The following is a 68,054-nucleotide window of genomic DNA, read 5'->3' on the forward strand; positions in this document are numbered from 1 at the left end:
CGCACTTGTGCCCCTGCCTTAAGCCTAGCCCGCACTTGTGCCCAGGCCTTAAGCCTAGCCCGCACTTGTGTCCAGGCCTTAAGCCTAGCCTGCACTTGTGCCCAGGCCTTAAGCCTAGCCTGCACTTGTGCCCAGGCCTTAAGCCTAGCCCGCACTTGTGCCCAGGCCTAAAGCCTAGCCCGCACTTGTGCCCAGGCCTTAAGCCTAGCCCGCACTTGTGCCCTGGCCTTAAGCCTAGCCCGCACTTGTGCCCTGGCCTTAAGCCTAGCCCGCACTTGTGCCCAGGCCTTAAGCCTAGCCCGCACTTGTGCCCCGGCCTTAAGCCTAGCCCGCACTTGTGCCCCGGCCTTAAGCCTAGCCCGCACTTGTGCCCAGGCCTTAAGCCTAGCCCGCACTTGTGCCCAGGCCTTAAGCCTAGCCCGCACTTGTGCCCAGGCCTTAAGCCTAGCCCGCACTTGTGCCCAGGCCTTAAGCCTAGCCCGCACTTGTGCCCCCTGCCTCGATCCTTGCCAGCACTTGTGCCCAGGCCTTAAGCCTAGCCCGCACTTGTGCCCAGGCCTTAAGCCTAGCCTGCACTTTTGAGCCCCTTGAATGCTTGTTTGTTTTTGTCTTCAGCTTCATGTTGGTTATGCACATAGGGCCAGCTTTACGCTCTTCGCTCTTGTCCCGTCTGAATGCGCATGCACGACTGTAATTGGGGAAGAAGGCATTACCCATTTACGGAGGACAGACAAGAAGTGCCTGGTCGCTTGGAGCATGGGGTTATGGAGAGGCTCCGCACTGTACAACAAAGGATCTAGTCCTAAATGTCCAAGTACAGAGTATAGGGGTGAAAGCTAGCTCTTCACCCCTATGGGTGCCTAACCCTTTATGCAAAGAGTGCAAAGAGTTAGCTGAATGCCTTAAGCCTAGCCAGCACTTGTGTCCCCTGCCTTGATCCTGGCCAGCACTGCACTTGTGCCCATGCCGTAAGCCTAGCCCGCACTTGTGCCCAGGCCTTAAGCCTGGCTGGCACTTGTGCCCATGCCTTAAGCCTAGCCGGCACTTGTGGCCCCTGCCTTGATCCTAGCCAGCACTGCACTTGTGCCCAGGCCTTAAGCCTAGCCTGCACTTGTGCCCCGGCCTTAAGCCTAGCCGCACTTGTGCCCCGGCCTTAAGCCTAGCCCGCACTTGTGCCCCGGCCTTAAGCCTAGCCCGCACTTGTGCCACGGCCTTAAGCCTACCTGCACTTGTGCCCAGGCCTTAAGCGTAGCCCGCACTTGTGCCCAGGCCTTAAGCCTAGCCCGCACTTGTGCCCCGGCCTTAAGCCGAGCCCGCACTTGTGCCCCGGCCTTAAGCCGAGCCCGCACTTGTGCCCCGGCCTTAAGCCGAGCCCGCACTTGTGCCCCGGCCTTAAGCCGAGCCCGCACTTGTGCCCCGGCCTTAAGCCGAGCCGGCACTTGTGCCCCTGCCTTAAGCCGATCCGGCACTTGTGCCCCTGCCTTAAGCCGAGCCGGCACTTGTGCCCCTGCCTTAAGCCGAGCCGGCACTTGTGCCCCTGCCTTAAGCCTAGCCCGCACTTGTGCCCAGGCCTTAAGCCTAGCCCGCACTTGTGCCCCTGCCTTAAGCCTAGCCCGCACTTGTGCCCCTGCCTTAAGCCTAGCCCGCACTTGTGCCCCTGCCTTAAGCCTAGCCCGCACTTGTGCCCAGGCCTTAAGCCTAGGCCGCACTTGTGCCCAGGCCTTAAGCCTAGCCCGCACTTGTGCCCAGGCCTTAAGCCTAGCCCGCACTTGTGCCCAGGCCTTAAGCCTAGCCCGCACTTGTGCCCAGGCCTTAAGCCTAGCCCGCACTTGTGCCCAGGCCTTAAGCCTAGCCCGCACTTGTGCCCCCTGCCTTGATCCTAGCCCGCACTTGTGCCCAGGCCTTAAGCCAAGCCCGCACTTGTGCCCCTGCCTTAAGCCTAGCCCGCACTTGTGCCCCTGCCTTAAGCCTAGCCCGCACTTGTGCCCCGGCCTTAAGCCTAGCCCGCACTTGTGTCCAGGCCTTAAGCCTAGCCCGCACTTGTGGCCAGGCCTTAAGCCTAGCCCGCACTTGTGGCCAGGCCTTAAGCCTAGCCCGCACTTGTGGCCAGGCCTTAAGCCTAGCCCGCACTTGTGGCCAGGCCTTAAGCCTAGCCCGCACTTGTGCCCAGGCCTTAAGCCTAGCCCGCACTTGTGCCCAGGCCTTAAGCCTAGCCCGCACTTGTGCCCAGGCCTTAAGCCTAGCCTGCACTTGTGCCCAGGCCTTAAGCCTAGCCCGCACTTGTGCCCCCTGCCTTGATCCTAGCCAGCACTTGTGCCCAGGCCTTAAGCCTAGCCCGCACTTGTGCCCCGGCCTTAAGCCGAGCCCGCACTTTTGAGCCCCTTGAATGCTTGTTTGTTTGTTTTTGTCTTCAGCTTCATGTTGGTTATGCACATAGGGCCAGCTTTACGCTCTTCGCTCTTGTCCCGTCTGAATGCGCATGCACGACTGTAATTGGGGAAGAAGGCATTACCCATTTACGGAGGACAGACAAGAAGTGCCTGGTCGCTTGGAGCATGGGGTTATGGAGAGGCTCCGCACTGTACAACAAAGGATCTAGTCCTAAATGTCCAAGTACAGAGTAGAGGGGTGAAAGCTAGCTCTTCACCCCTATGGGTGCCTAACCCTTTATGCAAAGAGTGCAAAGAGTTAGCTGAATGCCTTAAGCCTAGCCAGCACTTGTGCCCCCTGCCTTGATCCTGGCCAGCACTGCACTTGTGCCCATGCCGTAAGCCTAGCCCACACTTGTGCCCAGGCCTTAAGCCTAGCCCGCACTTGTGCCCAGGCCTTAAGCCTGGCTGGCACTTGTGCCCATGCCTTAAGCCTAGCCGGCACTTGTGGCCCCTGCCTTGATCCTAGCCAGCACTGCACTTGTGCCCAGGCCTTAAGCCTAGCCTGCACTTGTGCCCAGGCCTTATGCCTAGCCCGCACTTGTGCCCAGGCCTTATGCCTAGCCCGCACTTGTGCCCAGGCCTTATGCCTAGCCCGCACTTGTGCCCAGGCCTTATGCCTAGCCCGCACTTGTGCCCAGGCCTTAAGCCTAGCCCGCACTTGTGCCCAGGCCTTAAGCCTAGCCCGCACTTGTGCCCAGGCCTTAAGCCTAGCCCGCACTTGTGCCCCCTGCCTTGATCCTAGCCAGCACTTGTGCCCAGGCCTTAAGCCTAGCCCGCACTTGTGCCCAGGCCTTAAGCCTAGCCCGCACTTGTGCCCAGGCCTTAAGCCTAGCCCGCACTTGTGCCCCCTGCCTTGATCCTAGCCAGCACTTGTGCCCAGGCCTTAAGCCTAGCCCGCACTTGTGCCCAGGCCTTAAGCCTAGCCCGCACTTGTGCCCCCTGCCTTGATCCTAGCCAGCACTTGTGCCCAGGCCTTAAGCCTAGCCCGCACTTGTGCCCAGGCCTTAAGCCAAGCCCGCACTTGTGCCCTGGCCTTAAGCCTAGCCCGAACTTGTGCCCTGGCCTTAAGCCTAGCCCGCACTTGTGCCCAGGCCTTAAGCCTAGCCCGCACTTGTCCTCAGGCCATAAGCCTAGCCCGCACTTGTGCCCCGGCCTTAAGCCTAGCCCGCACTTGTGCCCCGGCCTTAAGCCTAGCCCGCACTTGTGCCCCGGCCTTAAGCCTAGCCCGCACTTGTGCCCAGGCCTTAAGCCTAGCCCGCACTTGTGCCCAGGCCTTAAGCCTAGCCCGCACTTGTGCCCAGGCCTTAAGCCTAGCCCGCACTTGTGCCCAGGCCTTAAGCCTAGCCCGCACTTGTGCCCCCTGCCTTGATCCTAGCCAGCACTTGTGCCCAGGCCTTAAGCCTAGCCCGCACTTGTGCCCAGGCCTTAAGCCTAGCCTGCACTTTTGAGCCCCTTGAATGCTTGTTTGTTTGTTTTTGTCTTCAGCTTCATGTTGGTTATGCACATAGGGCCAGCTTTACGCTCTTCGCTCTTGTCCCGTCTGAATGCGCATGCACGACTGTAATTGGGGAAGAAGGCATTACCCATTTACGGAGGACAGACAAGAAGTGCCTGGTCGCTTGGAGCATGGGGTTATGGAGAGGCTCCGCACTGTACAACAAAGGATCTAGTCCTAAATGTCCAAGTACAGAGTAGAGGGGTGAAAGCTAGCTCTTCACCCCTATGGGTGCCTAACCCTTTATGCAAAGAGTGCAAAGAGTTAGCTGAATGCCTTAAGCCTAGCCAGCACTTGTGCCCCCTGCCTTGATCCTGGCCAGCACTGCACTTGTGCCCATGCCGTAAGCCTAGCCCGCACTTGTGCCCAGGCCTTAAGCCTGGCTGGCACTTGTGCCCATGCCTTAAGCCTAGCCGGCACTTGTGGCCCCTGCCTTGATCCTAGCCAGCACTGCACTTGTGCCCAGGCCTTAAGCCTAGCCTGCACTTGTGCCCCGGCCTTAAGCCTAGCCCGCACTTGTGCCCCGGCCTTAAGCCTAGCCCGCACTTGTGCCCCGGCTTTAAGCCTAACCCGCACTTGTGCCCAGGCCTTAAGCCTAGCCCGCACTTGTGCCCAGGCCTTAAGCCTAGCCCGCACTTGTGCCCCGGCTTTAAGCTTAGCCCGCACTTGTGCCCCGGCTTTAAGCTTAGCCCGCACTTGTGCCCAGGCCTTAAGCCGAGCCCGCACTTGTGCCCCGGCCTTAAGCCGAGCCCGCACTTGTGCCCCTGCCTTAAGCCGAGCCCGCACTTGTGCCCCTGCCTTAAGCCGAGCCCGCACTTGTGCCCCTGCCTTAAGCCGAGCCCGCACTTGTGCCCCTGCCTTAAGCCGAGCCCGCACTTGTGCCCCTGCCTTAAGCCGAGCCCGCACTTGTGCCCCTGCCTTAAGCCGAGCCCGCACTTGTGCCCAGGCCTTAAGCCTAGCCCGCACTTGTGCCCAGGCCTTAAGCCGAGCCCGCACTTGTGCCCCGGCCTTAAGCCGAGCCGGCACTTGTGCCCCTGCCTTAAGCCGATCCGGCACTTGTGCCCCTGCCTTAAGCCGAGCCGGCACTTGTGCCCCTGCCTTAAGCCGAGCCGGCACTTGTGCCCAGGCCTTAAGCCTAGCCCGCACTTGTGCCCAGGCCTTAAGCCTAGCCCGCACTTGTGCCCCTGCCTTAAGCCTAGCCCGCACTTGTGCCCCTGCCTTAAGCCTAGCCCGCACTTGTGCCCAGGCCTTAAGCCTAGCCCGCACTTGTGCCCAGGCCTTAAGCCTAGCCCGCACTTGTGCCCAGGCCTTAAGCCTAGCCCGCACTTGTGCCCAGGCCTTAAGCCTAGCCCGCACTTGTGCCCAGGCCTTAAGCCTAGCCCGCACTTGTGCCCAGGCCTTAAGCCTAGCCCGCACTTGTGCCCCCTGCCTTGATCCTAGCCCGCACTTGTGCCCAGGCCTTAAGCCAAGCCCGCACTTGTGCCCCTGCCTTAAGCCTAGCCCGCACTTGTGCCCCTGCCTTAAGCCTAGCCCGCACTTGTGCCCCGGCCTTAAGCCTAGCCCGCACTTGTGTCCAGGCCTTAAGCCTAGCCCGCACTTGTGGCCAGGCCTTAAGCCTAGCCCGCACTTGTGGCCAGGCCTTAAGCCTAGCCCGCACTTGTGGCCAGGCCTTAAGCCTAGCCCGCACTTGTGGCCAGGCCTTAAGCCTAGCCCGCACTTGTGCCCAGGCCTTAAGCCTAGCCCGCACTTGTGCCCAGGCCTTAAGCCTAGCCCGCACTTGTGCCCAGGCCTTAAGCCTAGCCTGCACTTGTGCCCAGGCCTTAAGCCTAGCCCGCACTTGTGCCCCCTGCCTTGATCCTAGCCAGCACTTGTGCCCAGGCCTTAAGCCTAGCCCGCACTTGTGCCCAGGCCTTAAGCCTAGCCTGCACTTTTGAGCCCCTTGAATGCTTGTTTGTTTGTTTTTGTCTTCAGCTTCATGTTGGTTATGCACATAGGGCCAGCTTTACGCTCTTCGCTCTTGTCCCGTCTGAATGCGCATGCACGACTGTAATTGGGGAAGAAGGCATTACCCATTTACGGAGGACAGACAAGAAGTGCCTGGTCGCTTGGAGCATGGGGTTATGGAGAGGCTCCGCACTGTACAACAAAGGATCTAGTCCTAAATGTCCAAGTACAGAGTAGAGGGGTGAAAGCTAGCTCTTCACCCCTATGGGTGCCTAACCCTTTATGCAAAGAGTGCAAAGAGTTAGCTGAATGCCTTAAGCCTAGCCAGCACTTGTGCCCCCTGCCTTGATCCTGGCCAGCACTGCACTTGTGCCCATGCCGTAAGCCTAGCCCACACTTGTGCCCAGGCCTTAAGCCTAGCCCGCACTTGTGCCCAGGCCTTAAGCCTGGCTGGCACTTGTGCCCATGCCTTAAGCCTAGCCGGCACTTGTGGCCCCTGCCTTGATCCTAGCCAGCACTGCACTTGTGCCCAGGCCTTAAGCCTAGCCTGCACTTGTGCCCAGGCCTTATGCCTAGCCCGCACTTGTGCCCAGGCCTTATGCCTAGCCCGCACTTGTGCCCAGGCCTTATGCCTAGCCCGCACTTGTGCCCAGGCCTTATGCTTAGCCCGCACTTGTGCCCAGGCCTTAAGCCTAGCCCGCACTTGTGCCCAGGCCTTAAGCCTAGCCCGCACTTGTGCCCAGGCCTTAAGCCTAGCCCGCACTTGTGCCCCCTGCCTTGATCCTAGCCAGCACTTGTGCCCAGGCCTTAAGCCTAGCCCGCACTTGTGCCCAGGCCTTAAGCCTAGCCCGCACTTGTGCCCAGGCCTTAAGCCTAGCCCGCACTTGTGCCCCCTGCCTTGATCCTAGCCAGCACTTGTGCCCAGGCCTTAAGCCTAGCCCGCACTTGTGCCCAGGCCTTAAGCCTAGCCCGCACTTGTGCCCCCTGCCTTGATCCTAGCCAGCACTTGTGCCCAGGCCTTAAGCCTAGCCCGCACTTGTGCCCAGGCCTTAAGCCAAGCCCGCACTTGTGCCCTGGCCTTAAGCCTAGCCCGCACTTGTGCCCTGGCCTTAAGCCTAGCCCGCACTTGTGCCCAGGCCTTAAGCCTAGCCCGCACTTGTCCTCAGGCCATAAGCCTAGCCCGCACTTGTGCCCCGGCCTTAAGCCTAGCCCGCACTTGTGCCCCGGCCTTAAGCCTAGCCCGCACTTGTGCCCCGGCCTTAAGCCTAGCCCGCACTTGTGCCCAGGCCTTAAGCCTAGCCCGCACTTGTGCCCAGGCCTTAAGCCTAGCCCGCACTTGTGCCCAGGCCTTAAGCCTAGCCCGCACTTGTGCCCAGGCCTTAAGCCTAGCCCGCACTTGTGCCCCCTGCCTTGATCCTAGCCAGCACTTGTGCCCAGGCCTTAAGCCTAGCCCGCACTTGTGCCCAGGCCTTAAGCCTAGCCTGCACTTTTGAGCCCCTTGAATGCTTGTTTGTTTGTTTTTGTCTTCAGCTTCATGTTGGTTATGCACATAGGGCCAGCTTTACGCTCTTCGCTCTTGTCCCGTCTGAATGCGCATGCACGACTGTAATTGGGGAAGAAGGCATTACCCATTTACGGAGGACAGACAAGAAGTGCCTGGTCGCTTGGAGCATGGGGTTATGGAGAGGCTCCGCACTGTACAACAAAGGATCTAGTCCTAAATGTCCAAGTACAGAGTAGAGGGGTGAAAGCTAGCTCTTCACCCCTATGGGTGCCTAACCCTTTATGCAAAGAGTGCAAAGAGTTAGCTGAATGCCTTAAGCCTAGCCAGCACTTGTGCCCCCTGCCTTGATCCTGGCCAGCACTGCACTTGTGCCCATGCCGTAAGCCTAGCCCGCACTTGTGCCCAGGCCTTAAGCCTGGCTGGCACTTGTGCCCATGCCTTAAGCCTAGCCGGCACTTGTGGCCCCTGCCTTGATCCTAGCCAGCACTGCACTTGTGCCCAGGCCTTAAGCCTAGCCTGCACTTGTGCCCCGGCCTTAAGCCTAGCCCGCACTTGTGCCCCGGCCTTAAGCCTAGCCCGCACTTGTGCCCAGGCTTTAAGCCTAACCCGCACTTGTGCCCAGGCCTTAAGCCTAGCCCGCACTTGTGCCCAGGCCTTAAGCCTAGCCCGCACTTGTGCCCCGGCTTTAAGCTTAGCCCGCACTTGTGCCCCGGCTTTAAGCTTAGCCCGCACTTGTGCCCAGGCCTTAAGCCGAGCCCGCACTTGTGCCCCGGCCTTAAGCCGAGCCCGCACTTGTGCCCCTGCCTTAAGCCGAGCCCGCACTTGTGCCCCTGCCTTAAGCCGAGCCCGCACTTGTGCCCCTGCCTTAAGCCGAGCCCGCACTTGTGCCCCTGCCTTAAGCCGAGCCCGCACTTGTGCCCCTGCCTTAAGCCGAGCCCGCACTTGTGCCCCTGCCTTAAGCCGAGCCCGCACTTGTGCCCAGGCCTTAAGCCTAGCCCGCACTTGTGCCCAGGCCTTAAGCCTAGCCCGCACTTGTGCCCAGGCCTTAAGCCTAGCCCGCACTTGTGCCCAGGCCTTAAGCCTAGCCTGCACTTGTGCCCAGGCCTTAAGCCTAGCCCGTACATGTGCCCCTGCCTTAAGCCTAGCCCGCACTTGTGGCCAGGCCTTAAGCCTAGCCCGCACTTGTGCCCAGGCCTTAAGCCTAGCCCGCACTTGTGCCCAGGCCTTAAGCCTAGCCCGCTCTTGTGCCCCTGCCTTAAGCCTAGCCCGCACTTGTGCCCAGGCCTTAAGCCTAGCCCGCACTTGTGCCCAGTCCTTAAGCCTAGCCCGCACTTGTGCCCCGGCCTTAAGCCTAGCCCGCACTTGTGCCCCGGCCTTAAGCCGAGCCCGCACTTGTGCCCCGGCCTTAAGCCGAGCCCGCACTTGTGCCCCTGCCTTAAGCCGAGCCCGCACTTGTGCCCCTGCCTTAAGCCTAGCCCGCACTTGTGCCCAGGCCTTAAGCCTAGCCCGCACTTGTGCCCAGGCCTTAAGCCTAGCCCGCACTTGTGCCCAGGCCTTAAGCCTAGCCCGCACTTGTGCCCAGGCCTTAAGCCTAGCCCGCACTTGTGCCCCCTGCCTTGATCCTAGCCAGCACTTGTGCCCAGGCCTTAAGCCTAGCCCGCACTTGTGCCCAGGCCTTAAGCCTAGCCTGCACTTTTGAGCCCCTTGAATGCTTGTTTGTTTGTTTTTGTCTTCAGCTTCATGTTGGTTATGCACATAGGGCCAGCTTTACGCTCTTCGCTCTTGTCCCGTCTGAATGCGCATGCACGACTGTAATTGGGGAAGAAGGCATTACCCATTTACGGAGGACAGACAAGAAGTGCCTGGTCGCTTGGAGCATGGGGTTATGGAGAGGCTCCGCACTGTACAACAAAGGATCTAGTCCTAAATGTCCAAGTACAGAGTAGAGGGGTGAAAGCTAGCTCTTCACCCCTATGGGTGCCTAACCCTTTATGCAAAGAGTGCAAAGAGTTAGCTGAATGCCTTAAGCCTAGCCAGCACTTGTGCCCAGGCCTTAAGCCTAGCCCGCACTTGTGCCCAGGCTTTAAGCTTAGCCCGCACTTGTGCCCCGGCTTTAAGCTTAGCCCGCACTTGTGCCCCGGCCTTAAGCCTAGCCCGCACTTGTGCCCCGGCCTTAAGCCGAGCCCGCACTTGTGCCCCGGCCTTAAGCCGAGCCCGCACTTGTGCCCCGGCCTTAAGCCGAGCCCGCACTTGTGCCCCTGCCTTAAGCCGAGCCCGCACTTGTGCCCCTGCCTTAAGCCGAGCCCGCACTTGTGCCCCTGCCTTAAGCCGAGCCCGCACTTGTGCCCCTGCCTTAAGCCTAGCCCGCACTTGTGCCCAGGCCTTAAGCCTAGCCCGCACTTGTTCCCAGGCCTTAAGCCTAGCCCGCACTTGTGCCCCTGCCTTAAGCCTAGCCCGCACTTGTGCCCCTGCCTTAAGCCTAGCCCGCACTTGTGCCCAGGCCTAAAGCCTAGCCCGCACTTGTGCCCAGGCCTAAAGCCTAGCCCGCACTTGTGCCCAGGCCTTAAGCCTAGCCCGCACTTGTGCCCAGGCCTTAAGCCTAGCCCGCACTTGTGCCCAGGCCTTAAGCCTAGCCCGCACTTGTGCCCCGGCCTTAAGCCTAGCCCGCACTTGTGCCCAGGCCTTAAGCCTAGCCCGCACTTGTGCCCAGGCCTTAAGCCTAGCCCGCACTTGTGCCCAGGCCTTAAGCCTAGCCCGCACTTGTCCTCAGGCCTTAAGCCTAGCCTGCACTTTTGAGCCCCTTGAATGCTTGTTTGTTTGTTTTTGTCTTCAGCTTCATGTTGGTTATGCACATAGGGCCAGCTTTACGCTCTTCGCTCTTGTCCCGTCTGAATGCGCATGCACGACTGTAATTGGGGAAGAAGGCATTACCCATTTACGGAGGACAGACAAGAAGTGCCTGGTCGCTTGGAGCATGGGGTTATGGAGAGGCTCTGCACTGTACAACAAAGGATCTAGTCCTAAATGTCCAAGTACAGAGTAGAGGGGTGAAAGCTAGCTCTTCACCCCTATGGGTGCCTAACCCTTTATGCAAAGAGTGCAAAGAGTTAGCTGAATGCCTTAAGCCTAGCCAGCACTTGTGCCCCCTGCCTTGATCCTGGCCAGCACTGCACTTGTGCCCATGCCGTAAGCCTAGCCCGCACTTGTGCCCAGGCCTTATGCCTGGCTGGCACTTGTGCCCATGCCTTAAGCCTAGCCGGCACTTGTGGCCCCTGCCTTGATCCTAGCCAGCACTGCACTTGTGCCCAGGCCTTAAGCCTAGCCTGCACTTGTGCCCCGGCCTTAAGCCTAGCCCGCACTTGTGCCCCGGCCTTAAGCCTAGCCCGCACTTGTGCCCCGGCCTTAAGCCTAGCCCGCACTTGTGCCCCGGCCTTAAGCCTAACCCGCACTTGTGCCCAGGCCTTAAGCCTAGCCCGCACTTGTGCCCAGGCCTTAAGCCTAGCCCGCACTTGTGCCCCGGCTTTAATCTTAGCCCGCACTTGTGCCCCGGCTTTAAGCTTAGCCCGCACTTGTGCCCAGGCCTTAAGCCTAGCCCGCACTTGTGCCCCGGCCTTAAGCCGAGCCCGCACTTGTGCCCCGGCCTTAAGCCGAGCCCGCACTTGTGCCCCGGCCTTAAGCCGAGCCTGCACTTGTGCCCCTGCCTTAAGCCGAGCCCGCACTTGTGCCCCTGCCTTTTAGCCGAGCCCGCACTTGTGCCCCTGCCTTAAGCCTAGCCCGCACTTGTGCCCCGGCCTTAAGCCTAGCCCGCACTTGTGCCCCGGCCTTAAGCCGAGCCGGCACTTGTGCCCCGGCCTTAAGCCGAGCCGGCACTTGTGCCCCGGCCTTAAGCCGAGCCGGCACTTGTGCCCCGGCCTTAAGCCGAGCCCGCACTTGTGCCCCTGCCTTAAGCCGAGCCCGCACTTGTGCCCCTGCCTTAAGCCTAGCCCGCACTTGTGCCCAGGCCTTAAGCCTAGCCCGCACTTGTGCCCCGGCCTTAAGCCGAGCCCGCACTTGTGCCCCGGCCTTAAGCCGAGCCCGCACTTGTGCCCCGGCCTTAAGCCGAGCCCGCACTTGTGCCCCTGCCTTAACCCCTTTACCCCCAAGGGTGGTTTGCACGTTAATGACCGGGCCAATTTTTACAATTCTGACCACTGTCCCTTTATGAGGTTATAACTCTGGAACGCTTCAATGGATCCTGGTGATTCTGACATTGTTTTCTCGTGACATATTGTACTTCATGACAATGGTAAAAATTATTTGATAGTACCTGCGTTTATTTGTGAAAAAAACGGAAATTTGGCGAAAATTATGAAAATTTTGCAATTTTCCAACTTTGAATTTTTATGCAATTAAATCACAGAGATATGTCACACAAAATACTTAATAAATAACATTTCCCACATGTCTACTTTACATCAGCACAATTTTGGAAACAAAATTTTTTTTTGTTAGGGAGTTATAAGGGTTAAAAGTTGACCAGCAATTTCTCATTTCTACAACACCATTTTATTTTAGGGACCACATCTCATTTGAAGTCATTTTGAGGGGTCTATATGATAGAAAATACCCAAGTGTGACACCATTCTAAAAACTACACCCCTCAAGGTGCTCAAAACCATATTCAAGAAGTTTATTAACCCTTCTGGTGCTTCACAGGAATTTTTTGAATGTTTAAATAAAAATGAACATTTAACTTTTTTTCACAAAAAATTTAATTCAGCTCCAATTTGTTTTATTTTACCAAGGGTAACAGGAGAAAATGGACCCCAAACATTGTTGTACAATTTGTCCTGAGTATGCCAATACCCCACATGTGGGGGTAAACCACTGTTTGGGCGCATGGCAGAGCTCGGAAGCGAAGGAGTGCCATTTGACTTTCAATGCAAAATTGACTGGAATTGAGATGGGACGCCATGTTTCGTTTGGAGAGCCCCTGATGTGGCTAAACATTGAAACCCCCCACAAGTGACACCATTTTGGAAAGTAGACCCCCTAAGGAACTTATCTAGAGGTGTGGTGAGCACTTTGACCCAACAAGTGCTTCACAGAAGTTTATAATGTAGAACCGTAAAAATAAAAAATCATATTTTTTCACAAAAATTATCTTTTCGCCCCCAATTTTTTATTTTCCCAAGGGTAAGAGAAGAAATTGGACCCCAAAAGTTGTTGTACAATTTGTCCTGAGTACGCTGATAGCCCATATGTGGGGGTAAACCACTGTTTGGGCGGATGGGAGAGCTCGGAAGGGAAGGAGCGCCGTTTGACTTTTCAATGCAAAATTGACAGGAATTGAGATGGAACCTCATGTTGCGTTTGAAGAGCCACTGATGTGCCTAAACATTGAAACCCCCCACAAGTGACACCATTTTGGAAAGTAGACCCCCTAAGGAACTTATCTAGAGGTGTGGTGAGCACTTTGACCCACCAAGTGCTTCACAGAAGTTTATAATGTAGAACCGTAAAAATAAAAAATCATATTTTTTCACAAAAATTATCTTTTTGCCCCCAATTTTTTATTTTCCCAAGGGTAAGAGAAGAAATTGGACCCCAAAAGTTGTTGTACAATTTGTCCTGAGTACGCTGATACCCCATATGTGGGGGTAAACCACTGTTTGGGTGGATGGGAGAGCTCGGAAGGGAAGGAGCGCCGTTTGACTTTTCAAAGCAAAATTGACAGGAATTGAGATGGGACGCCATGTTGCGTTTGAAGAGCCACTGATGTGCCTAAACATTGAAACCCCCCACAAATGACACCATTTTGGAAAGTAGACCCCCTAAGGAACTTATCTAGAGGTGTGGTGAGCACTTTGACCCACCAAGTGCTTCACAGAAGTTTATAATGCAGAGCCGTAAAAATAAAACAAAATTTTTTTCCCACAAAAATTATTTTTTTAGCCCCCAGTTTTGTATTTTCCTGAGGGTAACAGGAGAAATTGGACCCCAAAATTTGTTGCCCAATTTGTCCTGAGTGCGATGATACACCATATGTGGGGGGAACCACTGTTTGGGCACATGGGAGGGCTCAGAAGGGAAGGAGTGCCATTTGAATGCAGACTTAGATGGAATGGTCTGCAGGTGTCACATTGCGTTTGCAGAGCCCCTAATGTACCTAAACAGTAGAAACCCCCCACAAGTGACACCATTTTGGAAAGTAGACCCCCTTAGGAACTTATCTAGATGTGTGCTGAGCGCTTTGACCCACCAAGGGCTTCACAGAAGTTTATAATGGAGAGCCGTAAAAATAAAACAAAATTTTTTTCCCACAAAAATTATTTTTTAGCCCCCAGTTTTGTATTTTCCCGAGGGTAACAGGAGAAAATCGACCCCACAATTTGTTGTCCAATTTGTCCTGAGTGCGCTGATACCCCATATGTGGGGGGGAACCACTGTTTGGGCGCATGGGAGGGCTCGGAAGGGAAGGAGCTCCATTTGGAATGAGGACTTAGATGGAATGGTCTGCAGGTGTCACATTGCATTTGCAGAGCCCCTAATGTACCTAAACAGTAGAAACCTCCCACAAGTGACACCATTTTGGAAACTAGACCCCCTAAGGAACTCATCTAGATGTGTTGTGATAGCTTTGAACCCCCAAGTGTTTCACTACAGTTTGTAACGCAGAGCCGTGAAAATTAAAAAAAAAAATATTTCCCCCCAAAATTATTTTTTAGCCCCCAGTTTTGTATTTTCCCGAGGGTAAGAGGAGAAATTCGACCCCAAAAGTTGTTTTCCAATTTGTCCTGAGTACGCTGATACCCCGTATGTTGGGGGAAACCACCGTTTGAGCGCATGGCAGAGCTCGGAAGGGAAGGAGCGCCATTTGGAATGCAGACTTAGATGGAATGGTCTGCAGACGTCACATTGCGTTTGCAGAACCCCTAATGTACCTAAACAGTAGAAACCCCCCACAAGTGACCCCATATTGGAAACTAGACCCCCCAGGGAACTAATCTAGATGTGTTGTGAGAACTTTGAACCCCCAAGTGTTTCACTACAGTTTATAACGCAGAGCCGTGAAAATAAAAAATCTTTTTTTTTCCCACAAAAAATATGTTTTAGCCCCGAGTTTTGTATTTTCCCAAGGGTAACAGGAGAAATTGGACCCCAAAAGTTGTTGTCCTATTTGTCCTGAGTACGCTGATACCCCATATGTTGGGGTAAACCCCTGTTTGGGCACACGGGAGAGCTCGGAAGGGAGGAAGCACTGTTTTACTTTTTCAACGCAGAATTGGCTGGAATTGAGATCGGACGCCATGTCGCGTTTGGAGAGCCCCTGATGTGCCTAAACAGTGGAAACCCCCCAATTATAACTGAAACCCTAATCCAAACACACCCCTAACCCTAATCCCAACAGTAACCCTAACCACACCTCTAACCCTGACACACCCCTAACCCTAATCCCAACCCTATTCCCAACCGTAAATGTAATCTAAACCCTAACTGTAACTTTAGCCCCAACCCAAACTGTAGCCCTAGCCCTAACCCTAATCCTAACCCTAGCCCTAACCCTAGCCCTAGCCCTAGCCCTAGCCCTAGCCCTAACCCTAGCCCTAACCCTAGCCCTAACCCTAGCCCTAACCCTAGCCCTAACCCTAGCCCTAACCCTAGCCCTAGCCCTAACCCTAGCCCTAACCCTAACCCTAGCCCTAACCCTAACCCTAGCCCTAATCCTAGCCCTAACCCTAGCCCTAGCCCTAACCCTAGCCCTAACTCTAACCCTAGCCCTAATGGGAAAATGGAAATAAATACATTTTTTAAATTTTTCCCTAACTAAGGGGGTGATGAAGGGGGGTTTGATTTACTTTTATAGCGGGTTTTCTAGCGGATTTTTATGATTGGCAGCCGTCACACACTGAAAGACGCTTTTTATTGCAAAAAATATTTTTTGCGTTACCACATTTTGAGAGCTATAATTTTTCTATATTTTGGTCCACAGAGTCATGTGAGGTCTTGTTTTTTGCGGGACGAGTTGATGTTTTTATTGGTAACATTTTCGGGCACGTGACATTTTTTAATCGCTTTTTATTCCGATTTTTGTGAGGCAGAATGACCAAAAACCAGCTATTCATGAATTTCTTTTGGGGGAGGCGTTTATACCGTTCCGCGTTTGGTAAAATTGATGAAGCAGTTTTATTCTTCGGGTCAGTACGATTACAGCGATACCTCATTTATATCATTTTTTTATGTTTTGGCGCTTTTATACGATAAAAACTATTTTATAGAAAAAATAATTATTTTTGCATCACTTTATTCTAAGGACTATAACTTTTTTATTTTTTTGCTGATGATGCTGTATGGCGGCTCGTTTTTTGCGGGACAAGATGACGCTTTCAGCGGTACCATGGTTAGTTATATCTGTCTTTTTGATCGCGTGTTATTCCACTTTTTGTTCGGCGGTATGATAATAAAGCGTTGTTTTTTGCCTCGTTTTTTTTTTTTCTTTTCTTACGGTGTTTACTGAAGGGGTTAACTAGTGGGCCAGTTTTATAGGTCGGGCCGTTACGGACGCGGCGATACTAAATATGTGTACTTTTATTGTTTTTTTTTTTTATTTAGATAAAGAAATGTATTTATGGGAATAATATTATTTATTTTTTTTCATTATTTTGGAATATTTTTTTTTATTTTTTTTACACATTTGAAATTTTTTTTTTTTTACTTTTTTACTTTGTCCCAGGGGGGGACATCACAGATCAGTGATCTGACAGTTTGCACAGCACTCTGTCAGATCACTGATCTGATAGGAGTGCAGGCTGCTTCACAGTGCCTGCTCTGAGCAGGCTCTGTGAAGCCACCTCCCTCCCTGCAGGACCCGGATCCGCGGCCATCTTGGATCCGGGGCTGGAGGGAGCAGGGAGGGAGGTGAGACCCTCGCAGCAACGCGATCACATCGCGTTGCTGCGGGGGGCTCAGGGAAGCCCGCAGGGAGCCCCCTCCCTGCGCGGTGCTTCCCTGTACCGCCGGCACATCGCGATCATCTTTGATCGCGGTGTGCCGGGGGTTAATGTGCCGGGGGCGGTCCGTGACCGCTCCTGGCACATAGTGCCGGATGTCAGCTGCGATAAACAGCTGACACCCGGCCGCGATCGGCGGCACTCCCCCCGTGAGCGCTGCCGATCGCATATGACGTACTATTGCGTCCTTGGGAAGTAAAGCCCACCCCACATGGACGCAATAGTACGTCTAATGGCAGAAAGGGGTTAAGCCGAGCCCGCACTTGTGCCCCTGCCTTAAGCCGAGCCCGCACTTGTGCCCCTGCCTTAAGCCGAGCCCGCACTTGTGCCCAGGCCTTAAGCAGAGCCCGCACTTGTGCCCAGGCCTTAAGCCTAGCCCGCACTTGTGCCCAGGCCTTAAGCCTAGCCCGCCTTGTGCCCAGGCCTTAAGCCTAGCCCGCACTTGTGCCCAGGCCTTAAGCCTAGCCCGCACTTGTGCCCAGGCCTTAAGCCTAGCCCGCACTTGTGCCCAGGCCTTAAGCCTAGCCCGCACTTGTGCCCCTGCCTTAAGCCTAGCCCGCACTTGTGGCCAGGCCTTAAGCCTAGCCCGCACTTGTGCCCAGGCCTTAAGCCTAGCCCGCACTTGTGCCCCTGCCTTAAGCCTAGCCCGCACTTGTGCCCTGGCCTTAAGCCTAGCCCGCACTTGTGCCCAGGCCTTAAGCCTAGCCCGCACTTGTGCCCAGGCCTTAAGCCTAGCCCGCACTTGTGCCCAGGCCTTAAGCCTAGCCCGCACTTGTGCCCAGGCCTTAAGCCTAGCCCGCACTTGTGCCCAGGCCTTAAGCCTAGCCCGCACTTGTGGCCAGGCCTTAAGCCTAGCCCGCACTTGTGCCCAGGCCTTAAGCTTGGCCCGCACTTGTGCCCAGGCCTTAAGCCTAGCCTGCACTTTTGAGCCCCTTGAATGCTTGTTTGTTTGTTTTTGTCTTCAGCTTCATGTTGGTTATGCACATAGGGCCAGCTTTACGCTCTTCGCTATTGTCCCGTCTGAATGCGCATGCACGACTGTAATTGGGGAAGAAGGCATTACCCATTTACGGAGGACAGACAAGAAGTGCCTGGTCGCTTGGAGCATGGGGTTATGGAGAGGCTCCGCACTGTACAACAAAGGATCTAGTCCTAAATGTCCAAGTACAGAGTAGAGGGGTGAAAGCTAGCTCTTCACCCCTATGGGTGCCTAACCCTTTATGCAAAGAGTGCAAAGAGTTAGCTGAATGCCTTAAGCCTAGCCAGCACTTGTGCCCCCTGCCTTGATCCTGGCCAGCACTGCACTTGTGCCCATGCCGTAAGCCTAGCCCACACTTGTGTCTAGGCCTTAAGCCTAGCCCGCACTTGTGCCCAGGCCTTAAGCCTGGCTGGCACTTGTGCCCATGCCTTAAGCCTAGCCGGCACTTGTGGCCCCTGCCTTGATCCTAGCCAGCACTGCACTTGTGCCCAGGCCTTAAGCCTAGCCTGCACTTGTGCCCAGGCCTTAAGCCTAGCCCGCACTTGTGCCCAGGCCTTATGCCTAGCCCGCACTTGTGCCCCGGCCTTAAGCCTAGCCCGCACTTGTGCCCCGGCCTTAAGCCTAGCCCGCACTTGTGCCCCGGCCTTAAGCCTAGCCCGCACTTGTGCCCCGGCCTTAAGCCTAACCCGCACTTGTGCCCAGGCCTTAAGCCTAGCCCGCACTTGTGCCCAGGCCTTAAGCCTAGCCCGCACTTGTGCCCCGGCCTTAAGCCTAGCCCGCACTTGTGCCCCGGCCTTAAGCCTAGCCCGCACTTGTGCCCCGGCCTTAAGCCTAGCCCGCACTTGTGCCCCGGCCTTAAGCCTAGCCCGCACTTGTGCCCCGGCCTTAAGCCTAGCCCGCACTTGTGCCCCGGCCTTAAGCCTAGCCCGCACTTGTGCCCAGGCCTTAAGCCTAGCCCGCACTTGTGCCCAGGCCTTAAGCCTAGCCCGCACTTGTGCCCAGGCCTTAAGCCTAGCCCGCACTTGTGTCCAGGCCTTAAGCCTAGCCCGCACTTGTGCCCAGGCCTTAAGCCTAGCCCGCACTTGTGCCCAGGCCTTAAGCCTAGCCCGCACTTGTGCCCAGGCCTTAAGCCTAGCCCGCACTTGTGCCCAGGCCTTAAGCCTAGCCCGCACTTGTGCCCAGGCCTTAAGCCTAGCCCGCACTTGTGCCCCCTGCCTTGATCCTAGCCAGCACTTGTGCCCAGGCCTTAAGCCTAGCCCGCACTTGTGCCCAGGCCTTAAGCCTAGCCTGCACTTTTTAGCCCCTTGAATGCTTGTTTGTTTGTTTTTGTCTTCAGCTTCATGTTGGTTATGCACATAGGGCCAGCTTTACGCTCTTCGCTCTTGTCCCGTCTGAATGCGCATGCACGACTGTAATTGGGGAAGAAGGCATTACCCATTTACAGAGGACAGACAAGAAGTGCCTGGTCGCTTGGAGCATGGGGTTATGGAGAGGCTCCGCACTGTACAACAAAGGATCTAGTCCTAAATGTCCAAGTACAGAGTAGAGGGGTGAAAGCTAGCTCTTCACCCCTATGGGTGCCTAACCCTTTATGCAAAGAGTTAGCTGAATGCCTTAAGCCTAGCCAGCACTTGTGCCCCCTGCCTTGATCCTGCCCAGCACTGCACTTGTGCCCATGCCGTAAGCCTAGCCCGCACTTGTGCCCAGGCCTTAAGCCTGGCTGGCACTTGTGCCCATGCCTTAAGCCTAGCCGGCACTTGTGGCCCCTGCCTTGATCCTAGCCAGCACTGCACTTGTGTCCAGGCCTTAAGCCTAGCCTGCACTTGTGCCCCGGCCTTAAGCCTAGCCCGCACTTGTGCCCCGACCTTAAGCCTAGCCCGCACTTGTGCCCCGGCCTTAAGCCTAGCCCGCACTTGTGCCCAGGCCTTAAGCCTAGCCCGCACTTGTGCCCCCTGCCTTAATCCTAGCCAGCACTTGTGCCCAGGCCTTAAGCCTAGCCCGCACTTGTGCCCAGGCCTTAAGCCTAGCCTGCACTTTTGAGCCCCTTGAATGCTTGTTTGTTTGTTTTTGTCTTCAGCTTCATGTTGGTTATGCACATAGGGCCAGCTTTACGCTCTTCGCTCTTGTCCCGTCTGAATGCGCATGCACGACTGTAATTGGGGAAGAAGGCATTACCCATTTACAGAGGACAGACAAGAAGTGCCTGGTCGCTTGGAGCATGGGGTTATGGAGAGGCTCCGCACTGTACAACAAAGGATCTAGTCCTAAATGTCCAAGTACAGAGTAGAGGGGTGAAAGCTAGCTCTTCACCCCTATGGGTGCCTAACCCTTTATGCAAAGAGTTAGCTGAATGCCTTAAGCCTAGCCAGCACTTGTGCCCCCTGCCTTGATCCTGGCCAGCACTGCACTTGTGCCCATGCCGTAAGCCTAGCCCGCACTTGTGCCCAGGCCTTAAGCCTGGCTGGCACTTGTGCCCATGCCTTAAGCCTAGCCGGCACTTGTGGCCCCTGCCTTGATCCTAGCCAGCACTGCACTTGTGCCCAGGCCTTAAGCCTAGCCTGCACTTGTGCCCCGGCCTTAAGCCTAGCCCGCACTTGTGCCCCGGCCTTAAGCCTAGCCCGCACTTGTGCCCCGGCCTTAAGCCTAACCCGCACTTGTGCCCAGGCCTTAAGCCTAGCCCGCACTTGTGCCCAGGCTTTAAGCTTAGCCCGCACTTGTGCCCCGGCTTTAAGCCTAGCCTGCACTTGTGCCCCTGCCTTAAGCCTAGCCCGCACTTGTGCCCCTGCCTTAAGCCTAGCCCGCACTTGTGCCCAGGCCTTAAGCCTAGCCCGCACTTGTGCCCAGGCCTTAAGCCTAGCCCGCACTTGTGCCCAGGCCTAAAGCCTAGCCCGCACTTGTGCCCAGGCCTTAAGCCTAGCCCGCACTTGTGCCCCGGCCTTAAGCCTAGCCCGCACTTGTGCCCCGGCCTTAAGCCTAGCCCGCACTTGTGCCCAGGCCTTAAGCCTAGCCCGCACTTGTGCCCAGGCCATAAGCCTAGCCCGCACTTGTGCCCAGGCCTTAAGCCTAGCCCGCACTTGTGCCCAGGCCTTAAGCCTAGCCCGCACTTGTGCCCCGGCCTTAAGCCTAGCCCGCACTTGTGCCCCGGCCTTAAGCCTAGCCCGCACTTGTGCCCAGGCCTTAAGCCTAGCCCGCACTTGTGCCCAGGCCTTAAGCCTAGCCCGCACTTGTGCCCAGGCCTTAAGCCTAGCCCGCACTTGTGCCCCGGCCTTAAGCCTAGCCCGCACTTGTGCCCCGGCCTTAAGCCTAGCCCGCACTTGTGCCCAGGCCTTAAGCCTAGCCCGCACTTGTGCCCAGGCCTTAAGCCTAGCCCGCACTTGTGCCCAGGCCTTAAGCCTAGCCCGCACTTGTGCCCAGGCCTTAAGCCTAGCCCGCACTTGTGCCCAGGCCTTAAGCCTAGCCCGCACTTGTGCCCAGGCCTTAAGCCTAGCCTGCACTTTTGAGCCCCTTGAATGCTTGTTTGTTTGTTTTTGTCTTCAGCTTCATGTTGGTTATGCACATAGGGCCAGCTTTACGCTCTTCGCTCTTGTCCCGTCTGAATGCGCATGCACGACTGTAATTGGGGAAGAAGGCATTACCCATTTACGGAGGACAGACAAGAAGTGCCTGGTCGCTTGGAGCATGGGGTTATGGAGAGGCTCCGCACTGTACAACAAAGGATCTAGTCCTAAATGTCCAAGTACAGAGTAGAGGGGTGAAAGCTAGCTCTTCACCCCTATGGGTGCCTAACCCTTTATGCAAAGAGTTAGCTGAATGCCTTAAGCCTAGCCAGCACTTGTGCCCCCTGCCTTGATCCTGGCCAGCACTGCACTTGTGCCCATGCCGTAAGCCTAGCCCGCACTTGTGCCCAGGCCTTAAGCCTGGCTGGCACTTGTGCCCATGCCTTAAGCCTAGCCGGCACTTGTGGCCCCTGCCTTGATCCTAGCCAGCACTGCACTTGTGCCCAGGCCTTAAGCCTAGCCTGCACTTGTGCCCCGGCCTTAAGCCTAGCCCGCACTTGTGCCCAGGCCTTAAGCCTAGCCCGCACTTGTGCCCAGGCCTTAAGCCTAGCCCGCACTTGTGCCCAGGCCTTAAGCCTAGCCCGCACTTGTGCCCAGGCCTTAAGCCTAGCCCGCACTTGTGCCCAGGCCTTAAGCCTAGCCCGCACTTGTTCCCCGGCTTTAAGCTTAGCCCGCACTTGTGCCCCGGCTTTAAGCTTAGCCCGCACTTGTGCCCAGGCCTTAAGCCTAGCCCGCACTTGTGCCCCGGCCTTAAGCCGAGCCCGCACTTGTGCCCCGGCCTTAAGCCGAGCCCGCACTTGTGCCCCGGCCTTAAGCCGAGCCCGCACTTGTGCCCCTGCCTTAAGCCGAGCCCGCACTAGTGCCCCTGCCTTAAGCCGAGCCCGCACTTGTGCCCAGGCCTTAAGCCTAGCCCGCACTTGTGCCCAGGCATTAAGCCTAGCCCGCACTTGTGCCCAGGCCTTAAGCCTAGCCCGCACTTGTGCCCCTGCCTTAAGCCTAGCCCGCACTTGTGCCCCTGCCTTAAGCCTAGCCCGCACTTGTGCCCAGGCCTAAAGCCTAGCCCGCACTTGTGCCCAGGCCTTAAGCCTAGCCCGCACTTGTGCCCAGGCCTTAAGCCTAGCCCGCACTTGTGCCCCCTGCCTTGATCCTAGCCAGCACTTGTGCCCAGGCCTTAAGCCTGGCCCGCACTTGTGCCCAGGCCTTAAGCCTAGCCCGCACTTGTGCCCAGGCCTTAAGCCAAGCCCGAACTTGTGCACCTGCCTTAAGCCTAGCCCGCACTTGTGCCCCTGCCTTAAGCCTAGCCCGCACTTGTGCCCAGGCCTAAAGCCTAGCCCGCACTTGTGCCCAGGCCTTAAGCCTAGCCCGCACTTGTGCCCAGGCCTTAAGCCTAGCCCGCACTTGTGCCCCCTGCCTTGATCCTAGCCAGCACTTGTGCCCAGGCCTTAAGCCTAGCCCGCACTTGTGCCCAGGCCTTAAGCCAAGCCCGCACTTGTGCCCCTGCCTTAAGCCTAGCCCGCACTTGTGCCCCTGCCTTAAGCCTAGCCCGCACTTGTGCCCAGGCCTTAAGCCTAGCCCGCACTTGTGCCCAGGCCTTAAGCCTAGCCCGCACTTGTGCCCAGGCCTTAAGCCTAGCCCGCACTTGTGCCCAGGCCTTAAGCCTAGCCCGCACTTGTGCCCAGGCCTTAAGCCTAGCCCGCACTTGTGCCCAGGCCTTAAGCCTAGCCCGCACTTGTGCCCAGGCCTTAAGCCTAGCCCGCACTTGTGCCCAGGCCTTAAGCCTAGCCCGCACTTGTGCCCAGGCCTTAAGCCTAGCCCGCACTTGTGCCCAGGTCTTAAGCCTAGCCCGCACTTGTGCCCAGGCCTTAAGCCTAGCCCTCACTTGTGCCCAGGCCTTAAGCCTAGCCCGCACTTGTGCCCAGGCCTTAAGCCTAGCCCGCACTTGTGCCCAGGCCTTAAGCCTAGCCCGCACTTGTGCCCATGCCTTAAGCCTAGCCCGCACTTGTGCCCAGGCCTTAAGCCTAGCCTGCACTTTTGAGCCCCTTGAATGCTTGTTTGTTTGTTTTTGTCTTCAGCTTCATGTTGGTTATGCACATAGGGCCAGCTTTACGCTCTTCGCTCTTGTCCCGTCTGAATGCGCATGCACGACTGTAATTGGGGAAGAAGGCATTACCCATTTACGGAGGACAGACAAGAAGTGCCTGGTCGCTTGGAGCATGGGGTTATGGAGAGGCTCCGCACTGTACAACAAAGGATCTAGTCCTAAATGTCCAAGTACAGAGTAGAGGGGTGAAAGCTAGCTCTTCACCCCTATGGGTGCCTAACCCTTTATGCAAAGAGTGCAAAGAGTTAGCTGAATGCCTTAAGCCTAGCCAGCACTTGTGCCCCCTGCCTTGATCCTGGCCAGCACTGCACTTGTGCCCATGCCGTAAGCCTAGCCCACACTTGTGCCCAGGCCTTAAGCCTAGCCCGCACTTGTGCCCAGGCCTTAAGCCTGGCTGGCACTTGTGCCCATGCCTTAAGCCTAGCCGGCACTTGTGGCCCCTGCCTTGATCCTAGCCAGCACTGCACTTGTGCCCAGGCCTTAAGCCTAGCCTGCACTTGTGCCCAGGCCTTAAGCCTAGCCCGCACTTGTGCCCAGGCCTTATGCCTAGCCCGCACTTGTGCCCAGGCCTTATGCCTAGCCCGCACTTGTGCCCAGGCCTTAAGCCTAGCCCGCACTTGTGCCCAGGCCTTAAGCCTAGCCCGCACTTGTGCCCAGGCCTTAAGCCTAGCCCGCACTTGTGCCCAGGCCTTAAGCCTAGCCCGCACTTGTGCCCAGGCCTTAAGCCTAGCCCGCACTTGTGCCCCCTGCCTTGATCCTAGCCAGCACTTGTGCCCAGGCCTTAAGCCTAGCCCGCACTTGTGCCCAGGCCTTAAGCCTAGCCCGCACTTGTGCCCCCTGCCTTGATCCTAGCCAGCACTGCACTTGTGCCCAGGCCTTAAGCCTAGCCTGCACTTGTGCCCAGGCCTTAAGCCTAGCCCGCACTTGTGCCCAGGCCTTAAGCCTAGCCCGCACTTGTGCCCAGGCCTTAAGCCTAGCCCGCACTTGTGCCCCTGCCTTAAGCCTAGCCCGCACTTGTGCCCAGGCCTTAAGCCTAGCCCGCACTTGTGTCCAGGCCTTAAGCCTAGCCCGCACTTGTGCCCAGGCCTTAAGCCTAGCCCGCACTTGTGCCCAGGCCTTAAGCCTAGCCCGCACTTGTGCCCAGGCCTTAAGCCTAGCCCGCACTTGTGCCCTGGCCTTAAGCCTAGCCCGCACTTGTGCCCAGGCCTTAAGCCTAGCCCGCACTTGTCCTCAGGCCATAAGCCTAGCCCGCACTTGTGCCCCGGCCTTAAGCCTAGCCCGCACTTGTGCCCCGGCCTTAAGCCTAGCCCGCACTTGTGCCCCGGCCTTAAGCCTAGCCCGCACTTGTGCCCAGGCCTTAAGCCTAGCCCGCACTTGTGCCCAGGCCTTAAGCCTAGCCCGCACTTGTGCCCAGGCCTTAAGCCTAGCCCGCACTTGTGCCCAGGCCTTAAGCCTAGCCCGCACTTGTGCCCCCTGCCTTGATCCTAGCCAGCACTTGTGCCCAGGCCTTAAGCCTAGCCCGCACTTGTGCCCAGGCCTTAAGCCTAGCCTGCACTTTTGAGCCCCTTGAATGCTTGTTTGTTAGTTTTTGTCTTCAGCTTCATGTTGGTTATGCACATAGGGCCAGCTTTACGCTCTTCGCTCTTGTCCCGTCTGAATGCGCATGCACGACTGTAATTGGGGAAGAAGGCATTACCCATTTACGGAGGACAGACAAGAAGTGCCTGGTCGCTTGGAGCATGGGGTTATGGAGAGGCTCCGCACTGTACAACAAAGGATCTAGTCCTAAATGTCCAAGTACAGAGTAGAGGGGTGAAAGCTAGCTCTTCACCCCTATGGGTGCCTAACCCTTTATGCAAAGAGTGCAAAGAGTTAGCTGAATGCCTTAAGCCTAGCCAGCACTTGTGCCCCCTGCCTTGATCCTGGCCAGCACTGCACTTGTGCCCATGCCGTAAGCCTAGCCCGCACTTGTGCCCAGGCCTTAAGCCTGGCTGGCACTTGTGCCCATGCCTTAAGCCTAGCCGGCACTTGTGGCCCCTGCCTTGATCCTAGCCAGCACTGCACTTGTGCCCAGGCCTTAAGCCTAGCCTGCACTTGTGCCCCGGCCTTAAGCCTAGCCCGCACTTGTGCCCCGGCCTTAAGCCTAGCCCGCACTTGTGCCCCGGCATTAAGCTTAGCCCGCACTTGTGCCCAGGCCTTAAGCCTAGCCCGCACTTGTGCCCCGGCCTTAAGCCGAGCCCGCACTTGTGCCCCGGCCTTAAGCCGAGCCCGCACTTGTGCCCCGGCCTTAAGCCGAGCCCGCACTTGTGCCCCGGCCTTAAGCCGAGCCCGCACTTGTGCCCCTGCCTTAAGCCGAGCCCGCACTTGTGCCCCTGCCTTAAGCCGAGCCCGCACTTGTGCCCCTGCCTTAAGCCGAGCCCGCACTTGTGCCCCTGCCTTAAGCCTAGCCCGCACTTGTGCCCAGGCCTTAAGCCTAGCCCGCACTTGTGCCCAGGCCTTAAGCCTAGCCCGCACTTGTGCCCAGGCCTTAAGCCGAGCCCGCACTTGTGCCCCTGCCTTAAGCCGAGCCCGCACTTGTGCCCAGGCCTTAAGCCGAGCCCGCACTTGTGCCCCTGCCTTAAGCCTAGCCCGCACTTGTGCCCAGGCCTTAAGCCTAGCCCGCACTTGTGCCCAGGCCTTAAGCCTAGCCCGCACTTGTGCCCCGGCCTTAAGCCGAGCCCGCACTTGTGCCCCTGCCTTAAGCCGAGCCCGCACTTGTGCCCCTGCCTTAAGCCTAGCCCGCACTTGTGCCCAGGCCTTAAGCCTAGCCCGCACTTGTGCCCAGGCCTTAAGCCTAGCCCGCACTTGTGCCCAGGCCTTAAGCCTAGCCCGCACTTGTGCCCAGGCCTTAAGCCTAGCCCGCACTTGTGCCCAGGCCTTAAGCCTAGCCCGCACTTGTGCCCAGGCCTTAAGCCTAGCCCGCACTTGTGCCCAGGCCTTAAGCCTAGCCCGCACTTGTGCCCAGGCCTTAAGCCTAGCCCGCACTTGTGCCCAGGCCTTAAGCCTAGCCCGCACTTGTGCCCAGGCCTTAAGCCTAGCCCGCACTTGTGCCCAGGCCTTAAGCCTAGCCCGCACTTGTGGACAGGCCTTAAGCCTAGCCCGCACTTGTGCCCAGGCCTTAAGCCTAGCCCGCACTTGTGCCCAGGCCTTAAGCCTAGCCCGCACTTGTGCCCAGGCCTTAAGCCTAGCCTGCACTTTTGAGCCCCTTGAATGCTTGTTTGTTTGTTTTTGTCTTCAGCTTCATGTTGGTTATGCACATAGGGCCAGCTTTACGCTCTTCGCTCTTGTCCCGTCTGAATGCGCATGCACGACTGTAATTGGGGAAGAAGGCATTACCCATTTACAGAGGACAGACAAGAAGTGCCTGGTCGCTTGGAGCATGGGGTTATGGAGAGGCTCCGCACTGTACAACAAAGGATCTAGTCCTAAATGTCCAAGTACAGAGTAGAGGGGTGAAAGCTAGCTCTTCACCCCTATGGGTGCCTAACCCTTTATGCAAAGAGTTAGCTGAATGCCTTAAGCCTAGCCAGCACTTGTGCCCCCTGCCTTGATCCTGGCCAGCACTGCACTTGTGCCCATGCCGTAAGCCTAGCCCGCACTTGTGCCCAGGCCTTAAGCCTGGCTGGCACTTGTGCCCATGCCTTAAGCCTAGCCGGCACTTGTGGCCCCTGCCTTGATCCTAGCCAGCACTGCACTTGTGCCCAGGCCTTAAGCCTAGCCTGCACTTGTGCCCCGGCCTTAAGCCTAGCCCGCACTTGTGCCCCGGCCTTAAGCCTAGCCCGCACTTGTGCCACGGCCTTAAGCCTAACCCGCACTTGTGCCCAGGCCTTAAGCCTAGCCCGCACTTGTGCCCAGGCTTTAAGCTTAGCCCGCACTTGTGCCCCGGCTTTAAGCCTAGCCCGCACTTGTGCCCCGGCCTTAAGCCTAGCCCGCACTTGTGCCCCTGCCTTAAGCCGAGCCCGCACTTGTGCCCCTGCCTTAAGCCTAGCCCGCACTTGTGCCCAGGCCTTAAGCCTAGCCCGCACTTGTGCCCAGGCCTTAAGCCTAGCCCGCACTTGTGCCCAGGCCTTAAGCCTAGCCCGCACTTGTGCCCCTGCCTTAAGCCTAGCCCGCACTTGTGCCCCGGCCTTAAGCCTAGCCCGCACTTGTGCCCAGGCCTTAAGCCTAGCCCGCACTTGTGCCCAGGCCTTAAGCCTAGCCCGCACTTGTGCCCAGGCCTTAAGCCTAGCCCGCACTTGTGCCCAGGCCTTAAGCCTAGCCCGCACTTGTGCCCAGGCCTTAAGCCTAGCCCGCACTTGTGCCCAGGCCTTAAGCCTAGCCTGCACTTTTGAGCCCCTTGAATGCTTGTTTGTTTGTTTTTGTCTTCAGCTTCATGTTGGTTATGCACATAGGGCCAGCTTTACGCTCTTCGCTCTTGTCCCGTCTGAATGCGCATGCACGACTGTAATTGGGGAAGAAGGCATTACCCATTTACGGAAGACAGACAAGAAGTGCCTGGTCGCTTGGAGCATGGGGTTATGGAGAGGCTCCGCACTGTACAACAAAGGATCTAGTCCTAAATGTCCAAGTACAGAGTAGAGGGGTGAAAGCTAGCTCTTCACCCCTATGGGTGCCTAACCCTTTATGCAAAGAGTTAGCTGAATGCCTTAAGCCTAGCCAGCACTTGTGCCCCCTGCCTTGATCCTGGCCAGCACTGCACTTGTGCCCATGCCGTAAGCCTAGCCCGCACTTGTGCCCAGGCCTTAAGCCTGGCTGGCACTTGTGCCCATGCCTTAAGCCTAGCCGGCACTTGTGGCCCCTGCCTTGATCCTAGCCAGCACTGCACTTGTGCCCAGGCCTTAAGCCTAGCCTGCACTTGTGCCCCGGCCTTAAGCCTAGCCCGCACTTGTGCCCCGGCCTTAAGCCTAGCCCGCACTTGTGCCCAGGCCTTAAGCCTAGCCCGCACTTGTGCCCAGGCCTTAAGCCTAGCCCGCACTTGTGCCCAGGCCTTAAGCCTAGCCCGCACTTGTGCCCAGGCCTTAAGCCTAGCCCGCACTTGTGCCCCGGCTTTAAGCTTAGCCCGCACTTGTGCCCCGGCTTTAAGCCTAGCCCGCACTTGTGCCCAGGCCTTAAGCCTAGCCCGCACTTGTGCCCCGGCCTTAAGCCGAGCCCGCACTTGTGCCCCGGCCTTAAGCCGAGCCCGCACTTGTGCCCCGGCCTTAAGCCGAGCCCGCACTTGTGCCCCTGCCTTAAGCCGAGCCCGCACTAGTGCCCCTGCCTTAAGCCGAGCCCGCACTTGTGCCCAGGCCTTAAGCCTAGCCCGCACTTGTGCCCAGGCATTAAGCCTAGCCCGCACTTGTGCCCAGGCCTTAAGCCTAGCCCGCACTTGTGCCCCTGCCTTAAGCCTAGCCCGCACTTGTGCCCCTGCCTTAAGCCTAGCCCGCACTTGTGCCCAGGCCTAAAGCCTAGCCCGCACTTGTGCCCAGGCCTTAAGCCTAGCCCGCACTTGTGCCCAGGCCTTAAGCCTAGCCCGCACTTGTGCCCCCTGCCTTGATCCTAGCCAGCACTTGTGCCAAGGCCTTAAGCCTAGCCCGCACTTGTGCCCAGGCCTTAAGCCTAGCCCGCACTTGTGCCCAGGCCTTAAGCCAAGCCCGAACTTGTGCACCTGCCTTAAGCCTAGCCCGCACTTGTGCCCCTGCCTTAAGCCTAGCCCGCACTTGTGCCCAGGCCTAAAGCCTAGCCCGCACTTGTGCCCAGGCCTTAAGCCTAGCCCGCACTTGTGCCCAGGCCTTAAGCCTAGCCCGCACTTGTGCCCCCTGCCTTGATCCTAGCCAGCACTTGTGCCCAGGCCTTAAGCCTAGCCCGCACTTGTGCCCAGGCCTTAAGCCAAGCCCGCACTTGTGCCCCTGCCTTAAGCCTAGCCCGCACTTGTGCCCCTGCCTTAAGCCTAGCCCGCACTTGTGCCCAGGCCTTAAGCCTAGCCCGCACTTGTGCCCAGGCCTTAAGCCTAGCCCGCACTTCCGCCCAGGCCTTAAGCCTAGCCCGCACTTGTGCCCAGGCCTTAAGCCTAGCCCGCACTTGTGCCCAGGCCTTAAGCCTAGCCCGCACTTGTGCCCAGGCCTTAAGCCTAGCCCGCACTTGTGCCCAGGCCTTAAGCCTAGCCCGCACTTGTGCCCAGGCCTTAAGCCTAGCCCGCACTTGTGCCCAGGCCTTAAGCCTAGCCCGCACTTGTGCCCAGGCCTTAAGCCTAGCCCGCACTTGTGCCCAGGCCTTAAGCCTAGCCCTCACTTGTGCCCAGGCCTTAAGCCTAGCCCTCACTTGTGCCCAGGCCTTAAGCCTAGCCCGCACTTGTGCCCAGGCCTTAAGCCTAGCCCGCACTTGTGCCCAGGCCTTAAGCCTAGCCCGCACTTGTGCCCAGGCCTTAAGCCTAGCCCGCACTTGTGCCCAGGCCTTAAGCCTAGCCCGCACTTGTGCCCAGGCCTTAAGCCTGGCTGGCACTTGTGCCCATGCCTTAAGCCTGGCCGGCACTTGTGGCCCCTGCCTTGATCCTAACCAGCACTGCACTTGTGCCCAGGCCTTAAGCCTAGCCTGCGCTTGTGCCCAGGCCTTAAGCCTAGCCTGCGCTTGTGCCCAGGCCTTAAGCCTAGCCCGCGCTTGTGCCCAGGCCTTAAGCCTAGCCCGCGCTTGTGCCCAGGCCTTAAGCCTAGCCCGCGCTTGTGCCCAGGCCTTAAGCCTAGCCCGCGCTTGTGCCCCGGCCTTAAGCCTAGCCCGCACTTGTGCCCCGGCCTTAAGCCTAGCCCGCACTTGTGCCCCGGCCTTAAGCCTAGCCCGCACTTGTGCCCCGGCCTTAAGCCTAGCCCGCACTTGTGCCCAGGCCTTAAGCCTAGCCTGCACTTTTGAGCCCCTTGAATGCTTGTTTGTTTGTTTTTGTCTTCAGCTTCATGTTGGTTATGCACATAGGGCCAGCTTTACGCTCTTCGCTCTTGTCCCGTCTGAATGCGCATGCACGACTGTAATTGGGGAAGAAGGCATTACCCATTTACGGAGGACAGACAAGAAGTGCCTGGTCGCTTGGAGCATGGGGTTATGGAGAGGCTCCGCACTGTACAACAAAGGATCTAGTCCTAAATGTCCAAGTACAGAGTAGAGGGGTGAAAGCTAGCTCTTCACCCCTATGGGTGCCTAACCCTTTATGCAAAGAGTGCAAAGAGTTAGCTGAATGCCTTAAGCCTAGCCAGCACTTGTGCCCCCTGCCTTGATCCTGGCCAGCACTGCACTTGTGCCCATGCCGTAAGCCTAGCCCACACTTGTGCCCAGGCCTTAAGCCTAGCCCGCACTTGTGCCCAGGCCTTAAGCCTGGCTGGCACTTGTGCCCATGCCTTAAGCCTAGCCGGCACTTGTGGCCCCTGCCTTGATCCTAGCCAGCACTGCACTTGTGCCCAGGCCTTAAGCCTAGCCTGCACTTGTGCCCAGGCCTTAAGCCTAGCCCGCACTTGTGCCCAGGCCTTATGCCTAGCCCGCACTTGTGCCCAGGCCTTATGCCTAGCCCGCACTTGTGCCCAGGCCTTAAGCCTAGCCCGCACTTGTGCCCAGGCCTTAAGCCTAGCCCGCACTTGTGCCCAGGCCTTAAGCCTAGCCCGCACTTGTGCCCAGGCCTTAAGCCTAGCCCGCACTTATGCCCAGGCCTTAAGCCTAGCCCGCACTTGTGCCCAGGCCTTAAGCCTAGCCCGCACTTGTGCCCCCTGCCTTGATCCTAGCCAGCACTTGTGCCCCGGCCTTAAGCCTAGCCCGCACTTGTGCCCCGGCCTTAAGCCTAGCCCGCACTTGTGCCCAGGCCTTAAGCCTAGCCCGCACTTGTGCCCAGGCCTTAAGCCTAGCCTGCACTTTTGAGCCCCTTGAATGCTTGTTTGTTTGTTTTTGTCTTCAGCTTCATGTTGGTTATGCACATAGGGCCAGCTTTACGCTCTTCGCTCTTGTCCCGTCTGAATGCGCATGCACAACTGTAATTGGGGAAGAAGACATTACCCATTTACGGAGGACAGACAAGAAGTGCCTGGTCGCTTGGAGCATGGGGTTATGGAGAGGCTCCGCACTGTACAACAAAGGATCTAGTCCTAAATGTCCAAGTACAGAGTAGAGGGGTGAAAGCTAGCTCTTCACCCCTATGGGTGCCTAACCCTTTATGCAAAGAGTGCAAAGAGTTAGCTGAATGCCTTAAGCCTAGCCAGCACTTGTGCCCCCTGCCTTGATCCTGGCCAGCACTGCACTTGTGCCCATGCCGTAAGCCTAGCCCACACTTGTGCCCAGGCCTTAAGCCTAGCCCGCACTTGTGCCCAGGCCTTAAGCCTGGCTGGCACTTGTGCCCATGCCTTAAGCCTAGCCGGCACTTGTGGCCCCTGCCTTGATCCTAGCCAGCACTGCACTTGTGCCCAGGCCTTAAGCCTAGCCTGCACTTGTGCCCAGGCCTTAAGCCTAGCCCACACTTGTGCCCAGGCCTTATGCCTAGCCCGCACTTGTGCCCAGGCCTTATGCCTAGCCCGCACTTGTGCCCAGGCCTTAAGCCTAGCCCGCACTTGTGCCCAGGCCTTAAGCCTAGCCCGCACTTGTGCCCAGGCCTTAAGCCTAGCCCGCACTTGTGCCCAGGCCTTAAGCCTAGCCCGCACTTGTGCCCAGGCCTTAAGCCTAGCCCGCACTTGTGCCCAGGCCTTAAGCCTAGCCCGCACTTGTGCCCCCTGCCTTGATCCTAGCCAGCACTTGTGCCCAGGCCTTAAGCCTAGCCCGCACTTGTGCCCAGGCCTTAAGCCTAGCCCGCACTTGTGCCCCCTGCCTTGATCCTAGCCAGCACTGCACTTGTGCCCAGGCCTTAAGCCTAGCCTGCACTTGTGCCCAGGCCTTAAGCCTAGCCCGCACTTGTGCCCAGGCCTTAAGCCTAGCCCGCACTTGTGCCCAGGCCTTAAGCCTAGCCCGCACTTGTGCCCCTGCCTTAAGCCTAGCCCGCACTTGTGCCCAGGCCTTAAGCCTAGCCCGCACTTGTGTCCAGGCCTTAAGCCTAGCCCGCACTTGTGCCCAGGCCTTAAGCCTAGCCCGCACTTGTGCCCAGGCCTTAAGCCTAGCCCGCACTTGTGCCCAGGCCTTAAGCCTAGCCCGCACTTGTGCCCTGGCCTTAAGCCTAGCCCGCACTTGTGCCCAGGCCTTAAGCCTAGCCCGCACTTGTCCTCAGGCCATAAGCCTAGCCCGCACTTGTGCCCCGGCCTTAAGCCTAGCCCGCACTTGTGCCCCGGCCTTAAGCCTAGCCCGCACTTGTGCCCCGGCCTTAAGCCTAGCCCGCACTTGTGCCCAGGCCTTAAGCCTAGCCCGCACTTGTGCCCAGGCCTTAAGCCTAGCCCGCACTTGTGCCCAGGCCTTAAGCCTAGCCTGCACTTTTGAGCCCCTTGAATGCTTGTTTGTTTGTTTTTGTCTTCAGCTTCATGTTGGTTATGCACATAGGGCCAGCTTTACGCTCTTCGCTCTTGTCCCGTCTGAATGCGCATGCACGACTGTAATTGGGGAAGAAGGCATTACCCATTTACGGAGGACAGACAAGAAGTGCCTGGTCGCTTGGAGCATGGGGTTATGGAGAGGCTCCGCACTGTACAACAAAGGATCTAGTCCTAAATGTCCAAGTACAGAGTAGAGGGGTGAAAGCTAGCTCTTCACCCCTATGGGTGCCTAACCCTTTATGCAAAGAGTTAGCTGAATGCCTTAAGCCTAGCCAGCACTTGTGCCCCCTGCCTTGATCCTGGCCAGCACTGCACTTGTGCCCATGCCGTAAGCCTAGCCCGCACTTGTGCCCAGGCCTTAAGCCTGGCTGGCACTTGTGCCCATGCCTTAAGCCTAGCCGGCACTTGTGGCCCCTGCCTTGATCCTAGCCAGCACTGCACTTGTGCCCAGGCCTTAAGCCTAGCCTGCACTTGTGCCCCGGCCTTAAGCCTAGCCCGCACTTGTGCCCCGGCCTTAAGCCTAGCCCGCACTTGTGCCCAGGCCTTAAGCCTAGCCCGCACTTGTGCCCAGGCCTTAAGCCTAGCCCGCACTTGTGCCCAGGCCTTAAGCCTAGCCCGCACTTGTGCCCAGGCCTTAAGCCTAGCCTGCACTTGTGCCCCGGCTTTAAGCTTAGCCCGCACTTGTGCCCCGGCTTTAAGCCTAGCCCGCACTTGTGCCCAGGCCTTAAGCCTAGCCCGCACTTGTGCCCCGGCCTTAAGCCGAGCCCGCACTTGTGCCCCGGCCTTAAGCCGAGCCCGCACTTGTGCCCCGGCCTTAAGCCGAGCCCGCACTTGTGCCCCTGCCTTAAGCCGAGCCCGCACTAGTGCCCCTGCCTTAAGCCGAGCCCGCACTTGTGCCCAGGCCTTAAGCCTAGCCCGCACTTGTGCCCAGGCATTAAGCCTAGCCCGCACTTGTGCCCAGGCCTTAAGCCTAGCCCGCACTTGTGCCCCTGCCTTAAGCCTAGCCCGCACTTGTGCCCCTGCCTTAAGCCTAGCCCGCACTTGTGCCCAGGCCTAAAGCCTAGCCCGCACTTGTGCCCAGGCCTTAAGCCTAGCCCGCACTTGTGCCCAGGCCTTAAGCCTAGCCCGCACTTGTGCCCCCTGCCTTGATCCTAGCCAGCACTTGTGCCCAGGCCTTAAGCCTAGCCCGCACTTGTGCCCAGGCCTTAAGCCTAGCCCGCACTTGTGCCCAGGCCTTAAGCCAAGCCCGAACTTGTGCACCTGCCTTAAGCCTAGCCCGCACTTGTGCCCCTGCCTTAAGCCTAGCCCGCACTTGTGCCCAGGCCTAAAGCCTAGCCCGCACTTGTGCCCAGGCCTTAAGCCTAGCCCGCACTTGTGCCCAGGCCTTAAGCCTAGCCCGCACTTGTGCCCCCTGCCTTGATCCTAGCCAGCACTTGTGCCCAGGCCTTAAGCCTAGCCCGCACTTGTGCCCAGGCCTTAAGCCAAGCCCGCACTTGTGCCCCTGCCTTAAGCCTAGCCCGCACTTGTGCCCCTGCCTTAAGCCTAGCCCGCACTTGTGCCCAGGCCTTAAGCCTAGCCCGCACTTGTGCCCAGGCCTTAAGCCTAGCCCGCACTTGTGCCCAGGCCTTAAGCCTAGCCCGCACTTGTGCCCAGGCCTTAAGCCTAGCCCGCACTTGTGCCCAGGCCTTAAGCCTAGCCCGCACTTGTGCCCAGGCCTTAAGCCTAGCCCGCACTTGTGCCCAGGCCTTAAGCCTAGCCCGCACTTGTGCCCAGGCCTTAAGCCTAGCCCGCACTTGTGCCCAGGCCTTAAGCCTAGCCCGCACTTGTGCCCAGGCCTTAAGCCTAGCCCTCACTTGTGCCCAGGCCTTAAGCCTAGCCCGCACTTGTGCCCAGGCCTTAAGCCTAGCCCGCACTTGTGCCCAGGCCTTAAGCCTAGCCCGCACTTGTGCCCAGGCCTTAAGCCTAGCCCGCACTTGTGCCCAGGCCTTAAGCCTAGCCCGCACTTGTGCCCAGGCCTTAAGCCTGGCTGGCACTTTTGCCCATGCCTTAAGCCTGGCCGGCACTTGTGGCCCCTGCCTTGATCCTAGCCAGCACTGCACTTGTGCCCAGGCCTTAAGCCTAGCCTGCGCTTGTGCCCAGGCCTTAAGCCTAGCCTGCGCTTGTGCCCAGGCCTTAAGCCTAGCCCGCGCTTGTGCCCAGGCCTTAAGCCTAGCCCGCGCTTGTGCCCAGGCCTTAAGCCTAGCCCGCGCTTGTGCCCCGGCCTTAAGCCTAGCCCGCACTTGTGCCCCGGCCTTAAGCCTAGCCCGCACTTGTGCCCCGGCCTTAAGCCTAGCCCGCACTTGTGCCCCGGCCTTAAGCCTAGCCCGCACTTGTGCCCCGGCCTTAAGCCTAGCCCGCACTTGTGCCCAGGCCTTAAGCCTAGCCCGCACTTGTGCCCAGGCCTTAAGCCTAGCCTGCACTTTTGAGCCCCTTGAATGCTTGTTTGTTTGTTTTTGTCTTCAGCTTCATGTTGGTTATGCACATAGGGCCAGCTTTACGCTCTTCGCTCTTGTCCCGTCTGAATGCGCATGCACGACTGTAATTGGGGAAGAAGGCATTACCCATTTACGGAGGACAGACAAGAAGTGCCTGGTCGCTTGGAGCATGGGGTTATGGAGAGGCTCCGCACTGTACAACAAAGGATCTAGTCCTAAATGTCCAAGTACAGAGTAGAGGGGTGAAAGCTAGCTCTTCACCCCTATGGGTGCCTAACCCTTTATGCAAAGAGTGCAAAGAGTTAGCTGAATGCCTTAAGCCTAGCCAGCACTTGTGCCCCCTGCCTTGATCCTGGCCAGCACTGCACTTGTGCCCATGCCGTAAGCCTAGCCCACACTTGTGCCCAGGCCTTAAGCCTAGCCCGCACTTGTGCCCAGGCCTTAAGCCTGGCTGGCACTTGTGCCCATGCCTTAAGCCTAGCCGGCACTTGTGGCCCCTGCCTTGATCCTAGCCAGCACTGCACTTGTGCCCAGGCCTTAAGCCTAGCCTGCACTTGTGCCCAGGCCTTAAGCCTAGCCCGCACTTGTGCCCAGGCCTTATGCCTAGCCCGCACTTGTGCCCAGGCCTTATGCCTAGCCCGCACTTGTGCCCAGGCCTTAAGCCTAGCCCGCACTTGTGCCCAGGCCTTAAGCCTAGCCCGCACTTGTGCCCAGGCCTTAAGCCTAGCCCGCACTTGTGCCCAGGCCTTAAGCCTAGCCCGCACTTGTGCCCAGGCCTTAAGCCTAGCCCGCACTTGTGCCCAGGCCTTAAGCCTAGCCCGCACTTGTGCCCCCTGCCTTGATCCTAGCCAGCACTTGTGCCCAGGCCTTAAGCCTAGCCCGCACTTGTGCCCAGGCCTTAAGCCTAGCCCGCACTTGTGCCCCCTGCCTTGATCCTAGCCAGCACTGCACTTGTGCCCAGGCCTTAAGCCTAGCCTGCACTTGTGCCCAGGCCTTAAGCCTAGCCCGCACTTGTGCCCAGGCCTTAAGCCTAGCCCGCACTTGTGCCCAGGCCTTAAGCCTAGCCCGCACTTGTGCCCCTGCCTTAAGCCTAGCCCGCACTTGTGCCCAGGCCTTAAGCCTAGCCCGCACTTGTGTCCAGGCCTTAAGCCTAGCCCGCACTTGTGCCCAGGCCTTAAGCCTAGCCCGCACTTGTGCCCAGGCCTTAAGCCTAGCCCGCACTTGTGCCCAGGCCTTAAGCCTAGCCCGCACTTGTGCCCTGGCCTTAAGCCTAGCCCGCACTTGTGCCCAGGCCTTAAGCCTAGCCCGCACTTGTCCTCAGGCCATAAGCCTAGCCCGCACTTGTGCCCCGGCCTTAAGCCTAGCCCGCACTTGTGCCCCGGCCTTAAGCCTAGCCCGCACTTGTGCCCCGGCCTTAAGCCTAGCCCGCACTTGTGCCCAGGCCTTAAGCCTAGCCCGCACTTGTGCCCAGGCCTTAAGCCTAGCCCGCACTTGTGCCCAGGCCTTAAGCCTAGCCCGCACTTGTGCCCAGGCCTTAAGCCTAGCCCGCACTTGTGCCCCCTGCCTTGATCCTAGCCAGCACTTGTGCCCAGGCCTTAAGCCTAGCCCGCACTTGTGCCCAGGCCTTAAGCCTAGCCTGCACTTTTGAGCCCCTTGAATGCTTGTTTGTTTGTTTTTGTCTTCAGCTTCATGTTGGTTATGCACATAGGGCCAGCTTTACGCTCTTCGCTCTTGTCCCGTCTGAATGCGCATGCACGACTGTAATTGGGGAAGAAGGCATTACCCATTTACGGAGGACAGACAAGAAGTGCCTGGTCGCTTGGAGCATGGGGTTATGGAGAGGCTCCGCACTGTACAACAAAGGATCTAGTCCTAAATGTCCAAGTACAGAGTAGAGGGGTGAAAGCTAGCTCTTCACCCCTATGGGTGCCTAACCCTTTATGCAAAGAGTGCAAAGAGTTAGCTGAATGCCTTAAGCCTAGCCAGCACTTGTGCCCCCTGCCTTGATCCTGGCCAGCACTGCACTTGTGCCCATGCCGTAAGCCTAGCCCGCACTTGTGCCCAGGCCTTAAGCCTGGCTGGCACTTGTGCCCATGCCTTAAGCCTAGCCGGCCCTTGTGGCCCCTGCCTTGATCCTAGCCAGCACTGCACTTGTGCCCAGGCCTTAAGCCTAGCCTGCACTTGTGCCCCGGCCTTAAGCCTAGCCCGCACTTGTGCCCCGGCCTTAAGCCTAGCCCGCACTTGTGCCCCGGCATTAAGCTTAGCCCGCACTTGTGCCCAGGCCTTAAGCCTAGCCCGCACTTGTGCCCCGGCCTTAAGCCGAGCCCGCACTTGTGCCCCGGCCTTAAGCCGAGCCCGCACTTGTGCCCCGGCCTTAAGCCGAGCCCGCACTTGTGCCCCGGCCTTAAGCCGAGCCCGCACTTGTGCCCCGGCCTTAAGCCGAGCCCGCACTTGTGCCCCTGCCTTAAGCCGAGCCCGCACTTGTGCCCCTGCCTTAAGCCGAGCCCGCACTTGTGCCCCTGCCTTAAGCCGAGCCCGCACTTGTGCCCCTGCCTTAAGCCTAGCCCGCACTTGTGCCCCTGCCTTAAGCCTAGCCCGCACTTGTGCCCAGGCCTAAAGCCTAGCCCGCACTTGTGCCCAGGCCTTAAGCCTAGCCCGCACTTGTGCCCAGGCCTTAAGCCTAGCCCGCACTTGTGCCCCCTGCCTTGATCCTAGCCAGCACTTGTGCCAAGGCCTTAAGCCTAGCCCGCACTTGTGCCCAGGCCTTAAGCCTAGCCCGCACTTGTGCCCAGGCCTTAAGCCAAGCCCGAACTTGTGCACCTGCCTTAAGCCTAGCCCGCACTTGTGCCCCTGCCTTAAGCCTAGCCCGCACTTGTGCCCAGGCCTAAAGCCTAGCCCGCACTTGTGCCCAGGCCTTAAGCCTAGCCCGCACTTGTGCCCAGGCCTTAAGCCTAGCCCGCACTTGTGCCCCCTGCCTTGATCCTAGCCAGCACTTGTGCCCAGGCCTTAAGCCTAGCCCGCACTTGTGCCCAGGCCTTAAGCCAAGCCCGCACTTGTGCCCCTGCCTTAAGCCTAGCCCGCACTTGTGCCCCTGCCTTAAGCCTAGCCCGCACTTGTGCCCAGGCCTTAAGCCTAGCCCGCACTTGTGCCCAGGCCTTAAGCCTAGCCCGCACTTGTGCCCAGGCCTTAAGCCTAGCCCGCACTTGTGCCCAGGCCTTAAGCCTAGCCCGCACTTGTGCCCAGGCCTTAAGCCTAGCCCGCACTTGTGCCCAGGCCTTAAGCCTAGCCCGCACTTGTGCCCAGGCCTTAAGCCTAGCCCGCACTTGTGCCCAGGCCTTAAGCCTAGCCCGCACTTGTGCCCAGGCCTTAAGCCTAGCCCGCACTTGTGCCCAGGCCTTAAGCCTAGCCCGCACTTGTGCCCAGGCCTTAAGCCTAGCCCTCACTTGTGCCCAGGCCTTAAGCCTAGCCCTCACTTGTGCCCAGGCCTTAAGCCTAGCCCGCACTTGTGCCCAGGCCTTAAGCCTAGCCCGCACTTGTGCCCAGGCCTTAAGCCTAGCCCGCACTTGTGCCCAGGCCTTAAGCCTAGCCCGCACTTGTGCCCAGGCCTTAAGCCTAGCCCGCACTTGTGCCCAGGCCTTAAGCCTGGCTGGCACTTGTGCCCATGCCTTAAGCCTGGCCGGCACTTGTGGCCCCTGCCTTGATCCTAGCCAGCACTGCACTTGTGCCCAGGCCTTAAGCCTAGCCTGCGCTTGTGCCCAGGCCTTAAGCCTAGCCCGCGCTTGTGCCCAGGCCTTAAGCCTAGCCCGCGCTTGTGCCCAGGCCTTAAGCCTAGCCCGCGCTTGTGCCCAGGCCTTAAGCCTAGCCCGCGCTTGTGCCCAGGCCTTAAGCCTAGCCCGCGCTTGTGCCCCGGCCTTAAGCCTAGCCCGCGCTTGTGCCCCGGCCTTAAGCCTAGCCCGCACTTGTGCCCCGGCCTTAAGCCTAGCCCGCACTTGTGCCCCGGCCTTAAGCCTAGCCCGCACTTGTGCCCAGGCCTTAAGCCTAGCCTGCACTTTTGAGCCCCTTGAATGCTTGTTTGTTTGTTTTTGTCTTCAGCTTCATGTTGGTTATGCACATAGGGCCAGCTTTACGCTCTTCGCTCTTGTCCCGTCTGAATGCGCATGCACGACTGTAATTGGGGAAGAAGGCATTACCCATTTACGGAGGACAGACAAGAAGTGCCTGGTCGCTTGGGGCATGGGGTTATGGAGAGGCTCCGCACTGTACAACAAAGGATCTAGTCCTAAATGTCCAAGTACAGAGTAGAGGGGTGAAAGCTAGCTCTTCACCCCTATGGGTGCCTAACCCTTTATGCAAAGAGTGCAAAGAGTTAGCTGAATGCCTTAAGCCTAGCCAGCACTTGTGCCCCCTGCCTTGATCCTGGCCAGCACTGCACTTGTGCCCATGCCGTAAGCCTAGCCCACACTTGTGCCCAGGCCTTAAGCCTAGCCCGCACTTGTGCCCAGGCCTTAAGCCTGGCTGGCACTTGTGCCCATGCCTTAAGCCTAGCCGGCACTTGTGGCCCCTGCCTTGATCCTAGCCAGCACTGCACTTGTGCCCAGGCCTTAAGCCTAGCCTGCACTTGTGCCCAGGCCTTAAGCCTAGCCCGCACTTGTGCCCAGGCCTTATGCCTAGCCCGCACTTGTGCCCAGGCCTTATGCCTAGCCCGCACTTGTGCCCAGGCCTTAAGCCTAGCCCGCACTTGTGCCCAGGCCTTAAGCCTAGCCCGCACTTGTGCCCAGGCCTTAAGCCTAGCCCGCACTTGTGCCCAGGCCTTAAGCCTAGCCCGCACTTGTGCCCAGGCCTTAAGCCTAGCCCGCACTTGTGCCCCCTGCCTTGATCCTAGCCAGCACTTGTGCCCCGGCCTTAAGCCTAGCCCGCACTTGTGCCCCGGCCTTAAGCCTAGCCCGCACTTGTGCCCAGGCCTTAAGCCTAGCCCGCACTTGTGCCCAGGCCTTAAGCCTAGCCTGCACTTTTGAGCCCCTTGAATGCTTGTTTGTTTGTTTTTGTCTTCAGCTTCATGTTGGTTATGCACATAGGGCCAGCTTTACGCTCTTCGCTCTTGTCCCGTCTGAATGCGCATGCACGACTGTAATTGGGGAAGAAGGCATTACCCATTTACGGAGGACAGACAAGAAGTGCCTGGTCGCTTGGAGCATGGGGTTATGGAGAGGCTCCGCACTGTACAACAAAGGATCTAGTCCTAAATGTCCAAGTACAGAGTAGAGGGGTGAAAGCTAGCTCTTCACCCCTATGGGTGCCTAACCCTTTATGCAAAGAGTGCAAAGAGTTAGCTGAATGCCTTAAGCCTAGCCAGCACTTGTGCCCCCTGCCTTGATCCTGGCCAGCACTGCACTTGTGCCCATGCCGTAAGCCTAGCCCACACTTGTGCCCAGGCCTTAAGCCTAGCCCGCACTTGTGCCCAGGCCTTAAGCCTGGCTGGCACTTGTGCCCATGCCTTAAGCCTAGCCGGCACTTGTGGCCCCTGCCTTGATCCTAGCCAGCACTGCACTTGTGCCCAGGCCTTAAGCCTAGCCTGCACTTGTGCCCAGGCCTTAAGCCTAGCCCACACTTGTGCCCAGGCCTTATGCCTAGCCCGCACTTGTGCCCAGGCCTTATGCCTAGCCCGCACTTGTGCCCAGGCCTTAAGCCTAGCCCGCACTTGTGCCCAGGCCTTAAGCCTAGCCCGCACTTGTGCCCAGGCCTTAAGCCTAGCCCGCACTTGTGCCCAGGCCTTAAGCCTAGCCCGCACTTGTGCCCAGGCCTTAAGCCTAGCCCGCACTTGTGCCCAGGCCTTAAGCCTAGCCCGCACTTGTGCCCCCTGCCTTGATCCTAGCCAGCACTTGTGCCCAGGCCTTAAGCCTAGCCCGCACTTGTGCCCAGGCCTTAAGCCTAGCCCGCACTTGTGCCCCCTGCCTTGATCCTAGCCAGCACTGCACTTGTGCCCAGGCCTTAAGCCTAGCCTGCACTTGTGCCCAGGCCTTAAGCCTAGCCCGCACTTGTGCCCAGGCCTTAAGCCTAGCCCGCACTTGTGCCCAGGCCTTAAGCCTAGCCCGCACTTGTGCCCCTGCCTTAAGCCTAGCCCGCACTTGTGCCCAGGCCTTAAGCCTAGCCCGCACTTGTGTCCAGGCCTTAAGCCTAGCCCGCACTTGTGCCCAGGCCTTAAGCCTAGCCCGCACTTGTGCCCAGGCCTTAAGCCTAGCCCGCACTTGTGCCCAGGCCTTAAGCCTAGCCCGCACTTGTGCCCTGGCCTTAAGCCTAGCCCGCACTTGTGCCCAGGCCTTAAGCCTAGCCCGCACTTGTCCTCAGGCCATAAGCCTAGCCCGCACTTGTGCCCCGGCCTTAAGCCTAGCCCGCACTTGTGCCCCGGCCTTAAGCCTAGCCCGCACTTGTGCCCCGGCCTTAAGCCTAGCCCGCACTTGTGCCCAGGCCTTAAGCCTAGCCCGCACTTGTGCCCAGGCCTTAAGCCTAGCCCGCACTTGTGCCCAGGCCTTAAGCCTAGCCTGCACTTTTGAGCCCCTTGAATGCTTGTTTGTTTGTTTTTGTCTTCAGCTTCATGTTGGTTATGCACATAGGGCCAGCTTTACGCTCTTCGCTCTTGTCCCGTCTGAATGCGCATGCACGACTGTAATTGGGGAAGAAGGCATTACCCATTTACGGAGGACAGACAAGAAGTGCCTGGTCGCTTGGAGCATGGGGTTATGGAGAGGCTCCGCACTGTACAACAAAGGATCTAGTCCTAAATGTCCAAGTACAGAGTAGAGGGGTGAAAGCTAGCTCTTCACCCCTATGGGTGCCTAACCCTTTATGCAAAGAGTTAGCTGAATGCCTTAAGCCTAGCCAGCACTTGTGCCCCCTGCCTTGATCCTGGCCAGCACTGCACTTGTGCCCATGCCGTAAGCCTAGCCCGCACTTGTGCCCAGGCCTTAAGCCTGGCTGGCACTTGTGCCCATGCCTTAAGCCTAGCCGGCACTTGTGGCCCCTGCCTTGATCCTAGCCAGCACTGCACTTGTGCCCAGGCCTTAAGCCTAGCCTGCACTTGTGCCCCGGCCTTAAGCCTAGCCCGCACTTGTGCCCCGGCCTTAAGCCTAGCCCGCACTTGTGCCCAGGCCTTAAGCCTAGCCCGCACTTGTGCCCAGGCCTTAAGCCTAGCCCGCACTTGTGCCCAGGCCTTAAGCCTAGCCCGCACTTGTGCCCAGGCCTTAAGCCTAGCCTGCACTTGTGCCCCGGCTTTAAGCTTAGCCCGCACTTGTGCCCCGGCTTTAAGCCTAGCCCGCACTTGTGCCCAGGCCTTAAGCCTAGCCCGCACTTGTGCCCCGGCCTTAAGCCGAGCCCGCACTTGTGCCCCGGCCTTAAGCCGAGCCCGCACTTGTGCCCCGGCCTTAAGCCGAGCCCGCACTTGTGCCCCTGCCTTAAGCCGAGCCCGCACTAGTGCCCCTGCCTTAAGCCGAGCCCGCACTTGTGCCCAGGCCTTAAGCCTAGCCCGCACTTGTGCCCAGGCATTAAGCCTAGCCCGCACTTGTGCCCAGGCCTTAAGCCTAGCCCGCACTTGTGCCCCTGCCTTAAGCCTAGCCCGCACTTGTGCCCCTGCCTTAAGCCTAGCCCGCACTTGTGCCCAGGCCTAAAGCCTAGCCCGCACTTGTGCCCAGGCCTTAAGCCTAGCCCGCACTTGTGCCCAGGCCTTAAGCCTAGCCCGCACTTGTGCCCCCTGCCTTGATCCTAGCCAGCACTTGTGCCCAGGCCTTAAGCCTAGCCCGCACTTGTGCCCAGGCCTTAAGCCTAGCCCGCACTTGTGCCCAGGCCTTAAGCCAAGCCCGAACTTGTGCACCTGCGTTAAGCCTAGCCCGCACTTGTGCCCCTGCCTTAAGCCTAGCCCGCACTTGTGCCCAGGCCTAAAGCCTAGCCCGCACTTGTGCCCAGGCCTTAAGCCTAGCCCGCACTTGTGCCCAGGCCTTAAGCCTAGCCCGCACTTGTGCCCCCTGCCTTGATCCTAGCCAGCACTTGTGCCCAGGCCTTAAGCCTAGCCCGCACTTGTGCCCAGGCCTTAAGCCAAGCCCGCACTTGTGCCCCTGCCTTAAGCCTAGCCCGCACTTGTGCCCCTGCCTTAAGCCTAGCCCGCACTTGTGCCCAGGCCTTAAGCCTAGCCCGCACTTGTGCCCAGGCCTTAAGCCTAGCCCGCACTTGTGCCCAGGCCTTAAGCCTAGCCCGCACTTGTGCCCAGGCCTTAAGCCTAGCCCGCACTTGTGCCCAGGCCTTAAGCCTAGCCCGCACTTGTGCCCAGGCCTTAAGCCTAGCCCGCACTTGTGCCCAGGCCTTAAGCCTAGCCCGCACTTGTGCCCAGGCCTTAAGCCTAGCCCGCACTTGTGCCCAGGCCTTAAGCCTAGCCCTCACTTGTGCCCAGGCCTTAAGCCTAGCCCGCACTTGTGCCCAGGCCTTAAGCCTAGCCCGCACTTGTGCCCAGGCCTTAAGCCTAGCCCGCACTTGTGCCCAGGCCTTAAGCCTAGCCCGCACTTGTGCCCAGGCCTTAAGCCTAGCCCGCACTTGTGCCCAGGCCTTAAGCCTGGCTGGCACTTGTGCCCATGCCTTAAGCCTGGCCGGCACTTGTGGCCCCTGCCTTGATCCTAGCCAGCACTGCACTTGTGCCCAGGCCTTAAGCCTAGCCTGCGCTTGTGCCCAGGCCTTAAGCCTAGCCTGCGCTTGTGCCCAGGCCTTAAGCCTAGCCCGCGCTTGTGCCCAGGCCTTAAGCCTAGCCCGCACTTGTGCCCAGGCCTTAAGCCTAGCCCGCACTTGTGCCCAGGCCTTAAGCCTAGCCCGCACTTGTGCCCAGGCCTTAAGCCTAGCCCGCACTTGTGCCCAGGCCTTAAGCCTAGCCCGCACTTGTGCCCAGGCCTTAAGCCTAGCCCTCACTTGTGCCCAGGCCTTAAGCCTAGCCCTCACTTGTGCCCAGGCCTTAAGCCTAGCCCGCACTTGTGCCCAGGCCTTAAGCCTAGCCCGCACTTGTGCCCAGGCCTTAAGCCTAGCCCGCACTTGTGCCCAGGCCTTAAGCCTAGCCCGCACTTGTGCCCAGGCCTTAAGCCTAGCCCGCACTTGTGCCCAGGCCTTAAGCCTGGCTGGCACTTGTGCCCATGCCTTAAGCCTGGCCGGCACTTGTGGCCCCTGCCTTGATCCTAGCCAGCACTGCACTTGTGCCCAGGCCTTAAGCCTAGCCTGCGCTTGTGCCCAGGCCTTAAGCCTAGCCCGCGCTTGTGCCCAGGCCTTAAGCCTAGCCCGCGCTTGTGCCCAGGCCTTAAGCCTAGCCCGCGCTTGTGCCCAGGCCTTAAGCCTAGCCCGCGCTTGTGCCCAGGCCTTAAGCCTAGCCCGCGCTTGTGCCCCGGCCTTAAGCCTAGCCCGCGCTTGTGCCCCGGCCTTAAGCCTAGCCCGCACTTGTGCCCCGGCCTTAAGCCTAGCCCGCACTTGTGCCCCGGCCTTAAGCCTAGCCCGCACTTGTGCCCAGGCCTTAAGCCTAGCCTGCACTTTTGAGCCCCTTGAATGCTTGTTTGTTTGTTTTTGTCTTCAGCTTCATGTTGGTTATGCACATAGGGCCAGCTTTACGCTCTTCGCTCTTGTCCCGTCTGAATGCGCATGCACGACTGTAATTGGGGAAGAAGGCATTACCCATTTACGGAGGACAGACAAGAAGTGCCTGGTCGCTTGGGGCATGGGGTTATGGAGAGGCTCCGCACTGTACAACAAAGGATCTAGTCCTAAATGTCCAAGTACAGAGTAGAGGGGTGAAAGCTAGCTCTTCACCCCTATGGGTGCCTAACCCTTTATGCAAAGAGTGCAAAGAGTTAGCTGAATGCCTTAAGCCTAGCCAGCACTTGTGCCCCCTGCCTTGATCCTGGCCAGCACTGCACTTGTGCCCATGCCGTAAGCCTAGCCCACACTTGTGCCCAGGCCTTAAGCCTAGCCCGCACTTGTGCCCAGGCCTTAAGCCTGGCTGGCACTTGTGCCCATGCCTTAAGCCTAGCCGGCACTTGTGGCCCCTGCCTTGATCCTAGCCAGCACTGCACTTGTGCCCAGGCCTTAAGCCTAGCCTGCACTTGTGCCCAGGCCTTAAGCCTAGCCCGCACTTGTGCCCAGGCCTTATGCCTAGCCCGCACTTGTGCCCAGGCCTTATGCCTAGCCCGCACTTGTGCCCAGGCCTTAAGCCTAGCCCGCACTTGTGCCCAGGCCTTAAGCCTAGCCCGCACTTGTGCCCAGGCCTTAAGCCTAGCCCGCACTTGTGCCCAGGCCTTAAGCCTAGCCCGCACTTGTGCCCAGGCCTTAAGCCTAGCCCGCACTTGTGCCCCCTGCCTTGATCCTAGCCAGCACTTGTGCCCCGGCCTTAAGCCTAGCCCGCACTTGTGCCCCGGCCTTAAGCCTAGCCCGCACTTGTGCCCAGGCCTTAAGCCTAGCCCGCACTTGTGCCCAGGCCTTAAGCCTAGCCTGCACTTTTGAGCCCCTTGAATGCTTGTTTGTTTTTTTTGTCTTCAGCTTCATGTTGGTTATGCACATAGGGCCAGCTTTACGCTCTTCGCTCTTGTCCCGTCTGAATGCGCATGCACGACTGTAATTGGGGAAGAAGGCATTACCCATTTACGGAGGACAGACAAGAAGTGCCTGGTCGCTTGGAGCATGGGGTTATGGAGAGGCTCCGCACTGTACAACAAAGGATCTAGTCCTAAATGTCCAAGTACAGAGTAGAGGGGTGAAAGCTAGCTCTTCACCCCTATGGGTGCCTAACCCTTTATGCAAAGAGTGCAAAGAGTTAGCTGAATGCCTTAAGCCTAGCCAGCACTTGTGCCCCCTGCCTTGATCCTGGCCAGCACTGCACTTGTGCCCATGCCGTAAGCCTAGCCCACACTTGTGCCCAGGCCTTAAGCCTAGCCCGCACTTGTGCCCAGGCCTTAAGCCTGGCTGGCACTTGTGCCCATGCCTTAAGCCTAGCCGGCACTTGTGGCCCCTGCCTTGATCCTAGCCAGCACTGCACTTGTGCCCAGGCCTTAAGCCTAGCCTGCACTTGTGCCCAGGCCTTAAGCCTAGCCCACACTTGTGCCCAGGCCTTATGCCTAGCCCGCACTTGTGCCCAGGCCTTAAGCCTAGCCCGCACTTGTGCCCAGGCCTTAAGCCTAGCCCGCACTTGTGCCCAGGCCTTAAGCCTAGCCCGCACTTGTGCCCAGGCCTTAAGCCTAGCCCGCACTTGTGCCCAGGCCTTAAGCCTAGCCCGCACTTGTGCCCAGGCCTTAAGCCTAGCCCGCACTTGTGCCCCCTGCCTTGATCCTAGCCAGCACTTGTGCCCAGGCCTTAAGCCTAGCCCGCACTTGTGCCCAGGCCTTAAGCCTAGCCCGCACTTGTGCCCCCTGCCTTGATCCTAGCCAGCACTGCACTTGTGCCCAGGCCTTAAGCCTAGCCTGCACTTGTGCCCAGGCCTTAAGCCTAGCCCGCACTTGTGCCCAGGCCTTAAGCCTAGCCCGCACTTGTGCCCAGGCCTTAAGCCTAGCCCGCACTTGTGCCCAGGCCTTAAGCCTAGCCCGCACTTGTGCCCCCTGCCTTGATCCTAGCCAGCACTGCACTTGTGCCCAGGCCTTAAGCCTAGCCTGCACTTGTGCCCAGGCCTTAAGCCTAGCCCGCACTTGTGCCCAGGCCTTAAGCCTAGCCCGCACTTGTGCCCAGGCCTTAAGCCTAGCCCGCACTTGTGCCCCTGCCTTAAGCCTAGCCCGCACTTGTGCCCAGGCCTTAAGCCTAGCCCGCACTTGTGTCCAGGCCTTAAGCCTAGCCCGCACTTGTGCCCAGGCCTTAAGCCTAGCCCGCACTTGTGCCCAGGCCTTAAGCCTAGCCCGCACTTGTGCCCAGGCCTTAAGCCTAGCCCGCACTTGTGCCCTGGCCTTAAGCCTAGCCCGCACTTGTGCCCAGGCCTTAAGCCTAGCCCGCACTTGTGCCCCTGCCTTAAGCCTAGCCCGCACTTGTGCCCAGGCCTTAAGCCTAGCCCGCACTTGTGTCCAGGCCTTAAGCCTAGCCCGCACTTGTGCCCAGGCCTTAAGCCTAGCCCGCACTTGTGCCCAGGCCTTAAGCCTAGCCCGCACTTGTGCCCAGGCCTTAAGCCTAGCCCGCACTTGTGCCCTGGCCTTAAGCCTAGCCCGCACTTGTGCCCAGGCCTTAAGCCTAGCCCGCACTTGTCCTCAGGCCATAAGCCTAGCCCGCACTTGTGCCCCGGCCTTAAGCCTAGCCCGCACTTGTGCCCCGGCCTTAAGCCTAGCCCGCACTTGTGCCCCGGCCTTAAGCCTAGCCCGCACTTGTGCCCAGGCCTTAAGCCTAGCCCGCACTTGTGCCCAGGCCTTAAGCCTAGCCCGCACTTGTGCCCAGGCCTTAAGCCTAGCCTGCACTTTTGAGCCCCTTGAATGCTTGTTTGTTTGTTTTTGTCTTCAGCTTCATGTTGGTTATGCACATAGGGCCAGCTTTACGCTCTTCGCTCTTGTCCCGTCTGAATGCGCATGCACGACTGTAATTGGGGAAGAAGGCATTACCCATTTACGGAGGACAGACAAGAAGTGCCTGGTCGCTTGGAGCATGGGGTTATGGAGAGGCTCCGCACTGTACAACAAAGGATCTAGTCCTAAATGTCCAAGTACAGAGTAGAGGGGTGAAAGCTAGCTCTTCACCCCTATGGGTGCCTAACCCTTTATGCAAAGAGTTAGCTGAATGCCTTAAGCCTAGCCAGCACTTGTGCCCCCTGCCTTGATCCTGGCCAGCACTGCACTTGTGCCCATGCCGTAAGCCTAGCCCGCACTTGTGCCCAGGCCTTAAGCCTGGCTGGCACTTGTGCCCATGCCTTAAGCCTAGCCGGCACTTGTGGCCCCTGCCTTGATCCTAGCCAGCACTGCACTTGTGCCCAGGCCTTAAGCCTAGCCTGCACTTGTGCCCCGGCCTTAAGCCTAGCCCGCACTTGTGCCCCGGCCTTAAGCCTAGCCCGCACTTGTGCCCAGGCCTTAAGCCTAGCCCGCACTTGTGCCCAGGCCTTAAGCCTAGCCCGCACTTGTGCCCAGGCCTTAAGCCTAGCCCGCACTTGTGCCCAGGCCTTAAGCCTAGCCTGCACTTGTGCCCCGGCTTTAAGCTTAGCCCGCACTTGTGCCCCGGCTTTAAGCCTAGCCCGCACTTGTGCCCAGGCCTTAAGCCTAGCCCGCACTTGTGCCCCGGCCTTAAGCCGAGCCCGCACTTGTGCCCCGGCCTTAAGCCGAGCCCGCACTTGTGCCCCGGCCTTAAGCCGAGCCCGCACTTGTGCCCCTGCCTTAAGCCGAGCCCGCACTAGTGCCCCTGCCTTAAGCCGAGCCCGCACTTGTGCCCAGGCCTTAAGCCTAGCCCGCACTTGTGCCCAGGCATTAAGCCTAGCCCGCACTTGTGCCCAGGCCTTAAGCCTAGCCCGCACTTGTGCCCCTGCCTTAAGCCTAGCCCGCACTTGTGCCCCTGCCTTAAGCCTAGCCCGCACTTGTGCCCAGGCCTAAAGCCTAGCCCGCACTTGTGCCCAGGCCTTAAGCCTAGCCCGCACTTGTGCCCAGGCCTTAAGCCTAGCCCGCACTTGTGCCCCCTGCCTTGATCCTAGCCAGCACTTGTGCCCAGGCCTTAAGCCTAGCCCGCACTTGTGCCCAGGCCTTAAGCCTAGCCCGCACTTGTGCCCAGGCCTTAAGCCAAGCCCGAACTTGTGCACCTGCCTTAAGCCTAGCCCGCACTTGTGCCCCTGCCTTAAGCCTAGCCCGCAATTGTGCCCAGGCCTAAAGCCTAGCCCGCACTTGTGCCCAGGCCTTAAGCCTAGCCCGCACTTGTGCCCAGGCCTTAAGCCTAGCCCGCACTTGTGCCCCCTGCCTTGATCCTAGCCAGCACTTGTGCCCAGGCCTTAAGCCTAGCCCGCACTTGTGCCCAGGCCTTAAGCCAAGCCCGCACTTGTGCCCCTGCCTTAAGCCTAGCCCGCACTTGTGCCCCTGCCTTAAGCCTAGCCCGCACTTGTGCCCAGGCCTTAAGCCTAGCCCGCACTTGTGCCCAGGCCTTAAGCCTAGCCCGCACTTGTGCCCAGGCCTTAAGCCTAGCCCGCACTTGTGCCCAGGCCTTAAGCCTAGCCCGCACTTGTGCCCAGGCCTTAAGCCTAGCCCGCACTTGTGCCCAGGCCTTAAGCCTAGCCCGCACTTGTGCCCAGGCCTTAAGCCTAGCCCGCACTTGTGCCCAGGCCTTAAGCCTAGCCCGCACTTGTGCCCAGGCCTTAAGCCTAGCCCTCACTTGTGCCCAGGCCTTAAGCCTAGCCCGCACTTGTGCCCAGGCCTTAAGCCTAGCCCGCACTTGTGCCCAGGCCTTAAGCCTAGCCCGCACTTGTGCCCAGGCCTTAAGCCTAGCCCGCACTTGTGCCCAGGCCTTAAGCCTAGCCCGCACTTGTGCCCAGGCCTTAAGCCTGGCTGGCACTTGTGCCCATGCCTTAAGCCTGGCCGGCACTTGTGGCCCCTGCCTTGATCCTAGCCAGCACTGCACTTGTGCCCAGGCCTTAAGCCTAGCCTGCGCTTGTGCCCAGGCCTTAAGCCTAGCCTGCGCTTGTGCCCAGGCCTTAAGCCTAGCCCGCGCTTGTGCCCAGGCCTTAAGCCTAGCCCGCGCTTGTGCCCAGGCCTTAAGCCTAGCCCGCGCTTGTGCCCCGGCCTTAAGCCTAGCCCGCACTTGTGCCCCGGCCTTAAGCCTAGCCCGCACTTGTGCCCCGGCCTTAAGCCTAGCCCGCACTTGTGCCCCGGCCTTAAGCCTAGCCCGCACTTGTGCCCCGGCCTTAAGCCTAGCCCGCACTTGTGCCCAGGCCTTAAGCCTAGCCCGCACTTGTGCCCAGGCCTTAAGCCTAGCCTGCACTTTTGAGCCCCTTGAATGCTTGTTTGTTTGTTTTTGTCTTCAGCTTCATGTTGGTTATGCACATAGGGCCAGCTTTACGCTCTTCGCTCTTGTCCCGTCTGAATGCGCATGCACGACTGTAATTGGGGAAGAAGGCATTACCCATTTACGGAGGACAGACAAGAAGTGCCTGGTCGCTTGGAGCATGGGGTTATGGAGAGGCTCCGCACTGTACAACAAAGGATCTAGTCCTAAATGTCCAAGTACAGAGTAGAGGGGTGAAAGCTAGCTCTTCACCCCTATGGGTGCCTAACCCTTTATGCAAAGAGTGCAAAGAGTTAGCTGAATGCCTTAAGCCTAGCCAGCACTTGTGCCCCCTGCCTTGATCCTGGCCAGCACTGCACTTGTGCCCATGCCGTAAGCCTAGCCCACACTTGTGCCCAGGCCTTAAGCCTAGCCCGCACTTGTGCCCAGGCCTTAAGCCTGGCTGGCACTTGTGCCCATGCCTTAAGCCTAGCCGGCACTTGTGGCCCCTGCCTTGATCCTAGCCAGCACTGCACTTGTGCCCAGGCCTTAAGCCTAGCCTGCACTTGTGCCCAGGCCTTAAGCCTAGCCCGCACTTGTGCCCAGGCCTTATGCCTAGCCCGCACTTGTGCCCAGGCCTTATGCCTAGCCCGCACTTGTGCCCAGGCCTTAAGCCTAGCCCGCACTTGTGCCCAGGCCTTAAGCCTAGCCCGCACTTGTGCCCAGGCCTTAAGCCTAGCCCGCACTTGTGCCCAGGCCTTAAGCCTAGCCCGCACTTGTGCCCAGGCCTTAAGCCTAGCCCGCACTTGTGCCCAGGCCTTAAGCCTAGCCCGCACTTGTGCCCCCTGCCTTGATCCTAGCCAGCACTTGTGCCCAGGCCTTAAGCCTAGCCCGCACTTGTGCCCAGGCCTTAAGCCTAGCCCGCACTTGTGCCCCCTGCCTTGATCCTAGCCAGCACTGCACTTGTGCCCAGGCCTTAAGCCTAGCCTGCACTTGTGCCCAGGCCTTAAGCCTAGCCCGCACTTGTGCCCAGGCCTTAAGCCTAGCCCGCACTTGTGCCCAGGCCTTAAGCCTAGCCCGCACTTGTGCCCCTGCCTTAAGCCTAGCCCGCACTTGTGCCCAGGCCTTAAGCCTAGCCCGCACTTGTGTCCAGGCCTTAAGCCTAGCCCGCACTTGTGCCCAGGCCTTAAGCCTAGCCCGCACTTGTGCCCAGGCCTTAAGCCTAGCCCGCACTTGTGCCCAGGCCTTAAGCCTAGCCCGCACTTGTGCCCTGGCCTTAAGCCTAGCCCGCACTTGTGCCCAGGCCTTAAGCCTAGCCCGCACTTGTCCTCAGGCCATAAGCCTAGCCCGCACTTGTGCCCCGGCCTTAAGCCTAGCCCGCACTTGTGCCCCGGCCTTAAGCCTAGCCCGCACTTGTGCCCCGGCCTTAAGCCTAGCCCGCACTTGTGCCCAGGCCTTAAGCCTAGCCCGCACTTGTGCCCAGGCCTTAAGCCTAGCCCGCACTTGTGCCCAGGCCTTAAGCCTAGCCCGCACTTGTGCCCAGGCCTTAAGCCTAGCCCGCACTTGTGCCCCCTGCCTTGATCCTAGCCAGCACTTGTGCCCAGGCCTTAAGCCTAGCCCGCACTTGTGCCCAGGCCTTAAGCCTAGCCTGCACTTTTGAGCCCCTTGAATGCTTGTTTGTTTGTTTTTGTCTTCAGCTTCATGTTGGTTATGCACATAGGGCCAGCTTTACGCTCTTCGCTCTTGTCCCGTCTGAATGCGCATGCACGACTGTAATTGGGGAAGAAGGCATTACCCATTTACGGAGGACAGACAAGAAGTGCCTGGTCGCTTGGAGCATGGGGTTATGGAGAGGCTCCGCACTGTACAACAAAGGATCTAGTCCTAAATGTCCAAGTACAGAGTAGAGGGGTGAAAGCTAGCTCTTCACCCCTATGGGTGCCTAACCCTTTATGCAAAGAGTGCAAAGAGTTAGCTGAATGCCTTAAGCCTAGCCAGCACTTGTGCCCCCTGCCTTGATCCTGGCCAGCACTGCACTTGTGCCCATGCCGTAAGCCTAGCCCGCACTTGTGCCCAGGCCTTAAGCCTGGCTGGCACTTGTGCCCATGCCTTAAGCCTAGCCGGCCCTTGTGGCCCCTGCCTTGATCCTAGCCAGCACTGCACTTGTGCCCAGGCCTTAAGCCTAGCCTGCACTTGTGCCCCGGCCTTAAGCCTAGCCCGCACTTGTGCCCCGGCCTTAAGCCTAGCCCGCACTTGTGCCCCGGCATTAAGCTTAGCCCGCACTTGTGCCCAGGCCTTAAGCCTAGCCCGCACTTGTGCCCCGGCCTTAAGCCGAGCCCGCACTTGTGCCCCGGCCTTAAGCCGAGCCCGCACTTGTGCCCCGGCCTTAAGCCGAGCCCGCACTTGTGCCCCGGCCTTAAGCCGAGCCCGCACTTGTGCCCCGGCCTTAAGCCGAGCCCGCACTTGTGCCCCTGCCTTAAGCCGAGCCCGCACTTGTGCCCCTGCCTTAAGCCGAGCCCGCACTTGTGCCCCTGCCTTAAGCCGAGCCCGCACTTGTGCCCCTGCCTTAAGCCTAGCCCGCACTTGTGCCCAGGCCTTAAGCCTAGCCCGCACTTGTGCCCAGGCCTTAAGCCTAGCCCGCACTTGTGCCCAGGCCTTAAGCCGAGCCCGCACTTGTGCCCCTGCCTTAAGCCGAGCCCGCACTTGTGCCCCTGCCTTAAGCCGAGCCCGCACTTGTGCCCCTGCCTTAAGCCTAGCCCGCACTTGTGCCCAGGCCTTAAGCCTAGCCCGCACTTGTGCCCAGGCCTTAAGCCTAGCCCGCACTTGTGCCCCGGCCTTAAGCCGAGCCCGCACTTGTGCCCCTGCCTTAAGCCGAGCCCGCACTTGTGCCCCTGCCTTAAGCCTAGCCCGCACTTGTGCCCAGGCCTTAAGCCTAGCCCGCACTTGTGCCCAGGCCTTAAGCCTAGCCCGCACTTGTGCCCAGGCCTTAAGCCTAGCCCGCACTTGTGCCCAGGCCTTAAGCCTAGCCCGCACTTGTGCCCAGGCCTTAAGCCTAGCCCGCACTTGTGCCCAGGCCTTAAGCCTAGCCCGCACTTGTGCCCAGGCCTTAAGCCTAGCCCGCACTTGTGCCCAGGCCTTAAGCCTAGCCCGCACTTGTGCCCAGGCCTTAAGCCTAGCCCGCACTTGTGCCCAGGCCTTAAGCCTAGCCCGCACTTGTGCCCAGGCCTTAAGCCTAGCCCGCACTTGTGCCCAGGCCTTAAGCCTAGCCCGCACTTGTGCCCAGGCCTTAAGCCTAGCCCGCACTTGTGCCCAGGCCTTAAGCCTAGCCCGCACTTGTGCCCAGGCCTTAAGCCTAGCCCGCACTTGTGCCCAGGCCTTAAGCCTAGCCCGCACTTGTGCCCAGGCCTTAAGCCTAGCCCGCACTTGTGCCCAGGCCTTAAGCCTAGCCCGCACTTGTGCCCAGGCCTTAAGCCTAGCCCGCACTTGTGGCCAGGCCTTAAGCCCAGCCCGCACTTGTGCCCAGGCCTTAAGCCCAGCCCGCACTTGTGCCCAGGCCTTAAGCCTAGCCCGCACTTGTGCCCCTGCCTTAAGCCTAGCCCGCACTTGTGCCCAGGCCTTAAGCCTAGCCCGCACTTGTGCCCAGGCCTTAAGCCTAGCCCGCACTTGTGCCCAGGCCTTAAGCCTAGCCCGCACTTGTGCCCAGGCCTTAAGCCTAGCCCGCACTTGTGCCCAGGCCTTTAGCCTAGCCCGCACTTGTGCCCAGGCCTTAAGCCTAGCCCGCACTTGTGCCCCTGCCTTAAGCCTAGCCCGCACTTGTGCCCCTGCCTTAAGCCTAGCCCGCACTTGTGCCCAGGCCTTAAGCCTAGCCCGCACTTGTGCCCCCTGCCTTGATCCTAGCCATCACTTGTGCCCAGGCCTTAAGCCTAGCCCGCACTTGTGCCCAGGCCTTAAGCCTAGCCTGCACTTTTGAGCCCCTTGAATGCTTGTTTGTTTGTTTTTGTCTTCAGCTTCATGTTGGTTATGCACATAGGGCCAGCTTTACGCTCTTCGCTCTTGTCCCGTCTGAATGCGCATGCACGACTGTAATTGGGGAAGAAGGCATTACCCATTTACGGAGGACAGACAAGAAGTGCCTGGTCGCTTGGAGCATGGGGTTATGGAGAGGCTCCGCACTGTACAACAAAGGATCTAGTCCTAAATGTCCAAGTACAGAGTAGAGGGGTGAAAGCTAGCTCTTCACCCCTATGGGTGCCTAACCCTTTATGCAAAGAGTGCAAAGAGTTAGCTGAATGCCTTAAGCCTAGCCAGCACTTGTGCCCCCTGCCTTGATCCTGGCCAGCACTGCACTTGTGCCCATGCCGTAAGCCTAGCCCGCACTTGTGCCCAGGCCTTAAGCCTGGCTGGCACTTGTGCCCATGCCTTAAGCCTAGCCGGCACTTGTGGCCCCTGCCTTGATCCTAGCCAGCACTGCACTTGTGCCCAGGCCTTAAGCCTAGCCCGCACTTGTGCCCCGGCCTTAAGCCTAGCCCGCACTTGTGCCCCGGCCTTAAGCCTAGCCCGCACTTGTGCCCCGGCCTTAAGCCTAGCCCGCACTTGTGCCCCGGCCTTAAGCCTAGCCCGCACTTGTGCCCAGGCCTTAAGCCTAGCCCGCACTTGTGCCCCAGCTTTAAGCTTAGCCCGCACTTGTGCCCCGGCTTTAAGCTTAGCCCGCACTTGTGCCCCGGCTTTAAGCCGAGCCCGCACTTGTGCCCCGGCCTTAAGCCGAGCCCGCACTTGTGCCCCGGTCTTAAGCCGAGCCCGCACTTGTGCCCCGGTCTTAAGCCGAGCCCGCACTTGTGCCCCGGCCTTAAGCCGAGCCCGCACTTGTGCCCCTGCCTTAAGCCGAGCCCGCACTTGTGCCCCTGCCTTAAGCCGAGCCCGCACTTGTGCCCCTGCCCTAAGCCTAGCCCGCACTTGTGCCCAGGCCTTAAGCCTAGCCCGCACTTGTGCCCAGGCCTTAAGCCTAGCCCGCACTTGTGCCCCGGCCTTAAGCCGAGCCCGCACTTGTGCCCCTGCCTTAAGCCGAGCCCGCACTTGTGCCCCTGCCTTAAGCCTAGCCCGCACTTGTGCCCAGGCCTTAAGCCTAGCCCGCACTTGTGCCCCGGCCTTAAGCCGAGCCCGCACTTGTGCCCAGGCCTTAAGCCTAGCCCGCACTTGTGCCCAGGCCTTAAGCCTAGCCCGCACTTGTGCCCAGGCCTTAAGCCTAGCCCGCACTTGTGCCCAGGCCTTAAGCCTAGCCCGCACTTGTGCCCAGGCCTTAAGCCTAGCCCGCACTTGTGCCCAGGCCTTAAGCCTAGCCCGCACTTGTGCCCAGGCCTTAAGACTAGCCCGCACTTGTGCCCAGGCCTTAAGCCTAGCCCGCACTTGTGCCCAGGCCTTAAGCCTAGCCCGCACTTGTGCCCAGGCCTTAAGCCTAGCCCGCACTTGTGCCCAGGCCTTAAGCCTAGCCCGCACTTGTGCCCAGGCCTTAAGCCTAGCCCGCACTTGTGCCCAGGCCTTAAGCCTAGCCCGCACTTGTGCCCAGGCCTTAAGCCTAGCCCGCACTTGTGCCCCTGCCTTAAGCCTAGCCCGCACTTGTGGCCAGGCCTTAAGCCCAGCCCGCACTTGTGCCCAGGCCTTAAGCCCAGCCCGCACTTGTGCCCAGGCCTTAAGCCTAGCCCGCACTTGTGCCCCTGCCTTAAGCCTAGCCCGCACTTGTGCCCAGGCCTTAAGCCTAGCCCGCACTCGTGCCCAGGCCTTAAGCCTAGCCCGCACTCGTGCCCAGGCCTTAAGCCTAGCCCGCACTCATGCCCAGGCCTTAAGCCTAGCCCGCACTTGTGTCCAGGCCTTAAGCCTAGCCCGCACTTGTGCCCAGGCCTTAAGCCTAGCCCGCACTTGTGGCCAGGCCTTAAGCCTAGCCCGCACTTGTGCCCAGGCCTTAAGCTTAGCCCGCACTTGTGCCCAGGCCTTAAGCCTAGCCTGCACTTTTGAGCCCCTTGAATGCTTGTTTGTTTGTTTTTGTCTTCAGCTTCATGTTGGTTATGCACATAGGGCCAGCTTTACGCTCTTCGCTCTTGTCCCGTCTGAATGCGCATGCACGACTGTAATTGGGGAAGAAGGCATTACCCATTTACGGAGGACAGACAAGAAGTGCCTGGTCGCTTGGAGCATGGGGTTATGGAGAGGCTCCGCACTGTACAACAAAGGATCTAGTCCTAAATGTCCAAGTACAGAGTAGAGGGGTGAAAGCTAGCTCTTCACCCCTATGGGTGCCTAACCCTTTATGCAAAGAGTGCAAAGAGTTAGCTGAATGCCTTAAGCCTAGCCAGCACTTGTGCCCCCTGCCTTGAACCTGGCCAGCACTGCACTTGTGCCCATGCCGTAAGCCTAGCCCGCACTTGTGCCCAGGCCTTAAGCCTAGCCCGCACTTGTGCCCAGGCCTTAAGCCTGGCTGGCACTTGTGCCCATGCCTTAAGCCTAGCCGGCACTTGTGGCCCCTGCCTTGATCCTAGCCAGCACTGCACTTGTGCCCAGGCCTTAAGCCTAGCCCGCACTTGTGCCCAGGCCTTAAGCCTAGCCCGCACTTGTGCCCAGGCCTTATGCCTAGCCCGCACTTGTGCCCAGGCCTTAAGCCTAGCCCGCACTTGTGCCCAGGCCTTAAGCCTAGCCCGCACTTGTGCCCAGGCCTTAAGCCTAGCCCGCACTTGTGCCCAGGCCTTAAGCCTGGCCCGCACTTGTGCCCAGGCCTTAAGCCTAGCCCGCACTTGTGCCCAGGCCTTAAGCCTAGCCCGCACTTGTGGCCAGGCCTTAAGCCCAGCCCGCACTTGTGCCCAGGCCTTAAGCCCAGCCCGCACTTGTGCCCAGGCCTTAAGCCCAGCCCGCACTTGTGCCCCTGCCTTAAGCCTAGCCCGCACTTGTGCCCAGGCCTTAAGCCGAGCCCGCACTTGTGCCCCTGCCTTAAGCCGAGCCCGCACTTGTGCCCCTGCCTTAAGCCGAGCCCGCACTTGTGCCCCTGCCTTAAGCCGAGCCCGCACTTGTGCCCCTGCCTTAAGCCGAGCCCGCACTTGTGCCCCTGCCTTAAGCCTAGCCCGCACTTGTGCCCAGGCCTTAAGCCTAGCCCGCACTTGTGCCCCGGCCTTAAGCCGAGCCCGCACTTGTGCCCCTGCCTTAAGCCGAGCCCGCACTTGTGCCCCTGCCTTAAGCCTAGCCCGCACTTGTGCCCAGGCCTTAAGCCTAGCCCGCACTTGTGCCCAGGCCTTAAGCCTAGCCCGCACTTGTGCCCCCTGCCTTGATCCTAGCCAGCACTTGTGCCCAGGCCTTAAGCCTAGCCCGCACTTGTGCCCAGGCCTTAAGCCTAGCCCGCACTTGTGCCCAGGCCTTAAGCCAAGCCCGAACTTGTGCACCTGCCTTAAGCCTAGCCCGCACTTGTGCCCCTGCCTTAAGCCTAGCCCGCACTTGTGCCCAGGCCTAAAGCCTAGCCCGCACTTGTGCCCAGGCCTTAAGCCTAGCCCGCACTTGTGCCCAGGCCTTAAGCCTAGCCCGCACTTGTGCCCCCTGCCTTGATCCTAGCCAGCACTTGTGCCCAGGCCTTAAGCCTAGCCCGCACTTGTGCCCAGGCCTTAAGCCAAGCCCGCACTTGTGCCCCTGCCTTAAGCCTAGCCCGCACTTGTGCCCCTGCCTTAAGCCTAGCCCGCACTTGTGCCCAGGCCTTAAGCCTAGCCCGCACTTGTGCCCAGGCCTTAAGCCTAGCCCGCACTTGTGCCCAGGCCTTAAGCCTAGCCCGCACTTGTGCCCAGGCCTTAAGCCTAGCCCGCACTTGTGCCCAGGCCTTAAGCCTAGCCCGCACTTGTGCCCAGGCCTTAAGCCTAGCCCGCACTTGTGCCCAGGCCTTAAGCCTAGCCCGCACTTGTGCCCAGGCCTTAAGCCTAGCCCGCACTTGTGCCCAGGCCTTAAGCCTAGCCCGCACTTGTGCCCAGGCCTTAAGCCTAGCCCTCACTTGTGCCCAGGCCTTAAGCCTAGCCCGCACTTGTGCCCAGGCCTTAAGCCTAGCCCGCACTTGTGCCCAGGCCTTAAGCCTAGCCCGCACTTGTGCCCAGGCCTTAAGCCTAGCCCGCACTTGTGCCCAGGCCTTAAGCCTAGCCCGCACTTGTGCCCAGGCCTTAAGCCTGGCTGGCACTTGTGCCCATGCCTTAAGCCTGGCCGGCACTTGTGGCCCCTGCCTTGATCCTAGCCAGCACTGCACTTGTGCCCAGGCCTTAAGCCTAGCCTGCGCTTGTGCCCAGGCCTTAAGCCTAGCCTGCGCTTGTGCCCAGGCCTTAAGCCTAGCCCGCGCTTGTGCCCAGGCCTTAAGCCTAGCCCGCGCTTGTGCCCAGGCCTTAAGCCTAGCCCGCGCTTGTGCCCCGGCCTTAAGCCTAGCCCGCACTTGTGCCCCGGCCTTAAGCCTAGCCCGCACTTGTGCCCCGGCCTTAAGCCTAGCCCGCACTTGTGCCCCGGCCTTAAGCCTAGCCCGCACTTGTGCCCCGGCCTTAAGCCTAGCCCGCACTTGTGCCCAGGCCTTAAGCCTAGCCCGCACTTGTGCCCAGGCCTTAAGCCTAGCCTGCACTTTTGAGCCCCTTGAATGCTTGTTTGTTTGTTTTTGTCTTCAGCTTCATGTTGGTTATGCACATAGGGCCAGCTTTACGCTCTTCGCTCTTGTCCCGTCTGAATGCGCATGCACGACTGTAATTGGGGAAGAAGGCATTACCCATTTACGGAGGACAGACAAGAAGTGCCTGGTCGCTTGGAGCATGGGGTTATGGAGAGGCTCCGCACTGTACAACAAAGGATCTAGTCCTAAATGTCCAAGTACAGAGTAGAGGGGTGAAAGCTAGCTCTTCACCCCTATGGGTGCCTAACCCTTTATGCAAAGAGTGCAAAGAGTTAGCTGAATGCCTTAAGCCTAGCCAGCACTTGTGCCCCCTGCCTTGAACCTGGCCAGCACTGCACTTGTGCCCATGCCGTAAGCCTAGCCCGCACTTGTGCCCAGGCCTTAAGCCTAGCCCGCACTTGTGCCCAGGCCTTAAGCCTGGCTGGCACTTGTGCCCATGCCTTAAGCCTAGCCGGCACTTGTGGCCCCTGCCTTGATCCTAGCCAGCACTGCACTTGTGCCCAGGCCTTAAGCCTAGCCCGCACTTGTGCCCAGGCCTTAAGCCTAGCCCGCACTTGTGCCCAGGCCTTAAGCCTAGCCCGCACTTGTGCCCAGGCCTTAAGCCTAGCCCGCACTTGTGCCCAGGCCTTAAGCCTAGCCCGCACTTGTGCCCAGGCCTTAAGCCTAGCCCGCACTTGTGCCCAGGCCTTAAGCCTGGCCCGCACTTGTGCCCAGGCCTTAAGCCTAGCCCGCACTTGTGCCCAGGCCTTAAGCCTAGCCCGCACTTGTGGCCAGGCCTTAAGCCCAGCCCGCACTTGTGCCCAGGCCTTAAGCCCAGCCCGCACTTGTGCCCAGGCCTTAAGCCCAGCCCGCACTTGTGCCCCTGCCTTAAGCCTAGCCCGCACTTGTGCCCAGGCCTTAAGCCGAGCCCGCACTTGTGCCCCTGCCTTAAGCCGAGCCCGCACTTGTGCCCCTGCCTTAAGCCGAGCCCGCACTTGTGCCCCTGCCTTAAGCCGAGCCCGCACTTGTGCCCCTGCCTTAAGCCGAGCCCGCACTTGTGCCCCTGCCTTAAGCCTAGCCCGCACTTGTGCCCAGGCCTTAAGCCTAGCCCGCACTTGTGCCCCGGCCTTAAGCCGAGCCCGCACTTGTGCCCCTGCCTTAAGCCGAGCCCGCACTTGTGCCCCTGCCTTAAGCCTAGCCCGCACTTGTGCCCAGGCCTTAAGCCTAGCCCGCACTTGTGCCCAGGCCTTAAGCCTAGCCCGCACTTGTGCCCCCTGCCTTGATCCTAGCCAGCACTTGTGCCCAGGCCTTAAGCCTAGCCCGCACTTGTGCCCAGGCCTTAAGCCTAGCCCGCACTTGTGCCCAGGCCTTAAGCCAAGCCCGAACTTGTGCACCTGCCTTAAGCCTAGCCCGCACTTGTGCCCCTGCCTTAAGCCTAGCCCGCACTTGTGCCCAGGCCTAAAGCCTAGCCCGCACTTGTGCCCAGGCCTTAAGCCTAGCCCGCACTTGTGCCCAGGCCTTAAGCCTAGCCCGCACTTGTGCCCCCTGCCTTGATCCTAGCCAGCACTTGTGCCCAGGCCTTAAGCCTAGCCCGCACTTGTGCCCAGGCCTTAAGCCAAGCCCGCACTTGTGCCCCTGCCTTAAGCCTAGCCCGCACTTGTGCCCCTGCCTTAAGCCTAGCCCGCACTTGTGCCCAGGCCTTAAGCCTAGCCCGCACTTGTGCCCAGGCCTTAAGCCTAGCCCGCACTTGTGCCCAGGCCTTAAGCCTAGCCCGCACTTGTGCCCAGGCCTTAAGCCTAGCCCGCACTTGTGCCCAGGCCTTAAGCCTAGCCCGCACTTGTGCCCAGGCCTTAAGCCTAGCCCGCACTTGTGCCCAGGCCTTAAGCCTAGCCCGCACTTGTGCCCAGGCCTTAAGCCTAGCCCGCACTTGTGCCCAGGCCTTAAGCCTAGCCCGCACTTGTGCCCAGGCCTTAAGCCTAGCCCTCACTTGTGCCCAGGCCTTAAGCCTAGCCCGCACTTGTGCCCAGGCCTTAAGCCTAGCCCGCACTTGTGCCCAGGCCTTAAGCCTAGCCCGCACTTGTGCCCAGGCCTTAAGCCTAGCCCGCACTTGTGCCCAGGCCTTAAGCCTAGCCCGCACTTGTGCCCAGGCCTTAAGCCTGGCTGGCACTTGTGCCCATGCCTTAAGCCTGGCCGGCACTTGTGGCCCCTGCCTTGATCCTAGCCAGCACTGCACTTGTGCCCAGGCCTTAAGCCTAGCCTGCGCTTGTGCCCAGGCCTTAAGCCTAGCCTGCGCTTGTGCCCAGGCCTTAAGCCTAGCCCGCGCTTGTGCCCAGGCCTTAAGCCTAGCCCGCGCTTGTGCCCAGGCCTTAAGCCTAGCCCGCGCTTGTGCCCCGGCCTTAAGCCTAGCCCGCACTTGTGCCCCGGCCTTAAGCCTAGCCCGCACTTGTGCCCCGGCCTTAAGCCTAGCCCGCACTTGTGCCCCGGCCTTAAGCCTAGCCCGCACTTGTGCCCCGGCCTTAAGCCTAGCCCGCACTTGTGCCCAGGCCTTAAGCCTAGCCCGCACTTGTGCCCAGGCCTTAAGCCTAGCCTGCACTTTTGAGCCCCTTGAATGCTTGTTTGTTTGTTTTTGTCTTCAGCTTCATGTTGGTTATGCACATAGGGCCAGCTTTACGCTCTTCGCTCTTGTCCCGTCTGAATGCGCATGCACGACTGTAATTGGGGAAGAAGGCATTACCCATTTACGGAGGACAGACAAGAAGTGCCTGGTCGCTTGGAGCATGGGGTTATGGAGAGGCTCCGCACTGTACAACAAAGGATCTAGTCCTAAATGTCCAAGTACAGAGTAGAGGGGTGAAAGCTAGCTCTTCACCCCTATGGGTGCCTAACCCTTTATGCAAAGAGTGCAAAGAGTTAGCTGAATGCCTTAAGCCTAGCCAGCACTTGTGCCCCCTGCCTTGATCCTGGCCAGCACTGCACTTGTGCCCATGCCGTAAGCCTAGCCCACACTTGTGCCCAGGCCTTAAGCCTAGCCCGCACTTGTGCCCAGGCCTTAAGCCTGGCTGGCACTTGTGCCCATGCCTTAAGCCTAGCCGGCACTTGTGGCCCCTGCCTTGATCCTAGCCAGCACTGCACTTGTGCCCAGGCCTTAAGCCTAGCCTGCACTTGTGCCCAGGCCTTAAGCCTAGCCCGCACTTGTGCCCAGGCCTTATGCCTAGCCCGCACTTGTGCCCAGGCCTTATGCCTAGCCCGCACTTGTGCCCAGGCCTTAAGCCTAGCCCGCACTTGTGCCCAGGCCTTAAGCCTAGCCCGCACTTGTGCCCAGGCCTTAAGCCTAGCCCGCACTTGTGCCCAGGCCTTAAGCCTAGCCCGCACTTGTGCCCAGGCCTTAAGCCTAGCCCGCACTTGTGCCCAGGCCTTAAGCCTAGCCCGCACTTGTGCCCCCTGCCTTGATCCTAGCCAGCACTTGTGCCCAGGCCTTAAGCCTAGCCCGCACTTGTGCCCAGGCCTTAAGCCTAGCCCGCACTTGTGCCCCCTGCCTTGATCCTAGCCAGCACTGCACTTGTGCCCAGGCCTTAAGCCTAGCCTGCACTTGTGCCCAGGCCTTAAGCCTAGCCCGCACTTGTGCCCAGGCCTTAAGCCTAGCCCGCACTTGTGCCCAGGCCTTAAGCCTAGCCCGCACTTGTGCCCCTGCCTTAAGCCTAGCCCGCACTTGTGCCCAGGCCTTAAGCCTAGCCCGCACTTGTGTCCAGGCCTTAAGCCTAGCCCGCACTTGTGCCCAGGCCTTAAGCCTAGCCCGCACTTGTGCCCAGGCCTTAAGCCTAGCCCGCACTTGTGCCCAGGCCTTAAGCCTAGCCCGCACTTGTGCCCTGGCCTTAAGCCTAGCCCGCACTTGTGCCCAGGCCTTAAGCCTAGCCCGCACTTGTCCTCAGGCCATAAGCCTAGCCCGCACTTGTGCCCCGGCCTTAAGCCTAGCCCGCACTTGTGCCCCGGCCTTAAGCCTAGCCCGCACTTGTGCCCCGGCCTTAAGCCTAGCCCGCACTTGTGCCCAGGCCTTAAGCCTAGCCCGCACTTGTGCCCAGGCCTTAAGCCTAGCCCGCACTTGTGCCCAGGCCTTAAGCCTAGCCCGCACTTGTGCCCAGGCCTTAAGCCTAGCCCGCACTTGTGCCCCCTGCCTTGATCCTAGCCAGCACTTGTGCCCAGGCCTTAAGCCTAGCCCGCACTTGTGCCCAGGCCTTAAGCCTAGCCTGCACTTTTGAGCCCCTTGAATGCTTGTTTGTTTGTTTTTGTCTTCAGCTTCATGTTGGTTATGCACATAGGGCCAGCTTTACGCTCTTCGCTCTTGTCCCGTCTGAATGCGCATGCACGACTGTAATTGGGGAAGAAGGCATTACCCATTTACGGAGGACAGACAAGAAGTGCCTGGTCGCTTGGAGCATGGGGTTATGGAGAGGCTCCGCACTGTACAACAAAGGATCTAGTCCTAAATGTCCAAGTACAGAGTAGAGGGGTGAAAGCTAGCTCTTCACCCCTATGGGTGCCTAACCCTTTATGCAAAGAGTGCAAAGAGTTAGCTGAATGCCTTAAGCCTAGCCAGCACTTGTGCCCCCTGCCTTGATCCTGGCCAGCACTGCACTTGTGCCCATGCCGTAAGCCTAGCCCGCACTTGTGCCCAGGCCTTAAGCCTGGCTGGCACTTGTGCCCATGCCTTAAGCCTAGCCGGCCCTTGTGGCCCCTGCCTTGATCCTAGCCAGCACTGCACTTGTGCCCAGGCCTTAAGCCTAGCCTGCACTTGTGCCCCGGCCTTAAGCCTAGCCCGCACTTGTGCCCCGGCCTTAAGCCTAGCCCGCACTTGTGCCCCGGCATTAAGCTTAGCCCGCACTTGTGCCCAGGCCTTAAGCCTAGCCCGCACTTGTGCCCCGGCCTTAAGCCGAGCCCGCACTTGTGCCCCGGCCTTAAGCCGAGCCCGCACTTGTGCCCCGGCCTTAAGCCGAGCCCGCACTTGTGCCCCGGCCTTAAGCCGAGCCCGCACTTGTGCCCCGGCCTTAAGCCGAGCCCGCACTTGTGCCCCTGCCTTAAGCCGAGCCCGCACTTGTGCCCCTGCCTTAAGCCGAGCCCGCACTTGTGCCCCTGCCTTAAGCCGAGCCCGCACTTGTGCCCCTGCCTTAAGCCTAGCCCGCACTTGTGCCCAGGCCTTAAGCCTAGCCCGCACTTGTGCCCAGGCCTTAAGCCTAGCCCGCACTTGTGCCCAGGCCTTAAGCCGAGCCCGCACTTGTGCCCCTGCCTTAAGCCGAGCCCGCACTTGTGCCCCTGCCTTAAGCCGAGCCCGCACTTGTGCCCCTGCCTTAAGCCTAGCCCGCACTTGTGCCCAGGCCTTAAGCCTAGCCCGCACTTGTGCCCAGGCCTTAAGCCTAGCCCGCACTTGTGCCCCGGCCTTAAGCCGAGCCCGCACTTGTGCCCCTGCCTTAAGCCGAGCCCGCACTTGTGCCCCTGCCTTAAGCCTAGCCCGCACTTGTGCCCAGGCCTTAAGCCTAGCCCGCACTTGTGCCCAGGCCTTAAGCCTAGCCCGCACTTGTGCCCAGGCCTTAAGCCTAGCCCGCACTTGTGCCCAGGCCTTAAGCCTAGCCCGCACTTGTGCCCAGGCCTTAAGCCTAGCCCGCACTTGTGCCCAGGCCTTAAGCCTAGCCCGCACTTGTGCCCAGGCCTTAAGCCTAGCCCGCACTTGTGCCCAGGCCTTAAGCCTAGCCCGCACTTGTGCCCAGGCCTTAAGCCTAGCCCGCACTTGTGCCCAGGCCTTAAGCCTAGCCCGCACTTGTGCCCAGGCCTTAAGCCTAGCCCGCACTTGTGCCCAGGCCTTAAGCCTAGCCCGCACTTGTGCCCAGGCCTTAAGCCTAGCCCGCACTTGTGCCCAGGCCTTAAGCCTAGCCCGCACTTGTGCCCAGGCCTTAAGCCTAGCCCGCACTTGTGCCCAGGCCTTAAGCCTAGCCCGCACTTGTGCCCAGGCCTTAAGCCTAGCCCGCACTTGTGCCCAGGCCTTAAGCCTAGCCCGCACTTGTGCCCAGGCCTTAAGCCTAGCCCGCACTTGTGGCCAGGCCTTAAGCCCAGCCCGCACTTGTGCCCAGGCCTTAAGCCCAGCCCGCACTTGTGCCCAGGCCTTAAGCCTAGCCCGCACTTGTGCCCCTGCCTTAAACCTAGCCCGCACTTGTGCCCAGGCCTTAAGCCTAGCCCGCACTTGTGCCCAGGCCTTAAGCCTAGCCCGCACTTGTGCCCAGGCCTTAAGCCTAGCCCGCACTTGTGCCCAGGCCTTTAGCCTAGCCCGCACTTGTGCCCAGGCCTTTAGCCTAGCCCGCACTTGTGCCCAGGCCTTAAGCCTAGCCCGCACTTGTGCCCCTGCCTTAAGCCTAGCCCGCACTTGTGCCCCTGCCTTAAGCCTAGCCCGCACTTGTGCCCAGGCCTTAAGCCTAGCCCGCACTTGTGCCCCCTGCCTTGATCCTAGCCATCACTTGTGCCCAGGCCTTAAGCCTAGCCCGCACTTGTGCCCAGGCCTTAAGCCTAGCCTGCACTTTTGAGCCCCTTGAATGCTTGTTTGTTTGTTTTTGTCTTCAGCTTCATGTTGGTTATGCACATAGGGCCAGCTTTACGCTCTTCGCTCTTGTCCCGTCTGAATGCGCATGCACGACTGTAATTGGGGAAGAAGGCATTACCCATTTACGGAGGACAGACAAGAAGTGCCTGGTCGCTTGGAGCATGGGGTTATGGAGAGGCTCCGCACTGTACAACAAAGGATCTAGTCCTAAATGTCCAAGTACAGAGTAGAGGGGTGAAAGCTAGCTCTTCACCCCTATGGGTGCCTAACCCTTTATGCAAAGAGTGCAAAGAGTTAGCTGAATGCCTTAAGCCTAGCCAGCACTTGTGCCCCCTGCCTTGATCCTGGCCAGCACTGCACTTGTGCCCATGCCGTAAGCCTAGCCCGCACTTGTGCCCAGGCCTTAAGCCTGGCTGGCACTTGTGCCCATGCCTTAAGCCTAGCCGGCACTTGTGGCCCCTGCCTTGATCCTAGCCAGCACTGCACTTGTGCCCAGGCCTTAAGCCTAGCCCGCACTTGTGCCCCGGCCTTAAGCCTAGCCCGCACTTGTGCCCCGGCCTTAAGCCTAGCCCGCACTTGTGCCCCGGCCTTAAGCCTAGCCCGCACTTGTGCCCCGGCCTTAAGCCTAGCCCGCACTTGTGCCCAGGCCTTAAGCCTAGCCCGCACTTGTGCCCCAGCTTTAAGCTTAGCCCGCACTTGTGCCCCGGCTTTAAGCTTAGCCCGCACTTGTGCCCCGGCTTTAAGCCGAGCCCGCACTTGTGCCCCGGCCTTAAGCCGAGCCCGCACTTGTGCCCCGGTCTTAAGCCGAGCCCGCACTTGTGCCCCGGTCTTAAGCCGAGCCCGCACTTGTGCCCCGGCCTTAAGCCGAGCCCGCACTTGTGCCCCTGCCTTAAGCCGAGCCCGCACTTGTGCCCCTGCCTTAAGCCGAGCCCGCACTTGTGCCCCTGCCCTAAGCCTAGCCCGCACTTGTGCCCAGGCCTTAAGCCTAGCCCGCACTTGTGCCCAGGCCTTAAGCCTAGCCCGCACTTGTGCCCCGGCCTTAAGCCGAGCCCGCACTTGTGCCCCTGCCTTAAGCCGAGCCCGCACTTGTGCCCCTGCCTTAAGCCTAGCCCGCACTTGTGCCCAGGCCTTAAGCCTAGCCCGCACTTGTGCCCCGGCCTTAAGCCGAGCCCGCACTTGTGCCCAGGCCTTAAGCCTAGCCCGCACTTGTGCCCAGGCCTTAAGCCTAGCCCGCACTTGTGCCCAGGCCTTAAGCCTAGCCCGCACTTGTGCCCAGGCCTTAAGCCTAGCCCGCACTTGTGCCCAGGCCTTAAGCCTAGCCCGCACTTGTGCCCAGGCCTTAAGCCTAGCCCGCACTTGTGCCCAGGCCTTAAGACTAGCCCGCACTTGTGCCCAGGCCTTAAGCCTAGCACGCACTTGTGCCCAGGCCTTAAGCCTAGCCCGCACTTGTGCCCAGGCCTTAAGCCTAGCCCGCACTTGTGCCCAGGCCTTAAGCCTAGCCCGCACTTGTGCCCAGGCCTTAAGCCTAACCCGCACTTGTGCCCAGGCCTTAAGCCTAGCCCGCACTTGTGCCCAGGCCTTAAGCCTAGCCCGCACTTGTGCCCCTGCCTTAAGCCTAGCCCGCACTTGTGGCCAGGCCTTAAGCCCAGCCCGCACTTGTGCCCAGGCCTTAAGCCCAGCCCGCACTTGTGCCCAGGCCTTAAGCCTAGCCCGCACTTGTGCCCCTGCCTTAAGCCTAGCCCGCACTTGTGCCCAGGCCTTAAGCCTAGCCCGCACTCGTGCCCAGGCCTTAAGCCTAGCCCGCACTCGTGCCCAGGCCTTAAGCCTAGCCCGCACTCATGCCCAGGCCTTAAGCCTAGCCCGCACTTGTGTCCAGGCCTTAAGCCTAGCCCGCACTTGTGCCCAGGCCTTAAGCCTAGCCCGCACTTGTGGCCAGGCCTTAAGCCTAGCCCGCACTTGTGCCCAGGCCTTAAGCTTAGCCCGCACTTGTGCCCAGGCCTTAAGCCTAGCCTGCACTTTTGAGCCCCTTGAATGCTTGTTTGTTTGTTTTTGTCTTCAGCTTCATGTTGGTTATGCACATAGGGCCAGCTTTACGCTCTTCGCTCTTGTCCCGTCTGAATGCGCATGCACGACTGTAATTGGGGAAGAAGGCATTACCCATTTACGGAGGACAGACAAGAAGTGCCTGGTCGCTTGGAGCATGGGGTTATGGAGAGGCTCCGCACTGTACAACAAAGGATCTAGTCCTAAATGTCCAAGTACAGAGTAGAGGGGTGAAAGCTAGCTCTTCACCCCTATGGGTGCCTAACCCTTTATGCAAAGAGTGCAAAGAGTTAGCTGAATGCCTTAAGCCTAGCCAGCACTTGTGCCCCCTGCCTTGAACCTGGCCAGCACTGCACTTGTGCCCATGCCGTAAGCCTAGCCCGCACTTGTGCCCAGGCCTTAAGCCTAGCCCGCACTTGTGCCCAGGCCTTAAGCCTGGCTGGCACTTGTGCCCATGCCTTAAGCCTAGCCGGCACTTGTGGCCCCTGCCTTGATCCTAGCCAGCACTGCACTTGTGCCCAGGCCTTAAGCCTAGCCCGCACTTGTGCCCAGGCCTTAAGCCTAGCCCGCACTTGTGCCCAGGCCTTAAGCCTAGCCCGCACTTGTGCCCAGGCCTTAAGCCTAGCCCGCACTTGTGCCCAGGCCTTAAGCCTAGCCCGCACTTGTGCCCAGGCCTTAAGCCTAGCCCGCACTTGTGCCCAGGCCTTAAGCCTGGCCCGCACTTGTGCCCAGGCCTTAAGCCTAGCCCGCACTTGTGCCCAGGCCTTAAGCCTAGCCCGCACTTGTGGCCAGGCCTTAAGCCCAGCCCGCACTTGTGCCCAGGCCTTAAGCCCAGCCCGCACTTGTGCCCAGGCCTTAAGCCCAGCCCGCACTTGTGCCC

The sequence above is a fragment of the Ranitomeya imitator genome, unplaced genomic scaffold (assembly GCF_032444005.1).
Source record: "Ranitomeya imitator isolate aRanImi1 unplaced genomic scaffold, aRanImi1.pri SCAFFOLD_152, whole genome shotgun sequence".
NCBI lineage: Eukaryota > Metazoa > Chordata > Amphibia > Anura > Dendrobatidae > Ranitomeya > Ranitomeya imitator.